Source organism: Anabas testudineus, chromosome 22 (genome assembly GCF_900324465.2).
Source record: "Anabas testudineus chromosome 22, fAnaTes1.2, whole genome shotgun sequence".
In the NCBI taxonomy this organism is placed as follows: Eukaryota; Metazoa; Chordata; class Actinopteri; order Anabantiformes; family Anabantidae; genus Anabas; species Anabas testudineus.
This window is the reverse complement of record NC_046630.1, coordinates 18,522,460-18,593,970: the sequence shown is the minus strand read 5'-3', so window position 1 is coordinate 18,593,970 and position 71,511 is coordinate 18,522,460. Positions and strand designations below refer to the sequence as shown.

Sequence of the window (71,511 nt, the reverse complement as noted above, 5' to 3'; positions counted from 1 at the left end):
ATAACTCTGAATGACCCTCCTCCTCTTTCTCTCTCTCTCTCTCTCTCTCTCTCTCACACACACACACACACACACACACACACACACACACACATTAATATGGCCTCTGGTCTGTTCTCCACTCACAGGCCAATCAATAGACAACTTGTTGAGCTCTATAGCCAGAGCTACTATGGATCCAAGGCCTAATTGCATGACTGTACAGCGAACTCACTGTGTGTAAAATACAGAGATTTAACTGTGTAAGTTTACAGGACGTGTGCACAAATGTGTTAATAATGGACAGTTAATCATCATTCTTTTTCTCATGTATCTCTGTCTCAAGGTTTTTCTTCACAGCAAGTGTTCACAGCCCTTCACTTTCTGGACATTTTGCTGTGATGTCAGTCTAATTTGAAATAGAACACACTTCTAATAAACGGGTGAATGTTAAAGTTAATGTTAAATATCACAGTTGATGACACAGGTTGACTGTCGGAGATCAACTCCTGCGATGTTGCTGTGAAAATGGAAAGCTTGTCCAAAGCAAGGTGACCTTCAGCATCAGACAAGGTTTGACGTATGGTAATGATGTCACGGTGATGTCATCTGTCAGGCAGGTAACTGTGTGGTGACATTTTATTAACCTCAGCTCATCTGCTATATGATTTGCTCTGGCTTGACATGCGATCTGTTACACGTGGTCAGAGAAAGACAGAGACGGGGAAGAGAAACAGGGACACAGACACGTGAAGAAAGACAGAAAGAGGAAGGACATTGTATAGGGAGAAGACAAAAACTGCTAGGATGAAGAGGAAGATCGACATGTGGACAGAAAGACAACTGCAGATGGACTATGGCAATGTTTGGAAACTGCATGCAGAGACACACACACATACATGTCTGGTAGAGAAAGGAAAATATAGGCACAGTGAGACAGACATGGTAAGACAGGCATGCAGAAAGACCAACTGTAGAGAGCTGACAGGAAACGCAGAACTAGACAGACAGGCGGAGAGAGACAGACACAATAAGGCATATCTAGAAAGAGAGCAGGAAGCCTGTGCAGAGAAAGACGGACACGAGGCAGAAGCAAAAGAAAGACAGTGAAGGACAGACAGAGACAGAAAAGGACAGACTGATACTGCAGGTAAAGAGGCCGACCGGTACATGTGTTGACCTCTGAAATGTCTCCTTCACCCTCCCCACAGATCAACAGCAGGACAAGACACAAACTTATGGTTTGCCATCTCCATCAAGGCTCCATAACTCAGTGCTGCGCCTGCCGTTTGCTGTCACTGAACGAATGCCCGCGTCAGATTTGGGCTTGAAATACGAGCGCCGGGGCCGTCCCCGCGGCCCTCTCCAAAACAACGTTAGGCTGGAAAAATGGCACGAAGAGGCGGCGGGTTAATAGAGCAATCCTCCTCTTTTAATTGAAAAAGTTAAACGAGGCGATGGGGCGAGGATGTTATTACACGGAACGAGACGGGAGCAAAGAGATGAATGGTGGCCTCCGAGGTTGGGTTAATGAGGACACAGGGGAGTGTGTAGGATACTGGACCTGAGGGTTAAATGGGTGTGTGTGTGTGTGAGAGTGTGTGTGTGTGTGTGTGTGTGTGTGACAACCAAAGCTGATTTCTTTCAGTGTGTCTTATAAATATGTGTTGGCCAGTTTTCATTTTAAATGAGACATCAAATTAAACAGGTTTATTTCTATCTTTTGATGTTAAAATGTATTTGTGGGCTGCAAAAGTAACTCCTTTGCCAGCAGGAACTTGAATTAAATGTTTCCAGTACGCATTCTCACGGACACACGTACGTCTTTGCTAGAATGACCTGCACGTTTAGAGTCGCTGTCTAGCTTCGTGTCTACCTTTGTAGCCAGCCGGACCTCCAGCACTGCAACGTTGAGCAATGTTGTCAAACTGTTGGATCCTTCTCATTCTCCCAGAATAAAGCATCTAGATTTGGAGGTTCTCCACATAAGAGGTGCTCAGTGCAAAGTTATTGCACTCCATGTTAAGGACAGACCCACTTTGACATATGCTACTTTTTAAAATGTGTATAATTTGCATAAAATCTGAAAGTGAATCTCACCCAACTTGAATAATTCAAGAAATTCATAAATAATTTGAGACCACAGTCAGTGAACAAATGAACTCATTTGTGGGCTTCTTTCCTCTTCCACAATTAGCAGCAAAAACTCTTTCCATGATTCAGAAGCAGCACTAGTATTAATACGTGTTCCCAGCTGATTTGTAAAATCTGTTATTCATCAGAGTGTGAATTCTTGAGCATCCAGTCATGAACAACAACAAAAAAAAAAACTGATTTAATTCCCCCATCACCACAAAATGAGACAAATCAAACGCTCCTTTTTCTGTTTAATATCTGAAACTGATCCAGCTCCCCCCCCCCACCCACCCACCTCGTCACACACACAAACACAGACACACACATTTAGGTCCCGTCACCTCTCACGAGCACCCCCCCCTTTCCATGCCATCATTTATTAATGGTAAGAGGTCTGCATAAAGCATTAGTCGTGTTTGTGATAAACCATTAGTGATGTATTTCATTTCTCAGTAGGAAACAGTGGAGCGTTGGGGGCCGTTAATATCCGTTAATGTTAAGAGGCGGCGGAAGGGGGAAGAGGTTCCTCCCTCTGAGGTGATTAGACCCGTCCATTTAGTTAGAGGACGAGCACACACACATCTATACACACGCGTATACACCTCTATGTACATTTGCACACACCTAATATACACACGTTTTTATATGTTTTTATCCAATTGTAAATACAGTAGTACTATGTACCTAAGTACTTTAGTAAACTAGATTGACCTCCTCGAGGTTGTATGCCTGTGCAAACCACTCAAATTTCCATTCAGGTCTGTCCAGACATTTCTGAGAACGGAAACACATGTGAGGTCACAGTGATCTTATACTTTTACCTCTAGACTCTATTCTGTTCATGCTTGAATCCAAGCGGCTGTTTATACCAATTTAGCAGAATCTTCCTCGAATATCATTGTCACATAAAGGTGACAGATGTATCATGACATACCTGTGGCCATGGCTGTTGAGACAAAAGGTAAGATTTTAGGTAAGAAATGGCAAACTGTGACTATGATCTTTGACCTTTAGCCACCAAAAGTAGATGATCACAGAGTCCAAGTGGACAGTTGAAGACATTTCCTTAACACATTCCTGACATATCAATTCACAATGATTGGATGAAGGTGAGGCCTCTATGACCTCGACCTCTGGCCACCAAAAACAAAACTGCCTGCTTAAAAAAAAGTCACCTCCTGGATTTAACTAAGCAAATATAAGAGCCTCCCACTGGATAATTACTGCATTGATGATTATGTTTCAGCTGGCAACAAGTTATTGAACCCTAACTGATGCAGTGAGTAGCTTCTCATTTCTTAAACAACCATGTCTGAAGACACATCCTGTCCAATGGAAGAAGGTCATGTGGTCTGATGAGTCCAGTTTTACCCTGTTCCATAGTGATGGATGCATCAGAGTACGAAGAGAGGAGGGTGAAGTGTACAGGAAGCATGACACATCATTTTCACACATGGATCGGCCTCCACAGAGTCCTTAACCCCATTGAGAATTATTGGGATGTGCTGGAGAAGACTTTGCGCAGCCCTCCGACTCTCCAATCATTAATACAAGATCTTGGAAAAATGAATGCAACTCTGGACGAGAATAAATGTTGTGACATTGTAGAAGCTTATTGAAACAATGCCACGGCGAATGCGTGCTGCAATCAAAGCTAAAGGTGGTCAAACAATTCGATTTTTTTAGGGACAGGCATTGTAGTTTATCATTGACTCCAATTGGACAGTTGCACCAAATTTGAAGACATTTCCTCTAAGTGTCCGTAGACATCATGTTCACAAGAACTGGCTGGCTGTACAGACAACCTAAAAACATAATGCCTCAGTCCCCGGCTTTTGCTGACACAGAAAAAACACAAAAAAAAGTACAGCTGAGTTCTGTATCAGAAGCAAAACATAACTAGAGTGCACAACATACTCATCCATCTATGGTAAATCTAACATTTTACATAAATGAAATACTATGACAGGACAGATACTATTAACATCTCATGTCAGGTAACAGTCTAAATTCTCCATGAGACACTAGTGACTGATGCATTCAAATAATAGAGGTGGTGAAAAATCAAAAAGTCAAAGTTTTTACTTCAGTAAAAAGTAAAAGATCAGACACAGAGCTCATAAAGTAGGTGAATTCTACTGTTGCAAAGACCTATGGGGATATCAACATGCATGGCTCATAATATCATTAAGAGACAAATCTCTGTACACAAGGGTCAGGATGGGCTTTAAATACTGAAGCCAAAGGGTTTAACACCAGTAGTGAGACGAGAATGTGTTGTCCCCTAATGTTAAATTAGTTATTATAGTTTGAGTATGCAAAGCAAATAGTCCCATCAGCCTCAACTGTACTATGTGTTCAGCACATTTTAGCATAATAATACACTAAAGATGATGGTGATCATTATTGTTAAACATCAAGACATTAGCATTATCATTGTGAGCATGCTGATGCTGGCATTTAGCTCCAAGCACTGCTGTGTCTACTGCCTCTAGACCCTTAATAAATGTATCGTATGCACAACATGTCCATGCAGAATGTAACTGCAAATAACTAGAATCAGATAAAGACTGCAATCTTGACATGCTCTTACTGAATTTATTACATGTAACAAAACCAGCTCACACAACATGCTGGTGGTTAGATGAATGAATGTGTACATGTTACTTAAGCGATAATCTCTCATCTGTTCATTGGATGATTTTAAAGGAGTAAACAGTCAGTAGCTATAAGCTCTATACAAACAACAGCAGTGTTGACGTGTGTCAAAATGATGTTCACAACACTTTTTATTGGTGTTATGTTTATAGTTTGCTTGATTAAGAGGTTCCAATTGAACTGTAGAATAATAATAATAATAATAAAATGAAGCCATCAGTCATGTGTAGTGTCACAGCATCAGTCACAGTGTAATAAGTCAACTGTTAATTACTGAACAAGTGAGAATCCAGCCTGAGTGGGTTTCAGCTGCCGCCTGCTTGTCAAACATCCCTCCCAGCAGAAATCAATAGGTCATCATCTCTACATATTACTACATATCAGCAGGAGTGGGGTGGGGTGGGGGATATTCTGGAGCGAGCACAAGAAATCAAAGGAAGGAAGAGAAGAGGTAAAAACAAGGACAGAGCAGGAGAGGAAGTGTCAGTGCTGGGTATTTAAAGAAATTCAGGTCTTCATGTGAGTCCATCCCTATTTTATACTGCCGGCACCATGACAACACAAAGACACGACGCCCAGTGAATGGTAATGTAACTGTAATGTAACTGCTGGATGTGTAACAACACAAGGCAGCATTTATAGGGGTTATAACTATTTATACATATACAGGGGATTTCACCTACAAAATTCATCTTTGTCACATTTAGCAGGTTTGGATTTGAAAGTTCAGTTCAGACAAATTCAGCCTCCTTCTGATGACACAGTGAAAAAATCAGAGTCATGTGTTAAGTGTTATCGCAACTGTGATGCCTATGATAGCACATTTCAGGCAGTAAATGGATTTTAAAATGAGCATTTGTGACTAATTCTTCTAAATCACCTCTCTGACCCTTTTGAATGTTATCGTCCAACGTGTCATTGTGTCAGTTTGGCTTTTACTTCACTGTGCTGGATATGTCTAAGTTAATATCTGTTCTTTCTCACGTAGTAGAACACAAGAACGCATCCACTGCTGGCCGTCGTACAAAAGAGACTCAGTGATCAGTCAGTAACCAGTCAGAACATCAGGGTTTCAACTGGGGAACTACCAAGCAGCTCCATGATATGGTATGTGTCAACAGAGAAGCACCGCCTTCACTACTGTCCACCTAAAAAGTACCATTCAGTCACCGTCAATGATTAAACAGTTCAGCGTGAGAGTCAGAGCAGTGATGAGCTGTGTCAGCTAATATTTGGACAGGTATTGATTGTCATTTTTACAGATCATTTCCTCTGAAGATGATTAATACTGTCCTTCTCTGTTCACCTGACTGCCAATCCCATCCGATTTTTACCTTTGTAAGAAGCCGAAATGTCAATGTTTTGTTCAGAACTGGTGATTTTTTCCAAGAAGAAGGTGGACTGTCAGCTTACTGCTATGTTAGAGGTTAGTAATCCTGTTTAGTGCAGTAACCCCGCCTGGGTCCTAGTTTCTGGAAGGCAGGGGCCTTTGGTTTCAGTTAGTGTCTCAGTGCTTTTATGATTCTACTAGAAAAAGCTTCCCCCCTTCTCTTTTGTTCAAACTGTTTCTAAATGGGAAACTCTGCACACTTGATTGCTGAAGGAACTCATTTCTTTATTAGAAGCTGTGATTGTTGAATCCATCTTACATGTGTGTAAGATGGATTGGTGCTGTGACTTATCTCCCATGTCACAGCACGTCTATCTTATGGCAGACTTCAGGTTAAACTAAAGAATTATGGCAGTGATGTAGATTCAATGCTTTAATGACATGCAAAGATGGCATGAGACCATGTGAAACATAAGAAATTCTGTTCAGTTTATTTACACAACAAAAGTCATTTCTCCAGACACATTACAATGTAAATACGTTACACAATAAACACCTCAAATAAAAGTGATTGATCTCAGCAACAGATACATCAGAGGACTGAGTGTAATAAAAATAACATTTAATAAACATGTAATTATCATTTTAAAGAGGAGAGCTTCCTCAGCTCTTGTTGTTAGGACAGATGACACATAAGAAGGAAGAACAGTGAATTAGTTTAGCAGGTAAATAAACAGACGACATGTTGAGAAGAAAATCATTCTATATTATTTATAAATAAATAAGAATTTAACTTATCGTTGTTAATGGGATGCTTCACAGTGCATGTTGTCTCTCCTCTCCTCTGCAAGACACACAAAAGGAAAATCACAGTTAACACCTCAGTATCATGAATCACTACAGAAATATTCAATCATAATATAAACATTGACTTATCTTTTTGAAATGAGAGGGTTCACAGAGCTGATGTCTGGGTGGTGACTGGTCCTGTTTCATCTTCTCTCTAACAGACAAACAAAGGCAAGATAATAGTTATAGATAAATAACTTCAGCAACTGTGTGAGACCTCTGATAATAACTTTTAGAATAAATATATATTTATCTTTTTAGAGAAGATGGTTCACAATCCACGCTGCCTCCTCCTCCACCTCTCCTCTTGGTTCTGCTCCTCTGTGCTCTCCTTTTCTCTCTCTGGAAGACAAATGAAGGGAACAAGAGTTAAAAACAGCATATCGACTATTGATCAATATTGGAATTGTGATCCTAACACAAATACCTGTGTGCATATCTTAGCATCTGGATTGTCACCCTCCACAAACAGCTCAGTGTTGATCACGGCTGTGCTGGTAGAGAAGAGCAGCTGGAGTTCAAGTCACCACTGGCTTCTAGTAACGCCTTTTTGTTTCTCTCCTCTTCTTCTAACCAGTCTGCTCGTCCTTCTTGTCAATGGTGGATCAGTTGCTCTTGCTCCTGTAGCTGTCATGTTCCATGCTGTGATTTCTCACTCAGACTCAGAATCAGAAAGTTCTTGTGAACTACTGACTCCTCAGTCAGTCCGGTGGAAATGACACTGTTCATGTGTTTCTAGTTTGCAATGTTCTTTACTACTGTAGAGGAGGATGAAGAAATCCGCCACACTCTGTTATGATGTTTCTCATTCATCTTGTAGGTGAAAAACCTCTTTTGAAGCTCAAATTATTCTCTGTGGCTCCATCGTCACACAGGCCAGCATCAAGAAAGAAAGAAAGGTGCCAGCGCACCAGTGCAGGATGCACTCAAATTGCTGACCTGTGCCCTACAACCACGGTAAATAAGCTATATACATATGTACAATGTTCACCCCTCAGCCAAAGAAATTGGCCCCGGTGCAAGACGCTACCTGGGGCACTGCCAGCCTCGCCAGACGCTCAAGCTGGCACTGAGGAGCAAACACAAAAGTCTTATGTCTACAGACATGCTCAGTCTCATTTCAAAGGCATCACTTCGGTCCTGCAAGTTCCCAACAGACTGAAGGTAGAGACCAGAAGCTGCAGTAGGTCAAACTTCATCAGTGTGAAGATTAGTGCACCATCCCATCTCATTCGCTTCTGGGGTGGAGACACACTGCTGCTGCTGTCTTCCTCTGTGTCCTTCCTCTTACCTGCCTGAGGGTAAGCACACTGTGCAGACTCTTTGGTAAACTGACAGAGTACAGACATGAGCAAGCACCCATCGGCTCCGTAGTCAGTCACCCTCCAGCGGTTCATCTTCTCCGTGCGCTCAGAGCTGAACACCCAGGAGATGACTCTGATGACGGTCCTGCTGCTGAACTTCATGCGCCGGACACAGTTTCGATGGTCGGCCCACAGGGCTCCCAGCTCCGTCTTCTCAGGAAGAACTGGTGTCCGAAAAAATTAAGAAGAAGAGGCTGCAGTTGGCACCAGAATACCGGGTGGGACTTCCAAAAGAGGGTCCAGCCTTGTATTCTCCTTCCGCTCTGACTCCACATCGCCAAAAGGCGTGGTCAACAGTCTGGTGCGGAAGGACCCTCTGTAGGAAATCACAGGGAAGTTCCTGGAGCCTGTGACCAGGTTATGACACAGGCTCATGAAGGTCTCCTTCAAGGAAGGGATGTCTGCGTCGCCCAGAGGACGGTTCCTCAGGTTGGTTGCTATCAGCTGGAGGATTCGTCCCGGCAGAGGCAGATTAGCTAAAGGCAGAGAAGACAAAATAAAACATGAGTCACAACAGTCAGGGGCGACGACACTAATGGAAAGTTCAGTGCAAGGAGTCAGAACAGCTGCACAGACAACATCATTTCACACACAAGATCAAAAAGGAGTCAAAGTGGTTCAAGCTGAGTGGGAAAAATGGAAAATACAGTGTAATACATGCACATAGTGCACACTGAAGTTAGAGTAGCCATGGTGCAGAAATAGTGTTACTAGTAAAACTACTTTTGAAGTACCATAGCTGTTTCACATCAATGAATATATTAATAATGAATTGTAATGAGAAAAAACTGAGCATATTTTCACACCTCAGACACTGTTTTAATGATCACATCTCTTGAATCCAATACAAATAATTAAAATGACTTTGCATGATGCTGGGTAGCTTGCGATTTTTACATTTATGAATCAATAATGTGATGTATATGATAGTACTGCATTGTTTGTTTGTTTTAGTAATCTGTAACTACAGTGGTAGAAATCCCTTATAAATGAGAAAATGTATTTAGTTCCTGACATATTTAAAAGCTGTAGGACTGATGTGCAGCTATTTAAAAGTGATGAATGTCTATTCTCCATGTGAAATAGTGATCAATGAGTCCTCATATTTCTTTTATATATTCCTCTGTGTTACTGTATGGGGACAATCTGAAATATTTTCAATAAAACTCAATAAACTAACTGCAATTCAAATTATTAACAGGGTATTTAGTAATAACTGGGTGTTATATGATGCTTTATTAATTAAATCATGAATAAGAGCAACTAGAGTTCAATCTGTATTGGTCTACTGTGTTTTACCATAGCGGTCATCCAAACGGAGGAGGCCTACAGTCAGCAGGTGCTGCTCACGGCGCACACCAGAGGAGGTCATGTTTTCCTCACTGCCACACACAGCTGCTGTCACACTGGAGATGTCAGCACTTTAGCACAGTTTCTTATTAATTCACGTCGTTCACTTCGTTGAGCTGCTGAAGAGTTGAGCTGCCGTCAGTCACCGCTCCGCTGGAGAAATGGCGCTCGAGCTGTGGGGTCAGCTTTTATAGGGGCACAGAACGCGCCGCTCGTCACACGTCACTGCTGACAGCTCTAATGGCGATTAGATTAGATTTTATATTTACTGTTCAAAAAGAATTTATCCTAAATCAACAGCTGGTTTTTTACAGAGTACAAAAAACACAACAAAAAAACAACAAAAAAACAGCACTAATGCTGTCAGTAAATATGTAACTTTTGATTGCTATGTCGGATGTAAACAACATATCTCGATTCTTATTGTCCAACCAGCAAATTGAGTTCATCCTCTCTGGGCTTTTTTCAGTTTTCTTCTCCTGTTGTCTGTCTGTAGTACATTTATTTATATTGTCAATAATTCAATTGAGAAAATGTATATATTTAAAAACATTTTTTTTAAATAAACTACAGCATGTTTTTATTGAATTAGTATTATACTGTAAATAAACCGTAAAACATCTGACAGGATTTAAGCGATATCAGCTGAAAAGTTGAACGTTTTTGTTATGGGATGTTAATTTGACACACTGTGTACTAACAACTGTCAGATTTTAGAAGTTATACATACGAGATGTTCTCACTAGAACTTGAGTAGAATCATTTACCTGCTGAAGTGAACTCACACAAACGAAAAGATTTTCCAGGATGCCACTGAGTGTGTGACTCTTTGATGAACTTTGTCTTCCTCTGTCATGTAAATAATTTATTTAATGTGTTTATTCATCATAATACTAAATATCATATTCATAATCACCACACTGTCCAGCGTTGACTTCAGTCCTGATATCCTTAGCAACTTCAAAAATCTCAAAATGTTTCCCAGGGGACTGGGGATTGGAAGTATTTGTTAAATCTCCAATTAAACTTTTTCACCTCTGTCCTTCAGTGAAAAGTTTAGTTTTTTGTTGTCTTTATTATTATTTGTCTTTATTATGGAGGAAAAACACCACTGTCTGTATTTTTTAAATTGTACAATGTGTTAATTTAAAACTTTCTCAGAACAGAGACATGTTATAGGGCAGAGAAATATGAATGAATGACACCACAGGGTGTAAATGCTTTAGATGAATTCAGAAGAGAAGTGTGCTGATCATGTTATCAATTTCGTGGAGAGGTTTTTTGTGATACTCAAAATCCAAGATTAAACCTTTAATGGATTGGGGTTAAACTCGCACTGAATGCAGCTTCTAATATGAACAGTTTTCCTCTGAGTAATATCTGATGTAAATGAAGCAAATGTAAAAAATATGGATCACTGAACGACTCCATCTCCTCTGAACCTCTGACACAGTCTATTCTTCTCTGCAGCTCCTTTGTGTCACTCCCTCTTTTCCCCTCAATCAAACTCAATCACATTTCCTTCACTTCACCTTCGTCATCTCATTATGAAACATCGCAGATTGAAATGAACTGAGCGATGTCAGTGTCACTTTGTCTCATATGTTGGTCTGTGCCTGTTTATGCCACTTGTTATAGGTACACTGTAAGAAAAACAAAAGGTCACACAATGTTGATGCTCAGATGTATATGTACATATATATATATAGTATACACTACACTTTATTTAATTGACATTATTTTGTAGCGACTCGTTTTAACTTTGACACATTAATGAGGTATTTTTCTGAAATTTGCCATCTTTTATTGACCATGATTGATTTATAATGTCAATAAAAGGAGGTGAATACTTTTAATAGGCACTTTTGGTCACATGATATTATCAGTGTATGATCACATATGTATCAATCACATCTTGCAAAGGTTTGAAGAGGTGCTCACTTGTAGTAGACGAATGTGGGTACATTGTATATAAGTTTAAAAAACTCTAGCTCAAAAATAGTGAACCACATGTAGATACTCCTACTACAGGATGGTCTGTAGGATAGTGGGACTGAGTTACAATTTGCAGCCATTATAAAATGAGAACGTCGAAAAACAGTATTGTTCTGTAAAGTTTTCTGTTACGTTCTTGTGCAGCACTAGGGTTGCTATACTGCAAAGTCCATGAGCCTCGGCCAAGTTGCTGTAGTTCTGAGGACAGATGTAATTTCTGTAGTGTTTACACCTCAGTGACAGTCACTGCTGCAGGGTTGAACTCAGTGAAATGATTTGTGCAGCTTGTCATATTTTACAGTGTTCATCTCATGGGGTAAAATCATCCTAACAGATGAGATCAATGGCAGCTCATACAGGGGCAGATCAATGCTGCTCAGAGACAGACTGATCAGTAAAACCGGCGAGTTCTGATGTCTGGGAGCCTCAAGTTTAATGAAGGAGACAGACGGAGACAGACAGAGAGAGGAGAAGAGGAGGGGAGACCAAGGAAATGAGGACTGTTATCTACAACTGTGCCACTGATAAAACTGCTGCACACTGGAACTTTTATTCCATTCATAAATGGTTAACCTAATTAATGTGTAATTTAACCTGGCTGATTTTTTAAGGAAGACATGACCAAGATGGCTCCTTAAAGTTTAGGAGGGCGGCAGCTGGAGGGGCAAGTCACACAGTAGAGTGCCAGGTTTGCATAATGTTCTGAATTTAAGGTTTGATGTGTCCACAAATAATTTCCTGTTTAATATATATACTGTATACCTGTAATCATTTACCTGCCCCGCAATTCTCACTAGAAAAAACAACACAAACTCCTGGTAATCAGTAGTATGAAGTTAGTTTTAAGTGGGCAGTTGCGTTTCGGCACACATGCCTGTACAGTCGCTATGTGGGAGTCTTTATGCTGAACTTTCTGCCTCTCCTGTCAACTGTGGAAACCTTCAAACTTTTATAGAGCTCCACCATTACAGAAAATTAACATCAGCTCTATTCTTTAAAAGGTACAGCAGAGGATCTGCCACAGTCCATCATCATCCGAGAGCCTGTCCTACGTAGCTCCACCAACAACCACCACTGCATTGCAGGTGGAAACTACGTGCCACTGGTCTTACTTTTCTCCTACTGTTTGGCCTCTTCCTGATTATTAATGCATACCCCTGTTAGGACCGTTATGATTGATTAAACATAAACTGAATTTGTTTGTGGTGACAGCAGTGAAATGTCAAAGCCACACATTGATCTTTGGCCGCGCCACCTAACTTTCCTTCTTAACTCCTCTGCTGCTTTCTCTTTCTCTCTGTTACACTGATGTTACTCTTGTTTCCTTCTTCTTGTTACTTTCCCAAATGCTTCTGTAATGAATGAGTTTTCTCCTGTGTGTGTGTGTGTGTGAGAGTGATGGATTGATGCTGGACAGCTCTGGTCACGCACGTGGTGAAATTGATTGGCCAGAGCGACTCCTGCAATCAGTGGGCACTGACCACCACACTATCCTTCCACCTTCCTCCTCCTCCTGCCTCTCATCATCTAGCTTCCTTTCCTCCTCTCCTCCCTCCCTTCCTTCCTTCCCTCCAACATCTCCCCCTCCCCCCATCCTCCTCTTTCACCTTTACCCTCTTCGCTCCTTCACACCTTGTTGGTCAGCTGGGTTGCTTGGCAACAGCTGCTCTTTCTCACCTCATTATATGGTGGACGTGTGAGAGGGGCAAGAGAAGACAAGATGAACTATAGAGGGGGAGAGAAAGGAGCAGTGAAGGAGGTACATAAAAAAGAAAGATGGGCTAAGGATGGAGAGATTGAGACAGAGAACAAAAATGGAGCGGATGGAAACTGGATAGAACGCAAAACAGAGGGAGGAAAAGAAAGAGATGTGTAACAAAAGATAGAAGAATAGGAAATTAGGAAAGATCTGTGGGATGGAGGGGTGAATGAGGAAACCAGAAACCATCTCCTCTCACCTAATTCCCCCATTTATCTTTTCTCCTCTCTGAAATAGAAAGAAATGGACCTTTCAGCCCGTGTCCATGCGGGGCTGCAGGACACAGACAAGAGCCCTGTGGAGACAGAGTTCAACCAATAGACTCAAACCAGAGCTATAACACACACAGGAGGAGTGTCTGAAATTACTCTGCTCAAATTTACCTTGTTTGATTGTGACACTTGAATGTGCAGCCAATAAGATTATACACAGCTAGAATGTAACCTGAAAGCGATGCATACAGATTTTACCCCGAGCTCCACTCACTTATATGTCACATATCCAGCATCGTTACAGTACAGTAAATAATGAGCCACTGTACTTGAGCCACAACCAAAGACACCACCAACCATGGACAGCTTTTTAAGTGTGGACACACTCTCCAATAATCCCACTGAGCCACTCTACAAAAAAAAAGGTAAGCAAACAAGTCGATGACCGGGCTGAGCTGCAGATTGTTCAAGTCACGACCTGAACTAACACAGTTTGGCCCATTTGGCCTTAGAGGAAGTCCTCTGTTGCCATCTGAAAAAAAAAAAAAAAAAAACACACACACACACATAACCACACACACACACACACACACACACACACACACACACACACACACAGATCTTAGTCCAATGCAGTCCACTGTCTGTCTGAACTATGAGTGATGTATAATCTGTCTGCTGTCCTGCCTCCATACAGTGGACATAACAAAGCACTGCAGTCTGTTCCATTTGTACACACACACACACACACACACACACACACACACACACACACACACACACACACACACACACACACAGACCTCTTCTACAGAGAGGAACTTGTTCAATCTCCTAACCTTGAGACTGGGATGATGAATTATGAAATAGACCTTGGACACTTAGCTGAGGCTTCATTTATATCCACTGTCAGTTCTTTACCTGCAGAGCTTGGCGTCACCTGACGTCCACATAAACAATCCAAATAAACAGTATTACTGTAAACTATTGAACATAGGCCTGATTAGTAACCTGGGTAACATTTCTTTTTTCTTCTTTCATCTCCTTACACAGCATTTCCCACCAGTGATGTGGCCAACATGTGATCACAGATGTGAGCATCTGTGATCACATCCAACAATGGGAAGATGGACTAATAAAGAAGTGGACTATGTAAAACCATCACGAGGAGGTTTTTCACATGCGACATCCTAAATTCCATTGTGAACTATCAAGGATTAAAAAAAAAGAAGATCAGAGAGGACCAAGCAAGGAAAATATATAGTATGTCTGTGGGGTGGGGGTGTTATCCAGATCTTCTTTGGAATGTTTGTTTCTGTGTGTGTGAGCGAGCGTGTACGCACGCAGAGTGCAGTAATTTCACGCTCTTTTGGCTCAGGCGGAGCCGCAGCCTCTGATCGCCCACCCTCCTCTCTGCTCTAATGACTATTGATTGTTAATTGATTCTTTTATGAGATATAAGCTCCTCCAGTTGGTTTCATGTCACAGAGTTCACGTGAGAATCTGACCAACCTGAGCCGTGACTGGCTTTGAAGGGGCGCTCGGCGGACAGCTGCGGTGCACCAAAGTGCCCCTGCACATCTGTCAGAGGGTAAACAGGGCCCACGAGGTGGCCTACAATGAAGTGCAGTGAATTACAGTGAGGTGAAGTGAGGTAGAGCAGAGTCAAGTGCAGTGCAGTGAAGTGTGCTGCACCGATGTCAACTGTTTAATCAACCTGAAGCTGATACATCAATATCTTCATCCTGGATCTCTCCTCATCTCCTCCCTCGTTCTCCTCTGGTCTCTCAGTATCATTTTACCTCTCGTCTATCTGTTACATCTCCCCCCTGTCACTTATTCCCTTATTTCAACTGTTTACAAACCCTGTCTCTCTTTTGTGCGTCTTCGTGGGTTCAGTTCTGAGGACCTAAGGACCAACCTGCTGCCTAAGTCGGGTCCAGATTCTGCTCTGTCTCTTTTTAGCTACAGCATCAGCCATCAGCACATGTAGTATTGTTTTTGTTACTGTCCCCGTCATATCAAATGTCCTCCATGAAACAGACCAACTGGCTGGTCTGAGACGTGTGAGTGAGAACATGATTAATGGCCACATTCAGTTGAGATCTGCACTTTCTAGGTTCCTGCTTCAGCAGCTTTTTACCGACTTCACTCACTGACTCTAATGGAATTGTGTACTTTCAGTAATTTTCTGCATTAACTGGCAACACTGGAGGACTGGGAAGTATACAGCTGCTGCTTGTGTGTGCATGTGGCAGCGAGAGACGCATTTGATTTGAAGCTTTAGGGGTGCGTAGAGCTGTTTGTCAGACTTTACAACACATTAAGACCTGTCTCTCTTTCTCTCTCTGAGTGTGCGCATGTGGGTTGGGACGAGTCCTTAAAACCGGTAGAAAGGTCACTGTTGAAATAGCAGCAGCCATGACAACCTGTCTCTCTGCCTCCAGCTTGTCTGTGTTTAGGTGAAAACACGTGAACCCGCTGTGTGAAATAACTGACACAGAGGAAGCCGCGTCTGACTGGAGCAACTTAATCCTGGGGTGCAGACGTCCAGTCAACAAACTGACAGGTACAATCCTGCAGCGGGAGGTGGTGACATGTTGATCACATTGTAATCCTATAATGCTGGGGTGAAGTGTTGATCATCATCGATGGCTGCCTTCACCTTTACCTGAGAACTGAACCCACCGATTCAGTGGTTAGACTAGAATATTACTGTGGCCTGTGGGTTGGTCCACTGCTCCAGTCCGGGCCGAACTATCTCAACAGCTACTGCCATAAAAGATGCTGCACAGTCAGAACAGGTGCAGGAGTATTTGGTCACATGTGAACATTAAGGGCCTGTGGGCTGACTCACTTTTCCAGGAACTCCCAGAACAAGTTTTATTAGGAAAACAGGGAAATTAAAAAATCAGCAAATGACATGATGACAGGTGTGTTTACACATATACATGTATATGGTCCTTTAGACTTTGATGAGCCTCCACAGGCTGAGGGGAGGGGTTCGCTGTCTCTTTGCTCTCTCTGCCTCGGATGCTGCTGCTGTTTATCTGATTACCGCGATACAAGAGCTGCATTTCCTTAGAGCGACACTCCGGCTTAATTAATTAGACTAGTGGGGCGAGAGAGGAGGAGGAGAAGGAGGAGAGAGAGAGAGAGAGAGAGAGAGAGAGATGCTGGGAGATGCAGATGAAGAACAGGGAATAGCATCCGCCGGCTGCCTCCATCTTCTCCCGTCAGGATGCCCTCAGGTCGCCGCCTCTGTTTTTACTGCCTTGAGGTTATGAAACCGGCTGTAATCTGATCCTGCGTACGGTCCCAGCAGAAAAACGCCAGTGAACCCCCTCCTCCCTCCTCTGTCGCCGGGTACACGGACTACCAGTGCGTCACGCTCCTGCGTCTTTTTTTTTTCTTCTTCCGCAGCCGCGCCTCTGGACTCCTTTCCTCACATTAGCTTAGTAAATCATGTCCTCGGCTCTGTGCTGCTGCCCCCCCCATGGATCCCGTCGCCTCTGTTGAAAGCGTCGATAAATTCGCGGCCCTTTGCTTTTCCGCGCTTCCGTTTTCCGCCCCTGCGCCGCTGACGCGTCGCCCGTCATTCGCTCCATGAATCCCGCTGTTGAGCTGAGCGCGACGTCCGCGAGTCTCCGCCCTCGTCCCGCCGCTGATGCGCTGCGCCTGGGTGCTCGCTGTCTCCTCCCGGCCGGCCACTGATCCAGCGGCCCGGGGGGTTTGCTTCCCGCAGAGAGGCAGGATGGTGCGTATTGCCAGCGCGCTGGGGCTCGTCATGTTCAGCGTGGCACTGCTCATCCTGTCGCTCATTAGCTACGTGTCCATCAAGAAGGACTTCCTGCTCAGCACCCCCAGATATGGACCTAATGGAGGACCCAGGATGTACATGTTCCATGCTGGGTTTCGGTGAGTCTAGGCCAGGCTGTCGACGCAGAGGCTGCATCAGATCAGCTGTTGTATTTATGCTTATTTGGAGTGTAGCTATATATGCTGACATGGCAGAACAGATACTGTTGTTATAATATTAGCTATGGATGAAGCATGATTGTTCTAATGTGTTTATTCTAAATGAATTTCAAATATCTGAGTGTTGTCAGGACAATCAGTGACTGCTGATATTGCCTCCAGTCATTTTCAACAAAGCATATCCTACAACTGCTCATCTGTCAGTTTGTGTTTACAGCATGCTGCCATGAAATAAGCAAAAACCATAAGCTATGTGTCATCAGATATCTATAAAAGTAGTTCCAGAGGATGCTGCGCTGTGCTGAGACTCTGCTGAAGGCCTTAGTGCTGCGAGAGCCCCGACAGCAAACTGTGCAGCTGTGCTTGAATTTTCCAACTGGGTAATCACAGCACAGAATAGGTTGTCAGTCTCTCAGAGCAGACCTCAGTGAAGTGCTCATTCCCATCAATTATGCATTAAATTGACAAATGTATGTGCACAGGCTCATCCACATACTGTACTGTTCTGATGTGGTTCTGTTCTTTCCACGGTTCGACTGAACGAGAGCTAAATGCTGCAGGATACAGTTATATTTCAGAAGCATCTGACATTAGTGCAGCTCCTACAGGGCTGCTTCTTTATGTCTGCAGTTTGTGTTTGGCCCTTTTCTCGTTTCAGAGTAACAGTAAGTAACAGTTCCCCTGCCCACAAAGTCCTCTCCATAAAGAAATAGTTGACATCACATATGACAAATACTGTATAATCTAATCAAAAGCCTAACTTTTTGAAAAAACCTATGTGTAGCCCAAGTGCTTACGGTCCAACAAACACAGGGGCCCTGAACACAGATACTAAACCATCTCATCAGGTAATGTAAAAAGAGGTCCAGACGACCTCTGACCTTCTTAGATACACGCACTGAGGAGAGAGGACTGAAGGCTGACGCTGACATCATGTTTGCTTTGGACAGACACAAACCTGTGCTAATATCAAACTGATTTAATAAAGCAAGCGTAGCTGTATGTAATATGTAATATGGTGAATTTATGGGGAGTTGAGTTCTGTGTTAGTAGAACTTATATAATAAAATTAACATAAATATGTTGCCTGTGTACATTTGAATCATATGTTGAGTGTTTTATTGGAAACATTTATTTATTTTAAGGAGACTGGGTTGTCTACATACAGCTACAGCTGACTCACAGTAACCGTATTCCCTCTGTGGTCACATCTATTTTGCTAATAGGACTAGCAGAATGAATTCTTACTCCAGCTCCACAGCAGTGGCCACTACTGCTGCTGTTGCCTCTTGTACGCTGAAGTATTTGGGAATTGCCTGAATTCAGGGCAACATATGGTCTCCGTGATTAAAACATGATGACATAAGGTGACTGGATGATTGGTGTCAGTCATCACATGAAGAGAGTAAAACCTCTTCAAATAATCAGCAGCTTCCTCCACCAGAGTTAGATAGTTACATAGTTCAAATAAATGAGAGGGGGCGTTGGTGCTTTCCTTCCTGTAGAATGAACTAGTCATTTTCAAACAGACTGTCAGTGTGGTACTGCTAAAGTTTATAGTAAATATACAGTGTATTATCTATAATGATGGAGGTATGCTACATCCTGTTTCTCTTGTGAGTAGTGGAAGACACCAGCTGTTATCTTTTTTAATCAGAGTCAGTGATGTTCTAATATACTACTACTACATGTGGTACATATCAGTGTGTCGGTGTGAGTGTTTGGCCTGAAGTAAACAGGACATCTGGCACTTAATCCCACAGTTGTGTGTGGACTAGATCAGCTCGTTCACTCAGCTCTTCGCCGAATCCTTCAGCCACTTTATTGCCAAGTCTTTTTATGCTCATTGTTGAGTAATGTTTTGGAAATGAGGTAGGAGTCTTTGAAACCTAGAATCTATAATCACGAGTCCTGATCTTCAAGTCTATTTTATTGTTATTTTAAATAACCAGCGGTCAGGTGACATACTGTAACATGCACCTATCAGCCACAATATTGCAACAACCTGGTGGTTTTACTGTCATCGTGGATGGGGTCAGCATGGGCACTCTGATCAGTCTGATGCACTCTGTGTTCAGACACCTGTCGATCATGGCCAGTATCAGTTTTTCCCTGCACTGACCCCCATCCACTACACAGTTTTCACGTTGAGCCTGATTGGTTGACTACTGTAACTACTTGTGCTATAATAGTTTATGTGACAGTAAATTTGCTGTAATGTGCTGTATATTTCAAGAGGACTCCTTCCAGCATCTCGACAGTCATGTCACGCTCATCACACAGCTTTTCTCGTTTGTCTAGCAATGCAAAAGTTTTCTTTAACATTTTCCTATTATTCTTGTCTTCTTTGCCATTCTTTTCTACTTCCAGTGAAGCTCAACCCTGATTGCAGATGTTTAACAGTGAAGGCCTTTTATAAGAAAATGGAGGGATTAGGCCAATTTAAGTTGCTGGAAGACTTTTAAAACTGAGAGATGTAGAAAATGTCGCTTTTTTGGTGACGGTATAGTAAAATGTGTTGAGTAGTAAACAGCAGATAATCGTTCATCTGAGAATGCAGACAGAGTGTGTACACATGTTGGTTTACTGCATTTTCCTCCTTCTGAGTCGAGTCCAAGCTGAAAAACTGCCAACACCAGGAGAGCACTTGATACATTTTAACAGGTTTTCGTCAGGTCACTGCAGTGCAGACCAATAGAAAAGCATTCAGTAAATCTGCTCAACAATAAAATGTTGTCCAACGTGTTCGGTCAGGTCCAGAGTATGATGCTAAAACAGCATCAGTGTGATGGAGGTTCTGGAGGCCACTGAGCTGTCCTTGGCTTAGATTTACAGCACCAGCACTGCATACGTTTTCCTCCTGCCTGTAATCATTTTCCTCCTCGCTTGGCTGTCACCACAGGCCAAGGTTATGCTCAGAGTGAGTTAGATGAGACGGAGAACAGCATTTTGATGTGAAAACACTCTGCTAGTGGACACACCTATAGAGGTTTCCTGTGTTGCTGTAGATCGAGAATTCATCATCGAGAAATTTTGGAATTGGTGGTTTTGCTCTGTATGCAGTGCATCCAATGAAAATCAAAGGTGTTATTCTATTTGATGGCCTGGCTGTCCTTCAACACGTCAACATACCTGAAAAACTACTGCAAAGATTTCAATGAGGAAATTCAAAATGATGAAACTATGGATCAAAACTTTTACTCACAAATATCAACAAATGCAATATCTTTAAGCTGTTAAAACACACGGTGTTTCATATTTGTATTGAACACAACCACTAAACAGATTGATAAAACATCAGTGAATACCGGTAAAATAACCTTTGGCATCAATAATTCGTGTAGCTGTGGATTAGACCTACACAACATCCAGGAGGAACTCATTGCACACGCAGCGCTTTCATTCAAGATCAAGGAGAAAGGGGGAGTCATTCCACAGGACAAGGATGATTTTTTGTTGTTCATGCTAACTTTTGCTAATTGCCACTAAACACAAGGTACATCTGATGCTCAGACGCATGTCATTAGTTTTAGAGCTGAATAAGTATGAGGAACTGCACTTTACCTTTGCATGCTTGGTCTTCACAGTGTTTGTTCTTGTCTTCCTTCCATTGAGTTAAATGTCAAAGTAAGTCTATAATGAATGTACAAATGAGTAAGTTCCTTTGTTCTTGTTTCACACCTCTATCCCTGCAGTGAGAGGCCGCCTCGCAAACCTGACTTGAGGTGAATACAGAGTGCTCATGTGTTCATCAAAAACACAAGAATGTACTCTTTTTCCTATTTGGATCTTCACGTATGCTTTTATTTCTCTCGATCGATCTATCTTGGTGTATCACACTGAACAACAAACAGTTTGCTTTGAACTGTTGACCATTTAAAGTGTGGGATTCTTTTACATTTGCAGCAGTAATATCTTTACTTACTTGTAAAATCGTCAGCAGCTTCTGCTTCAGCTGTTTTTAGCCCAGATAAAATTTTAAGGCATCAGCATGATTATGTCATTAAGAGGACACACACTATCTCTTGCTGTCCACGAAGATAGAAGACAATGCAACAACAAAATAAAGATGTGGAGGTCTGATGACAGTCAGATCCAGGTCAAACGGTATTTGCATACAATTTTTAAGGTTTGTATTGGTGTGAATGAACTCCACACTTCAAATCAAGGAAGCTTTTGATGTTAGATTTTGTCAAAATCCCAGTGATCAAATCAAAGTGACCTGACACTGTCTGTACTCATAAGGCAGTACAATACACTGGCCTGTTTTGTTCTTGCAGAATGCACTAAACCTACCTGCAAATACTATTTGACCATTTCTGTCTTTCATCACTAAGTCTTGAGCTGGAACATTAAAGATTTTGATGTTTCGCTTGGTCTGCCTTTCCCAGAGTCTGATATGAAGATTAGTTTAGGTATCTTGGATCATGGCGTGAATCCAGAGGGAATCCAGGAGAATGATCTAAATCATTATGAGGGATGTCTGTGGAGATTCTCTGTCATCCATTTCCATGGTTATCCCAAAGGTGCTACTCAGTGACAAGTTAACCTACTTGAGGTTCTTGAAGACATTTTGCTTCACATCCTAAAGTTTTCTGCTAACTAACTCAACGTGAGCTTGGCCTTAGGTTAGAATTGAACAAGCCTCATGGATGCAAAGTGAAACATCTTCAAGAACCTCAAGTAAGTTGAGTTGCTGCCGAGAAGAGACATTTGGGACTCCGTGGATGATTGCCAAAGGTATACTCTTTTACCAAGAGCTGGGCTAGACTAGTCATCTTCTGCTTCCAGTCTTAGTGTTAAACTAGGCCAAAGGCATCCTGGACCTTTCTCTGTACCACATTTGCAGAGAAAAAACAAACGTACCTTTTCTCAGTTGACTCTTGGGTAAAACAGAGTGTGAAGTTAATACATGGTTAATCACCTGGTTGACTCTTAATTTACTCACTTGTGTCGATTGTCATTAAAGGAAAATGGAAGAATGGAGGCTTCTTGCACTGCAAAAACATGTTCATCTTAACAAGTACTTGAATGAATGGAAGGCCTCAAATGCTATTAAATTTGACAATGCTCTAAAATGGAGCAATGCCCTGAAAGGTTTCAATTAAATGTTTTAATTAACTATGGTTAACTTGCTAAGATGGACAGAATTGCTGTAACAGTTTGGCCTTATTGCTCACAGTAAACAGAAGCATTATTATTCATAGACTAGACTAGATATATGAGTGAGAATGAGGCTGCATTTACACGGAACTGATGAAACTGACTGAATGTTTAATTTAAAGCCACAGTTATTAGCCCCTTTTTGTTTGATAGCATTCAACAAAACCCTTAACTTTTCCATGGAAATGATCACAACTAAAAATCTGTGTAGTTGAACCGTTTGATTAAGATATTTTATTTAACCCCCCATGTAATTTTATTTGTTTGTTTTTTTTGTTTGTTTTTTTTTTTGTTTTGAAATATGGGAGTGAGTTTTGAAAGTCACTTGTGCTGTTTGCACCAATAGATACTGCTTTTCTTTGGTTTCACACAGTTAAACATGGTGGTGGGAGCATAATGCTGTGGGGCTGTTTTTTTTTTTTTAGCTTGAGATTGTTGCTGGGTCTTCCAGCAAGGCAATGACCTGAAGAATACGTCTGAGTTGGTCCAAAATATTTTTGTTTCAATTCAGCACATTGGTAAAATATAAAATTAATCAAATTATTGAATTAATTAAGGTAGTGGAGATTTAGTCTCTGTTCTTTTGGAAGCAATTAAACTGGGAACACTTTGGTCATTTTCATGGAATAGTTAAAGGTTTTGTTTGATTTCAATAAAGGCTAATCATTTTAGGTTTCAATGTAACTACAGTAACACAACCTCATATACTTGGTTAATGGCTCTTCAGACATTTGCACGTTTAAACCAGCTTTTATTGTATGCTTTTAAGTTTTGCAAAGAGGTATTATTACTGATAGGCTTATCAGTAATAATTAATTTCCTTCAATGCTGAGATTAATATCTGGTAATTCATTACAACAACAAAGGGTGTAGTGTTAAGAAACACAAGCAGTCAAACAAGTCATAGACAACCCATTATTTGAATGATAAACCAAAGTTAGAATATTACAACATTCACTGAGAAAGTAACAATTCCTACTTATGTAATTCTTAAAATGTTTTTCTTTTGTTAAGAGCATATAAAAGTAAACCTAAATACTGCACAACTTTGGACCATGCCTGATGCACTGGTAATTATTAACAGGACTGACAGTTCATCTTTTACTTCAAAATCGTCTACAGTATAGCACGATAATCTATCTATACTTTGTTTGTTGGCTCATTGACCACATGTCTGATCATTTGACTGCTTCTGTTTCTTGTCCCAAATTATTCCTAGAAATCATTGAAAGTTGCCAAAAAGGATGTTTCCTGCAAAATGTGTCAAATAACCTTAAACCATTTTGTGTAAATGCAAGTGGGTAAAGCTAACTCTTTCCTACCACAGGAAAACTGGGTTAACCTTCATGTTTCCTTCTCCTCCTGTGTGTAGCTCCCAGCTGGCAATGAAATATCTGGATCCAGCTTTCAGTTCTCTGACGAATGTGCTCAGTGCAGACATGCAGAACAACTCTAAATGGACGTACAACAGCACTGCTTTTACACAACTGAGGTGAGTTACTCACGTAGTAGCTCTCTTTATGTCATCTTTTCTGTCTGACAAAACTTAGCAGTCCACCTGTGTCTGATTGAATACAGCAATGTAGACATTATGGTGAGAGAAGAACAATGGTTTGAAAAAAGAGAAAGACTTGGACATTTGCATTCTCACATGCAGCTCACCTGGGTAAAGTCTTGAGAAGTTCAGGGTTCCAGTGCATGTGTGATAGCAGCTTTATGTCTGTATCTCTTCCCAGGCACTTTAACAACAACAATCCTCAAGGTGTTAACGACTCCACAGAGGTTAAATGCTTGTGATGCCCAACCAGTTAGTCGGAACTGAAGAATCCTTTTGGATAGAGGAAAATATGTAAATTTATTCAGATTTAGGGTCAAGTCCCAAGTCTAATTCCAGTCAGTCATCAGTTGAGACAGGTCTAAGACAACTCTAAAGTCAACTGATTCCAAGCTGTGAATCTTAACAAAGCAAATTTCAAGTCAACTCGCCTGTCTAAATGACCATGTAAAGCTGCTTCACACATGCACCGACACTCTGAACATGTCCGAACTTTACCCTTGTGAGCTGCATGTGAGAATTCAAACGACCAAGTTATTCAGACTTTATCCTGCAAGTCCCCTAGTACAAAGTCAGAGTAATACTGCTGAATACAGCAGGTAATAGTGCGGAGTATTTGCAGTAAGCAAGATGGCATTTCCATTCAGCCGAACCGCTCAGTACTGAAGTAAAAAACAGCTTGTGTAAAGTCTGTGCAATGTCTGGAAGTGATCCTCTGGAGATAGTCCAGAGTGCAGATGTGGCTTCTGTCAGGTCAATCCGCCAAATCAAGTCAAGTCAGCGCTCTTTATTTTTATGGCTTTAGCCTGACTCGAGTCATAGTCTCAGGTCTGTATCTTTTTCAGTTCGTAAATGTACTTGTTAATTTGACTAGTGCACTAATGATAACTGCAAACTCAATATAAAGTAGCTTTCATATTTTTATATGCAAGTGGTGGCATACACTTAATTCCTCAATCAGCAACAATAAAACTGTCCAACCTTAAAAAAATAAACATTTTTAGTGTATTTCTGTGGCACAAACATCTTCATCTATTATTGTGTTTGTAAAAAAATACATGGTTATCTGGTGCTAGAACTATGTGTTGACCAGCTGGGACTGACTAAGGCTTATAGTAAGAGCACAATAATAAACTTAATCTTTCCAACTTGCAGGAAGGAGATCTCACAACATATCGACATCCCCCACAACTTCACACTGACGAGAGACTCAGTCCGAATTGGACAGCTGATGCATTACGACTACTCCAGCCACAAGTACGTCTTCTCCATAGGAGAGAACTTTCGCTCGCTCCTCCCTGATGCCTCACCAATCCTTAACAAACACTATAATGTCTGTGCCGTGGTTGGAAACAGCGGAATCCTCACTGGTTCTCGCTGTGGACCACAGATTGAGAAGTTCGATTTTGTCTTTCGCTGCAACTTTGCACCGACTGAGATCTTTAAGAAGGATGTGGGACGGCGGACCAACCTGACCACCTTCAACCCCAGTATCCTGGAGAAATACTACAACAATTTACTTACTGTGCAGGACAGGAACAACTTCTTTCTGAGTCTGAAGAAGCTGGACGGTGCCATCCTGTGGATCCCAGCATTTTTCTTCCATACGTCAGCCACAGTGACAAGAACGTTGGTTGATTTTTTTGTGGAACACCGCGGTCAGCTGAATGTCCAGCTCGCCTGGCCTGGAAACATAATGCAGTACATCAACAAGTAAGATTCACCAAATTGCCACTGCACATTTACAAACTCGATAGGCATTATACAGTACACCAACAATAAATAACAAACATATGGTAGCACTGATCTCCATCATTTAACTTCTTAATTTCTACTCCACTTGCATAGTGATTGGATTGTAATGTCCCTTGTGCACATAGAGGCCATTTTCAGTTGTGTAAGTGCATATCAGCTGCTACAGTGGACACTATTAAATCATTCAATGGACCAGTGACCTGCAGTTCTAACTGCAAATACAATTCCTTTCAAGGTAGGTAAAAGCCAGAAAAGTTGATCATGGCAAGAATATCTTGTGAAACCTTTTATTCTAGAAGGCTACTGCAGAAATGAAATATATATTAATATTAAAAAAAACATCTAAGGAATTATATGATCGTTTTGTTTTTCAAGTAATGATTCCATATATGGAGCACAACCATATAATCACTGAAGTGGACATCTTGCATCACCAACTAGGTATACTTAAAATATGAGTCATACTATTATGATAACTGCTGTTGTTGTTGTTTTGAAAATACTTTCTGTCTGGTGACCTTTTGTTTGCATTATTAAATAATAATTTCGACATAATTACAATGAATATCAGCAATTAATACTAATTTACAATAAGAAGCATTAGTAGTCATAGTTGATATATAGGCCACTAGGAAGGAAGCACAGTATCCAGCGGATAGGAGGGGTTATGTGACCTTTCAACTCGACTGATTGCATCCATTGCATGTTTACTGATCCAGACAAGATCTTTGAATACTGCTTTCATGTTGAAAGATAAGCTGGAGTTATCCAATATTTGTCTTATTGTCAACAATAAAAAGATCACAACAGATGCATTAGTCCGTTTCTCAATAATGTCTTGCATACAGTCCCCTCCAAAAGTTTAATATCATCAATTAACCTAACTCTTTGGACTGTGGGAGGAAACCAGAATACCTGTAGGAAAATCCTGGAACCCCAGGGAGAACATGTAAAATCAAGTTTCACTCCTATTCAGTTTGTTTTTTGTACATTGTGCTAGGATCTGTCTGTCTTTCTCGCTCTTTATTTCTGTATGTGTTTTTACTGTGCTCTGTATGGCAAAGAGATTTAGGCTCTAAAGCCGGATTATAAGAAAACAGTTATTTAGTCAAAGGTATGGTGTAGAGCTGTAACTGCGTGTGTGGAGAGGGATTTAAGTCTGGTGCTTAGTGTTAGCAGCAGAATAGGCTGCTCGTACAGTAGCCTAATCTTCTGCAATCCCATTAAATCTACCTGCTCTGGAAGAATTACCACATTTAAGGAGCTCAGATGGCTTTCAGCACTTTCAGGACTCTTGGAAAGGCTTTTGTTGAGACCAGTTTTCCCCTCTGATGCTGCAATCAAGGCTGCCTGATGAAAGCATCAGCAGTGGTCAGATTAGTTCGTATTTAACCCTTTCAGGTCACTTTTGTCAGTAACAGCTTAGTCTTAGAATTGTTACAAATGAAGTATGTAGCATGACATGCAATAAGCTCTTCAGCTAAACTCCAACCGTGGATGTTGCAGTTATGTAGCATGTGCACAAACCATTTGGCTACCAATGTGCTCCAATCACCAGGCGGATTAAATGTTGTTGCTGATTGGTGTAGTCAGTTTGTGAAACTAAAAAGAAATAACTTTGATCTTGTGCCTTCTATAGATCCATATGATGGATATCTAAGGAAGGCTTGGAAGAAATTCCTTCAAATTCCAATTCAAATCTTTAAATTTCTAAATTTCAAATGTCGCAGCTGTCCACTTAGGGTCATGAGTAAACCTATTAGAAAATGATTTTGGACAGACATCGATGTAAACTACAACATCACTGGTTAGTTGAGACAAATGTGGTAATTCTACTTTTAATAAGTTACATTAAATCTTAATGTTGATTGTTGTTTCTTGTGTTCCTCACAGCTACTGGAAAACCAAGCAGCTGTCACCGAAGCGCCTCAGCACTGGCATCCTAATGTACACGCTGGCGTCCTCCATGTGTGACCAGATCCATCTTTACGGCTTCTGGCCCTTTGGCTGGGACCCCAACACGGGTAAAGAGCTGCCATATCACTACTACGACAAGAAGGGAACCAAGTTCACCACCAAGTGGCAGGAGTCCCATCAGCTGCCTGCTGAGTTCAAACTCCTCTACAAGATGCACATGGAGGGACTGCTGAAACTCACTCTCTCGCACTGCGCTTAGGTCAGCGCTTCTTCAACACCTAACACCTCTCCCAGTGCATCCACAGGCCTGAGTTGCCAAAATGACAACACAGACAATGGCAGGATTCATCTCAGTTGGGGGGTGAGTTGATGTCGTTTTCAGCCCAAGTTCCCCAGAGCAAAAGCCCATAATTTGAACTGTAACAGCTCAAGGAACAAGGGGTGTATTCACGTTCTACTATCAAGAACCCGAAGTTGAACAGGGCTGCAGTTGCAGACTGTTTCCAAATACATGAAGACTATTTATGTGCAAGCACACATTATTGATATATAAGATCATAGAGATAATTATGGTTTTCAAGAGTTGTAAAATCTTCTCTCATATTATTATCAATTGTTATGCAGTGTTTTGGTGTTTGATAAGCCTTCCGAATTATGGATCTTTTATTCAAACTGGATCTTATTTCATCGTTTCGACAGTACCTAAGGCAAAAAACTCACCAAAGCAGACCCTTGCATTTTTTCTTAATATAATGTTGTTTCCGCCTGAACAACTTGAACTAATTGTTAAAGTTGTACACAGTTTGACTAGATAGACTTACCTAAACCGTTCTTATGGGATGAGTCACATTAGGCAATCTCAAAACTCACAAGTTTCATCCTTTATCGTTTTCTACTTCATTGTGTTGTTAACCACTAAGGGCTCTTTGCTCCTGGGGTTAATGACGTGCAACTAGGGTTGAGGAATATAAATATAGAATCATTACAATATAAAATTTAAACAATAAGATTAATTAAATTTTTAATAAACTGTCAATAAGGGACATTCCTTGATGGTACATCAGCCATATTAAAAGAATGTAACATCTTCACAGCCTACACTCAATATAAATGCACAGCTGAGTTAGTAGAGTGATTGTGTAGTGGTACTACATATACTCCCCTCCAAAAGTATTGGAACAGTGAGGCCAGTTCCTTTATTTTTGCTGCAGACTGAAAGCATTTGGGTTTGACATCAAAAGTTCAATATGAGACCAAAGATCAGCATTACTTTTATTTCCAGGTGTTTACATCTGGATCTGATACACAATGCAGTGGTTTCTTTCTTCTTCAGGACATTTTCATATAGTTGTACTGTTTATGGCCAATGTTTGTGCAATGGCTTTGATTGATTTTTCATCTTCTCTCAGCTTCACAATTGCTTTTTTTTTCACCCACAGACAGCTCTCTGGTTTTCAAGTTGGCTACACCTCTTAACTACAAACGTCCTGTTAGGATAGAGGTGTTAACAACTGGACATAAAAGCTGAAACCTCTTATCTCATATTGATCTTTTGACATCAATTACAAATGTTTTCAGTTTACAGCAAAAATATACTAACTGGTCGTACTGTTCCAATACTTTTGGATCGGAGTGTAAAACATGGAGATGAAAACTCAGGGGAAACGTCAAGTGTTGGTGAAGAAAGAGACCAGCAACCTCAACATCCTTATCAGTGGTTTTCACAGGTGCTGTGCACTGCGAACTGTGCCGAAAGCTTGTGCCAAGAATTCTGAAAATGCTACAAGTTTACTTCAGTGTCTATTAGAATAATTACTGTGTGAATACAGACTGACGTGTTTCCTCCTAACTTACCTTAGCTGGGCGTGTTTGCTGCTTACACTTTTCAGCAATTCAAACCTGTACAAATACATGAGCGCCTACATGATAGGCAAAAATATTTCCCATATGTTATTTAGCTGACAGCTTCATGTTTAGAAGGTTAATGACGCAGATTGTTTCATTATAATGTGTGTCAACAAGGGAAGAAAACACTGGCTTTCTACACTGAAGAAGACATGGAGACAACACAGTTCAACATCTGCTGTGACAAAATATATTTATTAAAAATGTTATATCAGTTTGACCTATTCCCTTCATTCATTATATATACTGCTTATCCTGTTAGGGGTCACTGCATTCACAAAAGACACAGCAACACTGAATCATTTAAATATCTATAGTCCACTGTAACTCTGGTCACTTTCCTCACCGGCAAGTTACCCTAACCCTAACCCGTATTATTGAACACCTATTATTCAACATCATAGACATCAACATTTTTGAATGAATATAGGGCTGAAGAGTCATAATTTGACAATGGACGCCACAAATGAATGGACCAAATCCAGCTCAGCAAAATAGCTTAGAATGAGGATTGTGTCGAAGTGATTTCAACAAAGTGCATGTTAGTCCTAATTCATCATAACCCTAGTTTGTAAAGATTAATACTGTTAGTTGCTGTAACCAGCACTATACTGTGTAACAGGAAGTCTAATCATTTTGAATATGCTGCCATTTCTGTTGTGTAGGTGATAATTCCCCTCCCTGTTTGTCTATTATAATCATATCAGGGCTGGTAATAGGTGATTCTGATACAAAGGTTAATAGTGCCATAGTCTTATGAATCACCACTTTAATAAGTTGACTGTATATCCAGCCAGTTATTTGGTTGAAAGGATAAATAACACAACCTGTCCAAAAAAAGTGTTTCAGAAGGGACAAAATATTGGCATGAATCAAGCAAAGACAACATCTAAACCCATCTAAAGTGGGTAAATATCTAAGTATTATTATAAAATAGCTTTACATTGTTAATCCATAAACTAGTCTATATGATTACATAATCAACTGAATGGGCCAAGGGGGACAGGAAGTAACCAATATTACTGCCGCCCTTACTGTTTCGTCATTCTACATAAAGAGCACTACTTCATGCATTGGTACTGAATGTTAGCTTGGGGCATAAACTATGCTTAGCACACAGTATTTGTATGCTAAGCATGGCTTATCATATGAACATCATTTAAAAGGATACTGGGATGAAATTTCAAACCATGATGCTACAAATATAGGAGTCCATCATTTTTGGATGAGTGTATATCTAAGGACCTTTAAGGTACTCCAGATACACCAGATGTTTGCCTCATGCTGAAGCCCAATACTTTGATTTGAACTGTTTTTGTGTAAAGTTTGATGGTCAAAATAGTTGGGCAAGAAATAACAAGATGTAGATAATTACACTTGATGCTCACACATTTTATTTGTATTAAATGGTACAGCAATTTAAATTTTTATCAAACAAGGAAACAGGAATAGAAGGAATTAAGTTTGGAAGAAATCAATCGTGCAATATCATGTCATTCAATATATGAAAACTGGAAATTTGTCCACCATGATTGTTTGTTGTAAAAGAAAACTCTCCACTCAAAAGCGTTCAGCTTACTCCAAATCATACTAAATGTTTAGTGAACTCTTCCAGGTTCTGCTGGTAATTTCATGTCAACCAATGACAGTGAACACAACTGCTGTGTGCCCTCCAGCTCACAGTGACACAATCTATCACGCATCGACTCCGAAGGTAAAACAGATCTGTTGAAATTCCAGCATTACACGTTACAGTGACACACACATGCTTATGAGTGGAGATTCTGTGCATTAGAGCATGCACTGTGTGTGGCGTGCACATTGTTAACAGAGATCGACATAGTAAGGGATAGGAGAAATACTTCCTTTTTAAGAAACATGCTCAGGTGTCAGTGCATTTGGTAAATACTGTATGTCTGATGTGGGTTTGAACAGTAGTAAACTAAATACAGTAAACAGTTTGGTAAAGTAGTTTTATAGCAGGGCTTTAAATGCATCAACCTTTTAAACTTATCGGTTGGTTGGGGAGCGTTTGATTAAAACCTGTTACACAGCATCATTTCTTTAATACTGCACACTTGCTGCTATAGAATTGATCCAAAATCACTGAAGCACAAACACTTGCCTGTATTTTGTATGAACTTCCAGATCCAAATCCTGGAGGTCTTGGTTCAAAAACACAAAGTTTATCAGCTTAAAATATTGATATGATATCAGTGAATGAATAACTAGAAGAATACCTTTCAACCTGAGAGGAGCCTTTAGAGTGAAGATGGATCATTCCGCTGTATTTTGTGGAACCACATTTGCAATTATATGTTAGTATGACAGAGTGGGGTATCTTTCCAAATACACAATCTTTGTCTTTGACTTCACCAATTCCCATTTCCTTCTGCACCTACAGTGAGCCCCCTACAAAGTCCTAATGAAGAGTTTGACCCTTTAAGTTTTGGCTAAGGTAAAGCTCTGGTTTAGTTCAGACTTCATGTCAAAATCCAGTATTAACTTTTACATTTTCATAAATTTGATGGGAAGAATTTTTGATCCTTTTGGCATTCCGTAATCTTGGATTTCTTTTCTATTTTCTTTGTGAAGGATTACATGTGTACCGACTTGCTGCTTCTCAACATGATGTGTTTAGTGCTATGTTTTGCGGATCCATATAATATTTGACGTCTGTAATTAGTGATTGAGTAATAAGTAGACTCATTCAATAAGAATAGATATTTCTTTTCCACATATTGTAATCAGGAATTTGTGACGCATGTGGCCTGGTGATTGGGGAGACACTCTCAAATGTGAACTATGAATTTCGATGTGTTTTCGTGTGCTTTTTGCAAGGGAGTGTGTCATCTTTCTATTGTTTATTTAATATATTTTTTTAGCTTCAACGTGTCAAAGAGACACCTGAAACAAGAGACTATTTTTGTAATTCTGCAGCTGAATTTCAGCTACTTTGCCTCTCATTTGTTTATGAGTCTTATGCAGTTTTTCCAAAATGAGAAATCTGCAACTTGCAATGTGATGTTTTCAGGACTGAAAAAAGATTGTTGGCATCAAATTTTGGTGAGGTATTTAAGAAGGTTAAGAAAAGTGTTCGTTTCTGACATCACAAACTAAACTAAATGAAGTTCCTAGGACGCACTTCTATTTCATTTTGTGTTCTTTTCACACCTTTTATTGTTGTGCTAGAAAATCTCATCAAAATTAAAAAAAAATATCTGTAATATTAGTATGTCAGTAAGCATCAGTTGCCATTTTTTAAGAATGTATTTCTTGCATTTTGAATGCTGGCTCCATCCATATCAATATCTTGACTGATCACTCTATAAACAGTAATATGTAATAAAACCACATTTAGATTTCATAAACAGTATGCTGTAGATTGAAAACATATATTTTATTCATCTAGTACTTGAAAGGAAACAGATATCTACTGTATTTAATTAATAATTCAATCATTAAAATAAATGAATAAAGTATCATAATGTTGTTTTTATTTTGGGTGGATGCGAACTGATCGTTTGTGAATTAGGTTGTTTATAGCGATCTAAAGTAATTTTTAACTTTTCTTATAATGTTAAGGTTCATACTTCGTCTTATAGTGGCCCACATTTCCAGGCCCTGAATTCATGATGATGATTTGAACAAGAAGACACTCAACATGTCTCCCAAAGGAAGGTTAAACAAAAAACCTTCTGAAATGTTTTCTCTTTTGACATTTTTGTTTTGTTTCTATGGTGTTAAATCTGATTAAGACAAAGAAAATATGCATAAGAAAAGTCAAAAGTGTGTGTTTGTGTGTCACGACTGTGTGTCATTACCACATTATCATCAATATTCAATGATTTGTCCACGTTGCACAAGGGTCAGATGACATTCTGTGACCTTTAACCTCTATAGGGGGAGGAGGGGGGCAGGCTGAAACAGAATGTGATGTGATAGTTTGCTCAGCTACAGCAATTCAACCATGCAATAATTCAGACACATGGATTTAATGTATGTATTGGTGCTATCCCATTTCATGTTAACCACCTTCTATTGTTTGCAGTGGTATTTTTAAATAACTCCTGCTCACTTACAAAAAAAAAGGCCTTTATTTTGCTAAAATTTCTTCTCTTGCCAAAAATGTCCTCATTTTCCAGAAAGTCCAAACTGTACTAAAATATCTTTACTCTTAAAAAAAAAGTCCTAACTTTCCTCAAGCTCCACAATCAATGTCCTGATTTCTGAAAATGTTCTCAGTTTCTATCAGTTTCCTCAATCTCAAGGTCTAAAACTCCCCCACAAAAATCGAAGCACTGCACATGGGGCTGCATATGTACAATATGCACCACATTTTCTGAAATGTAAACAGAGATGATGTCAGGCAGCAGCAACCTACAGGTCGATACTGTGCGCTGGGTTTTCAGTGAGGGAAGCGTGGTGAGTTGTCCAACCTCAGGGGTCAAAGGTCAGGGAGTGTCTTCTCAACCATACACTTAATATCATATATTAGGTAATATTAGGTGTAGGATGACACACTAGGATTAAAAGCAGTCGTTTTGTGACCGCTATATTTTCGTGGGTTTTGCAATCAAAGTGATCATTTTGTTTTCTTTTTTATTATAGGAATAAATTAGTTTTGATTTTCTTCACAAAATTAATAAAACACAAATGTCACTGATAATATTACATATTACATATAATACATATGCTGCAACACAAGTAGAATATGCCAATTTAAATGAAGAAAAAAGTCTACTGATAATAAAAATAAAAGCGAGTGTGTGTGTGTGTGTGTGTGTGTGTGTGTGTCAGTGCCACATTATTATCAATAATCAGTCTTCTACTGTCCTTCTGATGAATGATGTCATTATTTCTAAAATAATCAGTTATGCTTATAATTATATTGACTATATAAACCAATATAACCAGTACAACATAAATGCTAAATAACAATTGAGTAAATAAAAATAAAGATGATAAATAAATACAGTTGTAAATATGTATTGAAATTCCACATTACAGTTTTTTTTTTTAGCATTTTCATTTACATTTAGTTATTTACAAGATGAGTGAGGTACAAAGCAAAATATCTAAGCCAAGGAGAAATACTTTAAAGTAAAGTGCTCTAGGAAGAACAGTTTCAGTTTTACATTTTTGATTTTTTGTTTTTTCTAGTGTAAGATTTGGAAGAGTGCTGTTTTTGAAAGTTGAGAGTGAGGCAGCTGAGCGTGCAGAGGTGGGCAAGTCGTTCCACCATCGTGGAACCACAGAGCTGAAAAGTTTTGCCTGGGATCTTTTGAGGTGAGGGGCTCACAAGGTGTTGTTCGCTTGTAAATGGTAAATGTTCTGCACTTATATAGCGCTTTTCTACCTAGCTGGTACTCAAAGCGCTTTACACTGCTTCTCATTCACCCATTCACACACACAAGCACACACACATTCACACACCGATGGCAGAGCTGCTATGCAGCTGACCTGACTCACCGGGGGCAACTTGGGGTTCAGTATCTTGCCCAAGGACACTTTGGCATGTGACGTGCAGCCGGGAATCGAACCACCAATCCTGCGATTGGCAGCCAACTGCTCTACCTATTGAGCCACAGCCACCCCGCGCTTGTAGAGCGCAGTGAGCTGGAGGGATTGTACACCAGGATGAGGGAGTTCAGGTAAGCTGGTCCTGCTGGAGTTTGGATCATCTGGAGGGGTTTGATGGTGCATGCTGGCAACCCTGTCAGTAATGCATTGCAGTAATCAAGCTGAGATATGACCAGTGCCCCCACAATGAGTTGTGTTGTATAGTCCGAAAGGGAGGACAAGATCCATTATTTGTTATGTTAAATTACAATAAAATCACTGCGTAAAAACTATCTTTCCATTCTTTGTATGTTTCAAAAGAAATTTAAAGGAAAAACAAAAATATTAAAAAGTGTGATAAGAATGTAGGTCAGCTTGTATGTAAATGAGAGAGGTCAGATGGCGTGCGCTGGGGGTCGCCAACCTCTGACCTTTGACCCTTTCGATTCTGCTTCTTTATTTCAGCAGCTGCCAACAAAAGAAACTCTGCAGGAGTCAACAGCTGGATTTAAAGCAAACCTCTGGAAACTCACAGTGAGGAAACATGGATATTTTACAGGGACAAATGACGGCTTAGAGCTCGGAGCTGATTATCTGAACATGAGGTTTTAAAACCTGCAATAACACTGTACAGAGCTCCTTCCTAATCCAGTTATATGGTGTTGATCTTTATTTTATTATTATTTTTATTAAATTTCTAACTAAAACAAGACTTTAATGATCAAACACTGAAGTTAATCTTTGGGACGTTCAAACTTTATTGATCTGTGCGAGACAAACTGTCAGTTAATCAATGAGAAGCAAATAGAATACTTTTATACAACAAATACGTGTTGGCACAGCATCAGAAAGTCAAAATAAAAATACTACAAATGGTGTAATAAGAGGAAATGGACAATTTGACATCACTGTTGGATCATAAGAGAAAAACTTTATTGATTCCTGAATGAGGTCAATTCAGCAGCAGAGAGCGGAAAATAGCACAAAGAGTGCAAAATAGTAGAAATATTACAAAAATAGTACAAGCAAGTACAAAAAAAACAAATAGGGAAGTAGATCATGTATTATTAATAAATGTACATTAAATTATCAAAATAGATTAAATAAATAGACAGATATTTACATTTAATAACACACATTTTGTCCAAAGCAGTAAAGTGATTAACACACAGTCACAATCTAACCCTAAACCTATTTAGCCACATAAATCAGCTCAGCTAATCCGCTGTTGTCTCCAGATGAACCATCTGAAATATTAATGGAACTTTTCTTTCTCCTTCGCCCTCTTCTTCCTCTTCTGCTTTGATCAGCAGCATGAAAAACTGAGAAACCCTCAGTCCTCGGTGTGCAGCCGCTGCGCTGATTGTCGGCACCGTTTTTGGACCGAGAGGAAAATCAATAAATCAAATGTTATGATTAAAAGAGCAGCGCGGCAGAGAACATTAAATAATCATGCAGGGAGGAAGAGGAAGAGGAAGAGGACCCCCTCCTTTAGTCCTGTAGTTAATAAGTGACCACTCTGTGCTGTCTGCCCTGCTGCTCCACACAGCTCCTCTCAGAAGCTGTGGTTTGGGAATTATTTTGTAAATGTGCTAAGACAATTTGCTATTTTTAAAAACACTTACAATATGTGGTGTTCTGATGGTGTTTACTGTACAATGTTGCTGTAAAGAAACACAGAACAGGTAATATATTTTTAAAAGAGATACAAACAAATACAATATGAGGTTAAAATTCTCACAGAAATAAGGGATTAAAATAAATTTATGATTGGATGCTGGTGTGAAGTCCTGGGGTCTGTTCAAATCTGAAAAACACATAAAAAAAAAAAAAGAAAGAAAACACACACACACAACCTGCCCTAAGATATGAGCTTTACATATAAAAAAACAATATGTTACAAATTATTATTAGTTATTCTTATTATTAATAATAATAACAATTAGAATAAAACATACATCCGACATTTTTTTCTGATGCTGTTTAAAATGTTTCATCAGATTCAGCTGACAAACACAAAACAATAATTCTCCATCTGTAAATCCCTTCAATTTAAAGTCAGTTATCAGTCAACAATGAAGGAAGCAACAGGATTTGGAAACGTGTGTTAGTAATGTTAAATGTAAAGAATCTAAATTTAAATAAGTCTTTGAAAAATGTGTTTTAATGCATTTTTACTGTTAGAGAAGTGTTTTTATATAGGGGAACAAAATTAGTATGAGTATAAATAATGTAGCTACTCACTGTACTAGAATGGTCATTTTGTATCCAAACTTTAGGTTGTGTATTTTTACAGTAGTACTGTATTATACTGTATACACAGTTAACTGATGTGCACAGTGAGAATGAAGCTGCCCTCAGATCACTGAAAGGAAACGGAGCTCACATGGAAATGTATCACTAATATTGATCTGAATTAACATGAGCTGCCTCTGCCCGTGGCCATGTTCTCTCTGATGTTTGTTAAAACACGAGTGTGTGTGTGTGTGTGTGTGTGAAACTCTCAGCTGCTGAAGGGAGTTTAATGAGAGAAAACGATGAGGCTGAGTTATGAAACATATCCTAATTATAAAAATATAACAAACCATCCTGATCAATCCTGTATCACAAAATTACAAAAGTAAAACCCTACCGCTCAATGCTCAGTGGAAATGGATGTGTGTGTTTTTTTTCCTCTTTGTATTTTTTCTGCTATTAAATTGAAGATGTACACACATACATGTTGAATTGCAGTAATTAACAATTTGTTATTTTTCTACATTGAAATCATGTCATCTGTATTTTTGGGGGGGGGGGGGGGGGGGGTATTTGGGTGATTAACAACCAAACTTCACAATTAAAATGTTCAAATAGTAGGTGTTTTATGGTCTATTTCCACTATTTTACTCATTCGATATAAATTTGTTTTAAACGTATAAAATGTAGAAATGAATATTTAATTTCAAAAGTTGAAAAATACAAATGATTCCTTTGGTGTCCGGTCCAAATATGTGGAAATGGTTAAGTGGGAAGAGGAAAAATCTTCTGACAAATTTAGACGACAAAAGCAAAACAAAAAACATTTAAAGGGTCAAATACAAATTGCACTTGGTGTTCCATAATATGCATTATTACACTCTAAATTAAGCTTTTGTATGAAATAAGCAATAGAAGCATATAGATAAAATAATGTGTGTATAAAATATAAAAAATATAAAACTACAAACTATGCTGTAATATATGTATTTAATATGTATTCTACTTTGAACACATTTTAATGTAGTACAGGCTGTAGAGTAGTGTTTTGACAATTTCCATGAAAGTCTTAATTATAATAATACTGTTTGTTAGTAATGTTTTGATATTATTTACTGTATATGTATTATTGTTCTACATATCTAATGTCTTCTTCTGCTCTATATGCTGCATGCCTTCACCATTGTATGAGCACAATTATAATATAATTTTTTTATTGTAGTAATTTGGTTAGCATGGCTATAGCACCACTTCACCAATGTACAGTAATAGAACAAATTGATGCAGGCGTGAGATGAAAGGCTGTTAATGAATCAGTGTTTTTTTAGAGCTGGAAACAGCAACTGTGGCGTGCTGCCACATTTGAATACAGCGGGTCGGCTCTGCACGCGGCCATTGTGTTACCATTACAAGCTGATTTCACGGCCAACAGAACTGCAACAAAAGAGGCAGCAGGTCCGAAAAATTTTGAAAAGACTTGGAGAGAATAAAGGAGGAAGAGAAAGAGGAGGAGGAGGAAGAGGAGAAAAGGGGGCAGGGTTTAAAGGAAGAAGAATAGAGGGAAGATGATGGAAGCGTGCTTCACTCTATTCTTTTCCTCAGTGGCTAAGAATAGGCTTGAATATGGTTATTATATTACCACATTAACCCACATTAACATAAGGTATGTATTTATAAATGTTTTCTCTCCTGCAAATGTTCTATATGAACTGTACATATAAATCACATATAAATACATTAAATTGTCAAATTCTAAAATATCTACATCTTTACTGTGGTTATGTATCTCTAACAATTTCCATACTCTTCCTTTGGATTTCTGCATACGTCTGCATCTCTGTATCACCTCTATTCGCTCCAGAGTCTGTATTAACTATACGTGTCTATGACTCTTTATTATAGACATACATCTATAAAAATCAGTTTTTCTGTTCAGTATCTCTACAGATTTCTATCTATTTCTGTCTGTGCATAAAGCTCGATTTCTCCTATATCTCCACTAATATATGATTTCAGTATGTCTATAAATAAAAATCATTATAATACCTTCACTATCTTCCAGCAAACATCAGAATCTCTCGGTGTCTTTTTATTTCTCTTTATTAATCCCAAGATGTTTATACAAATCTCTGTACCTTTTCTTTATATGTATACATTTATTATTAACTCATTCTATACATTTATATTATGTTATTAATTGTCTTAATTATTTATGTTTAGTTTTTTTTTTTTACACATTAATCTCATATATGTAAATACATATATTTATTTCTTTATATATACCTCTACATATACTATACATATATATAAATATACATGTGTAATATATATCTGGATGGAATATTAATTTGATGTATCCCCCCTAAAACTCTACAATATCCACTTTTATTTCCACATTTCTCGATATAAGTTAAGCTCTAGTTAGTTTGGATATCATTCACTACAATACAGAAATAATACCAAATGATCTCTGTACATCTACATCCCTCTTCTCAGCTCATCGAGTCGTTTATATCGAACACTGAACATGTCTGCCATGAACCACCAAAACACACTGACACAGGACTCACCGGCAGCAAACCACTGCAGGCGGAGGAGGAGGAAGAAGAGTTTACAGCCGGACAGATGGACCCCCCATCCTAAAACTGCTCGGTCATTTAGAGAGAGACACAGAGAGAGAGAGAGAGAGAGGGAGGATGACACTGGTTATATTGAGAGAAAAAGAGAGAGAGAGGGAGAGTCAGTGGGACATATGCGAGGCAAAGCGGAGCAGTGTTTGTCACTAACGCTATAGATTAGCATGTGGTCTCCAGCACAAAGCTGCAGATCAATACTGCTGCTCTGTACACAGCAGATGGCCCGGGAGAGCAGGAGAGAGAGAGAGAGAGAGAGAGAGAGGGGACAGTGCTGAGAGGAGGAAGCACTGCTGCTACGAGCCAGCACGACACAGCAGAGGAACCTGCTCCATGTCTGTCACCTCTGCTTCTCTCTCTTCTCTGGATCAAACTGTTTCACAAGTTGCAGCGTGTCTTTCTATTTCTGCGTTGATGTTTCTCTTCATTTATTTCTAGTAATCATTCTAAAGAGCCCTTGTTTTTATTGTTTTAATTTGCAATAGCACATGTTTCTTGATGATACCTGTCCATCACATCAACAAATCAATATTAGGAGAGGCACAAACAGAAGAGCTTCAATTTGTCAAAATTTAAAACATTTATATACAAATGATAAATCTTAACTATATGAATCCATTTTAAAACCAACCAGTGGTGTTTAGAAATGTAACAGCTGTAATTGAATTATCCTAATTTAAGTGATGTATGCGTCTTTTTAAGATAAAACACACACAGTTAGCACAATCTGAACAGGAAATCATCATCAAGGGGAGGTTAAAAATACTGCGGCCCAAAATATACACAAAAGGTACAAATACTATAGGAAACATGCTGCAAGAAAAACAACAAAGGACAAATCCAACAAATATAAGTTGAGCCACCAGATGATAAATGTCATTGTTTTACCATTAGTGACAGCACAGCAGAAGTCTGCACAGACAGAGTAGAACAGGGCAACACACCGTCAGTGACAGTGGATCTGCTACTGTGCTACCATGTCTGCAAACAACTAAGTGTGCACACACGTTGTGCTTTAAATCTAAACTCAAGTCACATAGTCAAAACTCTTCACACAAAGTCCACGTGGAGCAAACTGTGAATCACTTTTCATTGTATTGACACTAAATGCATTCAGTAACCACAGTTAACCACAGTCAAATGCTCAAAACAGGTAAAAACACAATTAAAACAGAATGGAATTAAATTCAGTGTTTTCAGTCATATCTCAACAAAGGTCATCTCAAGGCACTGTAAGTAAACATTAGATATGCTTAGGTAATAACTCATGTGTGTGTGTGTGTGTGTGTGTGTGTGTGTGTGTGTGTGTGTGTGTGTGTGTGTGTGTGTGTGTGTGTGTGTGTGTGTGTGTGTGCACGTGTGTGTGTGTGTGTGTGTGTATTGATTTTTTTTTCAGCGTGTCAGTCGTGTCTCTCAGACTCTCGGCGTTTGTGGAGCTGGACAGTTGCCCTTTTACAACACTGAAAGCTGTTACAGTTACAGTGACTTTATTGGGAAAGTTTTCGGAAAACCTTGTTTGCGACCTTGTGAGACTTATGGGAGTTGTAGTTCTTAGACACTGGTGAAAATGATCATGGGTTTGTCAGGAATATGTTTCTGAATTGTGACATAAATGGTCCTCTTCAGTTAAGCAGCCAGCAGTAGCGTCAGCACTTTTTTTTTACGCCACCATATTGACTCTAAACTCTATCACTTCCTTCTCTATCTCCTTGTCCTCCCTGTTCCTCCCCTCCCAGCTGCTCCTTTACAGTCTCCCTCCCCCAACCCCTAAACATGCCCCGCTCACATCTCCCTATTGCAATGCATTTTCTACCATCCAGATCTTCCCCTCTCACCTCTGTTCTGCATCTTTTTCCTCTTTCTCTTACTTTTTCTCATTTTCAGCCCCTGTACCCAACTCTCTCCATCACTTCTTGTTTCTCCTATCTCTGTGTTGGGGAGCATTGCAAAATAGTAGCTGAAAGTTTTAAGAAGAAACACACACAGACAGACAGGTTGTGCCGCGGCAGACCCCCTGCCTGTCTCTCTGACAGCTGATCAAAAGGAGAAATTGGGTCAGGCTTCTGTTCTTCTGTCCTTAATTACACAACAGTCTTTAAACAAAGCAACATCTGCCCAATTACCCATCCTCCTCTTCCCCACCTCTTCCTATCCCATCTCCACCGTCTCTTCTCCTTTATCCCCTCAGCCTCTGTGTCATGATGTGCATAATTTAACAGTAACTTCCAAGAAATTCTACAATTTGGGGAGAAAAATATAAACTGACAGTGATTTTAGTTCATTAAAGCAACAGCATGTAACTATTTTCAAATATATGTTTTTTCTATATATATGGCTCAAAACACATCTTAATGTGCAGAAGCGCTCTGTAACCCCGGCTCACTAAATAGCACTGTAAACAGTGCTGAGATATTCCCGTTTTAACGTTTCAGAGTGGGCTTGCCCTTCCAACCAATCAGAGAACAGCTTTTTTCTCTGCTTGCCATATGAACATGTATTTGTGTTTGCAGTTCAGTTGCACAGAAACTTTTTGTGTGTGTCAGGGTTGTCAGAGAATGATGTGCTGATATTTGATTCTGATATTTACAATAATAGCATATCAAATGACAGAGTCCCAGCATGAGAAAGGCACTTAGTGATGAACTGCAGAGAATAATCTGTTGAATCTGCTAATCAGCTCGGGTATTTACAGCTTTGTAGCGAGTTTTAGCTCATTGTTTTTTCCCATGAAATAGCCTGATTAATCATTTCTGCTTTAACATTGTTTTTAAGTGCTACCTGCTCAGTAACAAGCCACAGACTAAACAGTGGAGCACTTAGCAGCTAAAGAGACAGATATTTCCCTCAGGAGCTGGTAGAGACCAAAGCAAGAGCTAAAAGGGAAAGACTATTGGATTTACATATGCTATACCACATAATCAGTCATAAAACTTCATAAAAATGATTATGTTGCTCCATAACTACTGGATATAAAGGAGGCAACAGTTAACTAACAAATACTAATAAATATAACTAGCTACCTAAATTAGCCAGCTATCTAGCTCTATTCATGAAACATTGTGACAGAAAATGACAACAAACATGGAGACAGAAATATAATACAGGCTGCTGTAAGACTTACAGACTAGAAATGTGAAATTGTTGAAATTTTAAATTTTAAACAGACATTTTAGTTACTTTACGGGGACTTAGACAAAAGATTAACTTTAGTTGCTATATAATATGCAACGTAAGATAGTGCTATGTTCTGCACGTACCTTCAGGTATTATTTTCAAATTACGGTCAACAACAATGCTCTAAAACGTGATAATAAACCATATGTTATTGAAATTCTCTAATTAGTTAGAAGGGTGTGTCTGGCTCTACAACATTTACAAAATCCTTAACAGGAGTCATAGACAGCACCTCTCCATAATAAGTTGTGTTTGGGAACAAAATATTTCTAACTACATAAATAAACAACATATTGTAGCTTTAATCTAGCTGCTATTATCACAGCCTCTGTGGACTATTTGTGAATGCGACAGATACTTTTATTACCTGCTACTGTTTGGTTTAGGCAAAACTAAACAAAAAAAGCTGGCTCCATAGAGTGAAACAAAATAGTAATTTAGTGTCATTATCAAGCCAAAAACAAAACAAACAAGCAAAAAACACACAAGCACCAACCACACACAAATACTAAAAATAATAAAAAATAACCAAAGCCATAATTTAATTAACAGAATATAGAACTAAAATATACACTTTGTTGGATGGAAAAGGAGGAGGGTATTTCGCTTTAAAATTACTGTGTGTGTGTGTGTGTGTGTGTGTGTGTGTGTGTGTTTGTGTACATTACACAGGAGGTAGAATTCTCATTAATTGAATAGTGTCTGATTGTTTTCGTTGTTGTCCTGTTATTTTACGATGATGGATCAGAGAGAGAGGCAGACACAGTTACAGTTATTTAGCAGTCATTTGCCCTTGGAAGTGTAATGAATTGTAGAGTGAACGGGCTACAGGCCATAATGCTCTTTCAGTGCAGCTCCCACGCTCACCACTCCACCCAGAGACTGTCAATAACGCCCCAACACACACCAACACATTGCTCACACCACAGCAACCTGCACTCAACCCTGGTAGTTACGGCGTTGCAAACATCTGTCCGAGCATCACACACAACACTTCAAACTGAAGTCGTGCTGAGTTTTACTGGATCACCTCAAACGATGTTATGGCATCTTTTTTTTTTGTCATGTCATATTGTGGAGTTCAACACAGTGTCATCACATGCGGCATAAGGTCACACTGCAATATGTGTTATGGCCACATTATGACACGTCACAACATGACAAACCTTTAAGTCCTGTCACACTGTGTCACATCCTGACACGTTGTGTCATACAGTGTCACCGTGCAATGCCACAGTATGTCACCACATGCCATGTCACATCACGGTAGTGTCATTGTTATGTCCCACAATAGTAAATTGTATACAGTCTGCACTTACATATACTTTTCCATATTGGTACCCAAAGCACTTTACAGTGTTGCTTCCCATTCATCCATTCACACACACTGATAGCAGAGCTGCCATGCAAGGTGCTGGCCTGAACAACCAAGAGTTATATTCAAAGCTGAATTATTAAATGTGTCATATAAATGACTGTATGTGCATAATGTTGCATGGTTATTATAAAGTGAGATTTGATCGCTAAGTTTTATTTTCTGGCCTTATAATTCTTGTTCATATCCAGGGGAAAAGTCTGTCACGTGGGAAAGACATGTGAGACATTTGATTAAAGGCTGGTGTTTTGTTAGAAAAAGAGTGGTATCAATAGTCAGTTCTGGCTTTATCATGTGTTGTTTCCTGCCACCTAACTTTATCTCAACAATCAGAGGCAGTAGGTGATGAGATGAGAGTTGAGATGAGATCAAATTTTAATGATCCCTGTGGGCAAACTGCTGCTTTGCTGCTGCAGCAAAGGAAAAAAAGCAGCATCCTCAGTTTGTTACAAAAGGATCCACTGATTAAGTGAGTGAATGAGCGTCTTATGTTTAGGCCGTTTTACATGCAGTGGGCCACAGTGATGTGAATACCTGCAGGATGTAAAGGTACATCAGTTACTGTCCACACAGACACTGCTGCATGATTACAGCACATTGAAATAAATCCCTGTAGTAATTTGACAGCGTAATTTGAAGAATAATAGTCATTTATGTCAGTTTTCAAAAACCTTCAGCATTAGACCTTGTTGTACTAATATCCTGTTGGTGACAGTGATATTTTTGAAGTTTGCTTATGTTTTCTTTTGTTTTACTATATATATTTTAGTATTTTATAAAAGGGGTTACATTAAATAATTCAGGGTAATTTACCAAAAGACTAATAAATGTGAATAAAAGGCTTAGATATGTTACATTTCTGTATAAGATATTAAATTAATAGTTGAGAAACACAGAGCCCATTCACAGAGTTTTCCAAGTTGTTATTAAAAAGTAGATTTAAAATTTTACACATTCTATGAGCACTATGTTGTTATTAAAAATAACTGGTCCGATTCCATCTGCTGATAAAGATGTGATACAATCATATGCCCCAGAACACCTAATCCTTTAATGGTGAGTCTGCATGTCAAGAATAAACCATGAACCTCAGATTAATGAAATACTAGATTGTTTTCAAATTTAAGGCAGAATATGCCAACTAGGCATAGAATAAAAGGGGAGAAAACTCTTTCTAATTTCGTGTCATATATACACCATATAGTTTTAAAGTAATATCACGGAATATTACAGGAGTAAATATATATTTGTCGTTTTATGTGAATGTCTAAACTACCACATATAATACACATTATAGGACAAAATAAAGGCCTTAGATCAGTGCAGAATATGGACATGTTACTGACCATTTAAGTCCCACAGACAAGTCCCCAAAGTCACATTAAAAGAACAGAAACTGACAGGGACACCATGTAATGTGTTTTCCTCAGATCCCACCCAGCGCAGCCTCCAGTCCTCGGTGCGTCCATCAAAGGAGCTGATTGGATAACCCCTTCACGCACCACGCCCTATGCAACCCTGCTCTTTGCTCTGATTGGCCCGCTGCACCATCAATCGGCTGGGCAACGCCCCTCCGTCCGAGCGCGCTTCCTCCCCCTCCGCCTCCCGCAGCAGGTTGGGTTGAGCGGTCTGCTAGGGGACCGTGGACAGCTCCCGTCTGAGGAGCAGAGTAACGCAGGAGGAGGAGAAGGCTTGATATGGGGGAGCCACCGCACAGGCCCGTACGGTCGACATAAAAACACTTCTTATGTGCTTTTACCGGGGACAGTACACAAAGACACCGAGCTGGAGAGGCCTTTGGAGGACGAGGAAACAACCGAGGGAGTGAAGAGAAAGGGGGAATACGGCCACTGACCCATCCCGGAGCATCAGGGAGAAGCGGCGAGAGAAAGGAGGAGAAGGAGGAGAAGGAGGAGACGGAGACCCAATTCCGCTCGACCTGATGGACTGAGGACAGATGAATGAAGACTGCCTACACTAACGCCTATAGATGCCTGGCCAAGGACCTGGACGCTTACGCCATGAACACGGACATGACAATGGACGGCATTGGCAGCCTGCATGGCGGGGTGGCGGTGAGCTCCGTGGCCCCTGATGCGGAGCTGATGAGCGGCCACAGCCCGCACCACGGCCGCGGGAGCTCATCGGTATCCGCAGGGGGACACGGAGCTGCCGCGGCGGCAGCGGCGGCGGCCGCGTCCACTCTGCGGATACACCAGGACTTGGCCGCCGCCGCCGCGTCATCCCGCTCGGCCATGGTGTCCGGCATGGCCACGATACTGGACGGCAGCGGGGAGTATCGTCCGGAGCTGTCCCTGCCGCTGCATCACGCCATGAGCGTGCCCTGCGACACGTCCTCTCCCGGGATGGGGATGAGCGGCACCTACACCACCTTAACCCCGCTGCAGCCGCTGCCCCCTATCTCCACCGTGTCGGACAAGTTTCACCATCATCACCATCACCACCACCACCACCAGCGGCTCTCCGGGAACGTCAGCGGGAGCTTCACCCTGATGCGGGACGAGAGGGGGCTGCCGGGCATGAACAACATCTACAGCCCCTACCACAAGGACCACATGTCCGGGATGGGTCAGAGTCTGTCCCCGGTGCTGGGTAACAGCCTGGGCTCCATACACAACACCCAGCAGGGTCTCCACAATTACGGCACGACGGCGCACGGAGGTCACGACAAGATGCTGAACTTCGACGCCCACCACACCGCCTCCATGCTGGCCAGAGGGGACCATCACCAGCACCGAGGCCTGGGTGGCCCGGCTGCCGGGATGATGCCGCACCTAAACGGGATGCACCACCCGGGTCACCCGGGTGCCTCCGCGGCGGGTCATCACCCCCACCCCCACCTCCAGTCTCCATCCCACGGGCCCGTGTTGGCTTCCACCCGGGAAAGACCGCCCTCCTCCTCGGGGACGCAGGGGGGGAACAGCTCGGGGCAGCTGGAGGAAATCAACACCAAAGAGGTTGCGCAGAGGATCACGGCGGAGCTGAAGAGGTACAGCATCCCCCAGGCCATCTTCGCCCAGAGGGTGCTGTGCCGCTCCCAAGGGACTCTGTCGGACCTGCTGAGGAACCCCAAACCCTGGAGTAAACTAAAGTCAGGCCGGGAGACCTTCAGGAGGATGTGGAAGTGGCTGCAGGAGCCCGAGTTTCAGAGGATGTCGGCCCTCAGACTGGCAGGTAGGAGCAGACTTATCCCAACCTGCGGGGCCACGCTGGGGGTGTTTTGCTTTGCTTTGTGCGTCAGGGCGAGAAAAGGAATTAAAATAGTGCTTATAAAAAATACAAAACGACTTCCTCACAGTCCTTATTTGATTTTTCATCTTCGGCTGGCTGTGTTTTGGCTCCAGCACTGCACTCCAGTTCAGATAAATGAAATTTATTTCGAATCACTGGTGCTATGATTACCATTATTGATCAATAACAAAAAGAGATCGATAGGAAATGACAAGGTCATGGGATTTCCCTCCAACAATCCCTCTTTCTCTGGGCACTGTGCAGCACCACAGATTTTATTTTCATGTTCCTGTTAGAAAACCTGCCCTTTTAATAAATGCATATGAATTGTTCCTCTTTATATTTCTGCCAGATGAAGACAACACAGACTGTTCTTAAAAATCAAACAATTAAGATGTTCAGAAAATTAGGAAAACAAACAGAAAATATCAGGAAATCAATCAAAAGCTTTTGAAGAAAATTAAAGTGATTTACTATGAATTGAGTGAAGTTGTTTGGACTTAATCAGTGGGTGAAACAGTTTATTCCAGGCTGGTATTATGAGGATGGTGTTATTGAGCTGATGTTATTACTGCCAGTGGCCTGTTAAAGGCCTGTTGTATTCCTAGGGCATTAGCAAAGACAGAGAGAGACAGAGGTGTGAGAAAGCATTCAGAGCGTTGGAGGAGGATTTGTGTCTGATTGTGAGGAGCTTGAAGTGATCACAGGGCAGAGTGACATAAACATGATGAGGTTTGCAGCAACAGTGGGTTTGGTGCCCCCTCTAGTGAGGAACCTGATTCGTGTCCCAACAACAAGCCTCTATTGTCTGCAGAGATGGAGCAACATTTCAAAAAGCGTCAGATTAGGGGCTTTCCATAGGGATCACGTTGAGATCATGTCAGGTTTAAGTTGTCTATGCTAAGTTTAGTAAGATCTTATCAGAGGTGACGTGTTTTTTTAATTTCTAATTTGAATAGGCATTTTTTGATGTGCAATGTTATGGTTTCAAGTGAAAAAGGGGGTATTAGCATTCGTAAAAAAAAATCATATGAAGCAAAAATAGTTTGATGACACAGACAAAAGCCAAATTTAAAAGAATAATAAAACAGCAGTAGCATTGACAGGACTGTTACAGGACATCACGTAAATCTGACTGGGATTTTAAAATGTTTATGTTTTTAAAAGAAGGACAAATTCAGCTCATCAACTAATAACCAGATATTCCTTCTGTTATTGGTTGAGAAACAGATTTTTTTTTGTTCTGTGTTTGGATCTATATGTTGTGAGGTTGAGTTTCATGTTTCGACCATCTAAGTGTAATACAGTTACTGGAGCCTCTCTATTAGATTTTTTTTATTAAAGATACTACTAGAAGAGTAACACAGTGAAATAATTTTCCAGTTATAAGACAAACAAACAGTAGTTTCACTTGTTCCAGCACATTTTATTCATCCCACATTAAGTAAAGTAGTCTGAAGTTTACAGTTGGCTTTGGCTCAGCAGAGCTACAACAGACTTTCAATGTGCAAAACCACACCTATTAAACCTGCGAGTAAAATTATGATGACAATTCCCTTTCAAGTCTTTCATTGTATATGTTGCTTTTCCGTTAAAACTCTATTTGATTTTGAAGTTTTCTAATGTGAATTCAGGTAATTGGTATTTGGTTAAAATAATTAACTAAAATCCACTGTATTTGAAAATATATACATACACGCCTTATTTAAGCTAAACTTCATGGTGGAGGTTTTTTTTATTGGACGGTGTATTACTGCACTTGTAGTGCAAATCCTGACTTTACATTATGAGTAAAATACTAAAATTGTGTGTTTTTCTGCTTGTGATATTTTACATACTTTCAATTAATAACAATCAGTTCCATCTTCTGATTATACTCAATATAAAACATCCAACAGTAAACCTCTAGCACAAACTGTTTTGATCTATTTTTGAAATTTAGTCTATTTCTAGGCCTTAGAGGAAAAAAGGACTAACACTTAAAAGGAGTAAATAAAAATTCAAAGTGATGCCTTTAGCAGAGTTTGGCACAATATCTTAACATAGTCCAAATTTGTCTTTTTATCGTGTCTATCATGTGTTTTATGACACACATTTGTTTGACATTTGACACAAAATATTAATGTCAAAATAAAATCTAAATATATAAAAGCAAGATGATACGAAAAATAATGCGGTAAAAATGTTTTTTTTTTATAATGGGCATTATTATGTTTAAAAATACTGTGTGTCATATTAGGCGATTACGGATATATTACTAAATAAATAGATATTATGTTTTTTAAATAAACATAATAATAATGATCCTATAATAATTTTAGATAATAATATGATAATATCAATAATTTAGCTGTTAGTATAAAAATGCCATTAGTTATAAATGTATAAATAAACAAATTGAACTTTGTGTATGATTTGGTGAAGAGGTATTGTATTATTATTATTCTACAATGTACATTCAGATAATAGTGATGAAATGACCCACTTTAGGAACTCAACTTGACTTCAGTATATTTACACATGTATTCCTACATTATTCCACAATGTCTCAGTATGTTTATGGTGCTTTAATAGCAGGTTTATGGAAATTGCTTCATATTGCAAAGACATTTTTAAAAATATCTGCTACGCTTTTCTCTGTCACCTCCTCTAGTTTGTGCTTCTGTTTTTAGTGACTGCGTGATATTACAGTGTTTGGTGCTGTTCTTTGTTCTGAGATTTATTATGGGTGTTTTTGAAACGGAGCAGAAGAGGCATGATTAATGGTATAAATGTTACATGCTTTTAAGTGACTGAACAGTCTTTGTTGAATACAAATACAAAGAATGATCAATCCAAGTAGGTGCTGTTGTCTTTTCTCTAGCTCAGTTAATGGCGATCTCTAACATCTTAGCATGGACAGCTGGTTCTCAGAATGACTGATTGGTCTGTATTTAACTACCCTGGATTCAGTTGGTAGGTTTGCTCCAGCTCGGACCTTTGTATTTTAAATATGTGCACATTCCGACGTGGATGAGATTATCTCTGCAGGACTTGAATGTTACTTCATCATTGGATCTTTGATTTTAAAGGGGCCCGATGTTTGATGATATAGGTTAATAGGAAATGACACGAGTGACGATGGATGGAGGGTGGAGCTGGAGGAGAGCAGGGGAGCGTTCATGTGAGCTGTACTCCCCTGTGTGTTGTGAAATGTCAGCGTGCAGTTGCACACTGTACAGCCTCATACTAGTACTGCTGTCTGATGGAGCGGCACTCATCTGCTTTCCCTCTGATAACAGAAACACAAAAACAGGTCCAGTTTCCACAGATCAAACCTCAAATTATCACTTGAGCTGGATATTGATTGACATTTTGTCATACTAGGGGCAATATGATAGCACCCTTTTGCTATTTTTTTTTAAATGACATTTTTTGCCTGTATTTTAAAGCCATTGCAGAGATAGACAGGTGTAGAACGGGCAGCAAAGAGCTAGGAGACAAACTATTACATGACATTACTTTTACTGTATGTGATATCCACCTTAACCATCAGGTTACTGAGGTAATGTTTTATTTTCGTTTACTGTAAGATATTGAAAAACTTCTTACAAACTGAAGAGTCAAGAGGCCACAACCTGGAAGCTAAGTGTATGCTAATTAAACAACAAGCTAGCCTGAGTTATGGCTTTATCTCACAACGTGTTTGTAAAGAAGACTGTTGACAGAAAGCAAAAAAGCAAAAACACGTCATAATCTTAAAAATTACTGTTGACGTGGCCACTAGTCAATCAGTTGTTGAGAATGTTTGTACCATACATTCAAAAAAAGCAGGGTGCATATGGAGAATGAGTTAAATTTAAATTCTGGACACAATAAGCTTTGTATTAATAACTTTATATGTCATAAAGTCTTCAGTGTTCAAAATAAATATGATTTATATTTTATTAAACACATTCTAAAATGTTTTACTCCAAATAGTCATAAATAAATAGTAAGAATCATTTGGGGAGAGGTCTTGCAGGGCTAACCTGCTGCTACAAAATTCTTTAGGGTAAAAAAAAAAAAGACATTTTCCTAATAAATACGTTTTCAATATTATTAATTAATTGCAATCATATAGATTTCAGTTTTTCTTGTGCTGATTGCTGTGCACTAAAATCCTAAGCCATGGCTCATGTCATGCCATTACTCTTCTGTACACGGTGACTTTAAAATGACCATAAAAACAGAGGTGAGCTTCAATTCCTGCAGCAACAATGCTACAAGCAACCAATAGAGATGAGGTCAAAGGTCAGGTCTGCAACACTGAGACAATAGATGGAGCAAATATTCCCCTGACCCTGTGATGAGCAGAGAGAGCGAGAGCGAGAGAAGCAACATGCAGGGGGAAGAAAGAAATGAGAGAGGTGGGAGACAAGGTTAGTTCAGGTTTTGCTCTTGCTGACTCTGCTGTTATGTTATCTATTTTGATGTCCAGTATGCTCAATGTCCCAAAAGTTTTTAAATGAAATGAGGATAAGACACAGTCCCGAAAATTCTGCAGAGCATCTTTTTGGCACTGTTACCTCTAATATGATACATTTGATTTCATAATTTGCTGACAGATTTGATTGCTTCTCTTTACTTTTGATCTTTCGATGTTAACGTTTTGACTTTGTCACTTTAGCATAGTTCTGGACCTTTGAAGTCTGACCCATATCAAAGTGATGTAGATAGATTTGCTGTTGTGCTTATTGATTGTTGGAGACTATCAGTGCTTTGCAGTCCTTCTCCTACATAGATAGTTACCTACATGCATGAAATGTCAACAGAATACCGGCCAGGACAGTTGTGACAAGCATAAGGTCAACCAAGCTGTGCAGGTTCCATGTAGGTCCAGTAAATAGAAATCTTAATGGTACAGCGTCATACTCTAATAAAATAAAAACAAATCTTATATGTCTAAATACCTCGTTGAAGCATTACCTTTGTCTCTGTTCAATCAGTTTCTTTCTCCTCCTTTGGACCCGTCTCTCTCTCTCTCTATCTATCTCTCCCTTTTGGGGGGAGGTATTATGTGATCGTCGGGGGAATTGAACACAAGAGCAGAGGCAGCAGCGGCCCGATGAATTATTGATGGGAATCTCGGCGTGACCCGCCTCGGTCTGCTCACTTCACTTCTTCTTCACCTCACAGTTGGGTTAACCAGGCAAAATGGAGGGAGGGGGGGAGAAAGAAAGAGCAGAATGAGAGAAGGGAGGACTCCATTGTTTGGTCGGAGGACATTGCCTGCCAGTGAATTGTGGATGAAAAGAAAACAATGCTCAAATCAGTGTTAGAATAGAACAGCTCACCTGAAAGCTCAATAGTAGCCATTTGCAGCAGAAGAAAACCTAACATAAATTATCAAGCCCACCGACAGAGTCATGTCACACTCACCACAAATGCTGTTTTTATTGACAATCACTTCTGCTTTGCAGTTTTTTTCAGTTGCTGTTATGTTACTATCAATGAAATGCAAAACATCCTACAGTTATTTCACATTAAATGCTTCCTGGAAGAGGCTGGGAATGAAGAAACATGGAAATATAGGGTATCACAAGGCAAATCCTATAGTGTCCACTTAGAGTCAAATCGTGCTGAAAATCTGAATGACTGCACCTAAATATTTTCCACTTTACACATCCTGTTGCAAGCAGACATACGGTGCATTATTAATGAGCCGTACTCTTGCCTTATGGCACAGATTACCAGCAGTTAACAGCAGTTGCATGCGCATGTGCGTAGATGTGTGATGTATTTGGTCAGGCCGTGTGAACTCAGTTTATGTCTGTTTTCAGGGTTTATGTTCTAGCCTCGTGCATATTCACATAGGCTGCTATCGACCTGTAATAATGGATTTCAGGCTGTGCAGAGGAGACTTTTGATGTTTGTTTGTGTGTCAGCGTGAGATTTGACAGAAACTGTTATCTCTGTCTTGGAGGCTGGAAGCTGAGACATGTCGGTCTGTTTCCAGGTGCTGAGAAGTGCTACTGTATATCTGTGGCTCTGCAGGGAATTATGGAAAATCTGATAAATTGCCTCAGGTCATAGGGGTGTAATGATTCTCTAAATCCACAGTTTGGTTCAGACTTCAATTTTCAATTTGTTTTTGTTTGTTTGTTTGTTTGTTTTTTCTGGGGGACTGGGGCTTTTGAAACACAGATGACCTACATTTTGTACTGTTCGCGAATACATCACAACATGGATTCCCTGAACGCATCGCACTGAATCAGCTATTGATAGGCTGGACACAATGTTTCTTTCTTAGCATAAACACAAGTGGTAGGTACTCTTCTAACAAGAAATATCAGAGTTACAATTCTGAAAGGTACTGGACTCTGTTTCAGGACCATTACAGATGAAGACTACAAGTTTGAAAATGTAAAACATCTGTGGGTTAGCTTACCAAACCTCTGTCAGCTGCTGCTAACATCTGCTTGATGCTAAATGCTGGAGGCTGCAATAGCCACTACTAGCATAACACACAGAGAATCTTTAATGAACTGTCTGTTGTTGAGTTGAACGACACATCTGCACATTTTTGCCTGTTTCATTCACGTACAGATTCCGACATCACATTTATTCATCAACCTCGTCATCAAATCTGTACACTCCAAACATTCAAACATTAGCTGTGTGTTGAGAGTCTCTACAACCTTCACTGGTGCCCCCAATAAGAATATCAAAGGACTAGCCTAGTGATTTTTTGTTAAGACTGTCCACACCAATTATAGCGCCTGGGGTTGTTGGAGCAGTAGAAGTGTTTCCTGGGTCGACCGAGCGGCTTGGGTTTAGAGGAGAAAACGGTCCTGTCGCCGCTGTATTGCAGCGGTCAAATCAAACGTGACACCTGGACTCTGAGCTCATTGAGGCAGAGCACTTTGAGAATACACACCGCACAATCAGTCAGCTACACAGTCCTACACACACATACAATGGCTGGGAGCAGCAGGGAGGACAGAAATGCAATTCTGTGCATGCTTATAGGATCATATCAGTTCTTTCACGATAACTCGTAAACAGGGAAATTTGTTCAAGGTTCCACCATGTATTCAGCCTCAGCTTTAATCAATATTGGAGACCCGTGGAAATGTCAGAGACCTGACCTCAAATAGAAGTGGGTGAAGAAAGTCTAGATCTGAGACCTAATTTGGGTCGTCTTGGTTTTAGGAGTCAGAGAACTGATCATTTCTTACAATGTGTCTCAAACATTATGTGGGATTGATTTGCTGGTATTAATATGATGCCTTCATAGACAGAGCCCAGCGGAAGTCACTCCTCAAAATCCCAAAACGCCGGTCTTGTGCGATTTCTGTCTTTCTGTGTCTTCTTTGTTGTTTCTGTGTCCTTTTCCTTCTAGATTCTATTTCTTACTCTTCCTATCGTTCCTCTTTTGTCTTCTTCCTCTTGCCGTCTGTCGCTCCCCCCAGGTTAATTAGTATTGGTGTCACAGCGCAGCTGAAATGGCTCTGTCTGGAGGCCTAATGAACAATGTCAGGGGGCATACACACATCAGGCCACAGGCAGGGTTTATGGTGACAGAGAAACACTGTTAAAAAACAAGGAAAATAAACACAAGGTCAGATTTCTTATGACCAAAAGCATTTTTTTGCGTGTAAGAATGACAACAAATACATTCAAAATGTGTAATATTAGTAGTAGTATGACTGCATTGTTGATCACATAACAAAACTATAAAATAAATCTATATTAAATTGGCATGAATAAAGTTTAATAATGTTCAGTCATTTATTTAATTATAATATTATTATATGGACATCAAAATAAAAGAAAATATATTATTATTAATATTAAATTAAGAGTATTGTAATTAATCATACATTTTAATTATATACACACTCTTAATATAAAATATTAGATTTATAAGTACAAATTCCTATTGTTTTTTTAAATAGATAAACAATATAAACAATATGTTACTTTTATTATTCAAATATTTGCAACTATGAACACCAAAATCATATCAATTAGTACATCTGATAATGAATAATATACTTGAGTGTTAAATAAATGATATTCCCTAATTAGAAGTCTTTTTTCTGTCCAGGCTCTGATTTTTCTGTTTGCTGCTCCAGCTGACAGTTGGCTCTATGTAAATGTGCTGATGTGTATCTATAACCAATCAATACTCTGATGGTCAGATACTGAGGCCAAACACAAACAAGGAAGTGGACTCACATTCTGTTTGTTGTCCTTCCTGATCCCATCCCTCTCTCATGTTGTTGTTTTCTCATAGTTTGGCTTCTCTGTCTGTCTGCAAGTCAGCTTGCTTTTCTGAATCATGTGTGAATGTGTGCCTGCGCGCGTGTATGTGTGAAGCAGCAGTTTGGGCTCGGCCGTGCATGCGGATGGACGATGTGGATCGATGGCTGTAATCCCAAGCAGATTAAAAGAGCATTAATACTGGCAATGATAACGTAAACGGTGCGGACCCAGATCTCCATTGATCTGCAGGAACCTGATCCAGACCAGTTCCTGGAAGAGATAGAAGAGGGAGGTGTAGACAGTGAGATGGAGAGAGAGCTGACAGCACATAACAGAGAGAGAGAGAGAGAGAAGCTGGTTCTCATTCACTCATCATAGAGAATAGTAATAATAGTAACACAGACACAGTTTAATGCATAATATTATTTGCAAATTATTAACCCGGCGAGTGAAATATTTGAGCATACACCATGGTGTGGAGCTGATCTTCCTTAAAGGATCCACCATCCTAGGACACACTACTTCCTGGTAATGACAATGAACATGTGGTGACTCTCAACATAACCGTTTTTTTAGTAGTGACCTCAAAATTAGTTTTGAGTGTACAGGTTAAATAATGTCTTAATTTTCCCTCCGGAGAATGAATCTATGAACTGCTGTATTTTTACATGTAGCAGGGTTTTAGTGTATCGTGAACAGGGTGCAATTACAGTCACACTCGACAAGAATTATCAAGAAAATGTCTGTGTGTCGTTACAACATAGGTCTTCTGGACATTTTGTGACGTAGTGACTACTCACTGACCTAATTGGTCACGCAGCAGGTGAGCTAACTTCCAACATACTTCCTAGATGGGAGCATCCTGGTGCTAGAGAGTTACATGAGCTCGCAGTAGCTTCCCTGGCTGTGAGTCCGGAGGAGAAGCAGGTTGACCACTATTTGCAGTGTTGGTGATTTGACTCCTGCCTTACCCAACTGAACTGAACAGGAAATTGATGTTGAAATTTTAAGGACAATTTGTCAGACTTACACATACTCTAAATATGTACAGGAATGTTACCTGAGAAGTGATCAAATTTGCATCACAGATACAGAGAGTATGAACTGGCCTAAAGGGGCTCCTCGTGTGTGTGTGTGTGTGTGTGTGTGTGTGTGTGTGTGTGTGTGGGTATTCCTCACTTGGATAAAAGTGTTTGCCAAACAGTGGCTGCTAGTTTGGTAACTAACAAGGTCCTATGCTAATTTTCTTTTGTGGTGCAATACAACTAATGTGATATACTCCACTGTTTGGGGCTCAATAGAAACAGTTACATTTGGTGCAAAGATTAACTGTGTGTGCAGTGATTTTCACTGAAACGACCTGATTTCATTGGAAATGCAGCTGTTTTAAATACTAATGAGCTGGAGGATCCTCTTGTGTTGAAATTTTCTTTCTCCAAATTCCTACTCTTCTGTGTTTGACGTGTGTATGGATTTCTTTATCTCAACCACTGGAATTATTTTGCTTGTGCTGTTTGTGCTGTTATAGTAAAAAAAAAAAAAAAACCAAATTTTCCAAGAAAACACCAATTTTGAAAGGTCAGATTTGTATTGTTCACTGCGTGCAACCCCTGCAGATTTGGCGGTAAAAGCATTAAAGCAGCCAGTTTGATGTGTATCACACAGATGGGTTTGAAGGGAATCCACTTCTATTTGATTGGGCCACATAACCTGATTCATTAAGGTGAATCTGTCTGTTATTGGATTATGTTTCATATTGGATGGATGAGATCCAATTGCAGATATTACAGCCTTTAATGGAGACAGGTTTAGCAGGAGCGAGTAGGCAGGAGCATGTCAGAGAAAAAAGAGAAGTAAAAAACAGAAAATAGAGGTAAAAATAAATAAAAGACAACACATAACACACAAAGTATTGTCTAGACACACCTCCCTTTAAGTTGTGTTTGCATCTCTTCAGAGCTTTCCTTTCTGAGCTACTTTTCATCTGTTAGAGCAGGAAACCTGATCAACTCATGTTACTTGCCCCTGATCATCGCAGTGAGCGGTTTGTCTCCGTTTATAGCTGCCCAACCTCCTTTTGATCAATCACTGATTACAATACAGCCTATTGATCAGAGAATATTATCTTTCTGCCTGTGTTTGTTCTCTGTTGAAGCTGTGTGCAGTGAGACAGAGCGTTGACTGCTCCAGGCCACCAAAAAACATTGCTGATAAGAAAAGTTACTGAGAGGCCAGTTAACTCATCATCTATTATTCTGTGTGTGTGTGTGTGATGTGCAAGCTTCCCTCTGAGTCAACATTCAGCAGGTTAAAGGTTAGTGAATGTTTTCTCTGCAGCTTTTCCAAACTTTTGCTCCAGAAACGTTCACTTTGATATCAAACGTTTATTTCATTTCTCCTTGGAACTTGTGTTACACACTATCATGTTCTAGGATCAATTGAAGTTGCGTTGCTTTTCTACCTGTATGTTCACAGCCATTCAACATACAAACTCTGTTGGATTTTTAATTACACCCTAATATTTGGTGTAACTTAAATCCAGAGAAGTTTTGGCCTTTGCTGCAGGCAGAACTCACACAACTTTCACAAGCCTGATTCATCCGTTTGGCCAAACTAAAGTCCCTTTAACAGAGGAAACCCTCAGCAGAACTCAGCGGGCTCAGGGTGGGTCGGCCATTTGCCTCGACCTGTTAGGATGAGTGGAAAGAGGACACAGAAAAGTACAGCAGGCAACAACAGAATAACAACAACACTGGGCAGGTTGGTAGGACATGTGATTGCACACTGGAAAGGCCGAGACCGAGGATATCAGCAGGAAACTAGAGAGAGGGAACAAGAACTAAATTATATCACACATAGAGTGTGTGGATAGCAGTGTTTCGGGGATATAGGCACCATGTTGATATAAGTATCATACAGTATCTGTTGCTCAGTTGGTAGTCTACAAACCCCAGGGTTGGTGGTCTGATTCCCCCCCGATTCCTGGTCACGTGTCGAAGTGTCCTTGGACAGGACACTGAACCCCAAACCCTTGGCACCTCAAGTGGGCAGCCTGTCAACAAAGAATTTCCCCAAGGGAATTAATAAAGTATCTATTATAATTATATCCCTGTGTCCAAAAAGTGTTTCACAAACACAAATACTCTTTTGAAAGAAAATAATTCTAACATTACAATAATATTAATACATGTTTGTTTAGTGCCTTCAGAAACTGAAGAGATGAAAACTAAAGATTCGATTGAGACGATGTAAAACAAGACATAGACAGAGAGGTGGATGACATCAAACTCCACTGAGGCCATTTCCTCATTAGCTCAATGACATCACTGAGCCACCCAAAGCTGTGATTGGTCAGCTGGTTTCTCCTGGTGAACAAGTGGAGATACATTACAGCGTATCACACTATGTGTGTGTGTAAGTGGGCACAGAGACCTTTGTCCGGTGATGTCATCACAGACCTTGTGGACATACAGATTATGCACTGATAAACCATCTCTTTGCACACACACACACACACACACACACACACACACACACCCATAGATGCACTGACACACACTCTCTCAGTACAACCAGTTAAAGAAACAGATGTATTGATTGTAGTTGTAGCACTAGGTCCACACACAGAAACCTTTGATTTTACACTGTAAAACACTGAGTCAGATCACACACAGACCAAAGTCGCTTATGATGTTAGCATATACATAGTTGTATTAATTTAAAAAGGCTCAGTAATCACAAACATCAGGGCAAAACAGTATTTATCAAACATTACTCAGACAAGATGAAATATTGCATTTATTGGAAATTATTCTCATTAGCAGATCAATAGGTTGCATGTGAAGTCACAAAAGCAGAATAGTTCATGTAAATTGACTAAAAGCAACTACTAGGCGTGTGTTCATGATAGCGAACACGCATTTTACCCAGTGCAACATGTACAGTGGCAGGAATGTGAACCTTTTGGAATTGTATTGTTTCTGCATTAATTTTTAATTAATTAATACCCTTTGCCTTTGCCCTACATGATTATTTTCAGGGTGTAGACTAGAGCTACTTTCACTAACAACAAACACTCTAACTTTTTGAGTTTGCACCTCACAAAAAGAATACACTTTTGTGAGCCTCACCAAGAGGGGCTTTCAGAGGATCTACGATCAAGAATAGTTGATTTACATAAAGCTGGAAAGGGTTATTAAATGATGTCAAAGACTTTACAATTCTACAGTTAGACAAACGATCTACAAATGGAGACACTTTGGGACTGTGGCTACACTACTAAGAAGTGGACGGCCAGTCAAAATGACCCCAAGAGCACAATGAATACTCATTAATGAGGTAAAGAAACACCCTGAGAGACAGTCAAAGATTTAACAATCAATGAGACATCATTGGCACTGGCTAACATCTGTGTTCATGAGTCTACAGTAGGTAAAACACTGAACAAGCAGCGTGTCTATGACACCATGAAGAAACTTTCTGCTTTCTAAAAAGAACATTGCTGCACGCCTTAGTTTCACCAAAACACACAGCACTACCTCTGGCATAAATAGGGCATTTCAATTCATCATGACAACATCATCCCAACCATAAAGTATGGTGGAGGAAACATCATGATTTGGTCCTGCTTTGCTGCATCATGGCCTGGCCAGCAGTGACTGAGGGGAAGATGAATCTAAGTGTTTAAAAATCTTTTAATGCATATGTGAAAAGGTCTGTACAGCACATTGACCCAAAACACCACAGCAGGTCCACAACAGAATGGCTTTAGAAAAACAAAATCCACCTTTTAGAGTGTCCAAGTCAGAACCCAGACTGCAACCCAATAGAGCTGCTATAGAACGACTTGAAGGGAACCACACGAGACGTCCAAAGTAAATGACAGAGCTAAAGCAGTTCTGCAGGAAGAATGAGCTAAAATTCCTCCTGAACAATGTGCAGGTCTGATCCACAAGTACGAGAAGCATCTGGCTGAGTTTGTTGCTGCCAAGTCACTAGCACTATGAGGTTTTTATGGTTGTTCCCGGATGGCTTTATTATTATTTTAGGCACATTATATTTGTTAATACTTAGATGAAGATCAGATCATGTTTTATGACAAATGAATGCACACCACAACATTCCAAAAGGTTGATATACTTTATCTTGCCACTGTATTTAAATACATAGATTTTTGAAAGTTTACACACAAATGACATAAAAAATATATATATAAAAAAGAAACTGAAGGATGAATATCCTCACTCATTTATGTTCTCAGTTCCTACTGTACTGTTTGTGTGTGTGTGTGTGTGTGTGTGTGTGTGTGTGTGTGTGTGTGTGTGTGTGTGTGTGTGTGTGTGTGTGTGTGTGTGATAGAGAGAGACACAGAGACAAATCAGAGTGTCTTTAGTCTGTTGTTCCATTTCCGGTAATCTTCTCACAAAGCAAGGAGGAAAGCATCGTGGTGCATTAAGCATAACCACACACAGACACAGACACACACACACACACACAAGCTCATAGTGGCACGCTGATTGCTAAGTGCAATGCTGTGTCTGTCTATATACTCTGTGTGCGTGGTTTTAAGTGCTGAGATATGATGCATCAAGTGTGTTTGCCAGGCTGCCATGCTTAGCATCAGTATGTCATGAAGCCTGCAGACCTTGTCTATACTGCAATAATCCTAGTATATATAATATATGGTGTTTTGGGACTTTATTACAAATTGTTCACACCAGACTCCTGTATAAGCATGAGTTGTTTTAACGTGTTTCAACTTTAGGAGTTAAATCTGCTGCTGAGAGTTTATGCAGTCGTTTATAAATAAACAAACAATAGTACTGATGATGACACTTCAAAAACTACAGTGCAATCCATGCAAAGTAAACCTACCTACTTTATGACTGTGTAAATGAATCAGAAGGTCATGCACCTATTAAAGCCTGATTAATTTATGGCTTTTCTAATTGAGATCAGTTTTGGGTTTGGACTTTTCAAACTGGAAATAAATGATCTTCGTTGTTGTATCATGTTTTTAGGAGAACTCTATAGACGAAGCTGATATATTAAAGGGGATTCTTGTCTCATAATGAAATTCACATTTCACTTTGTGGATATGTGAAATTCTGGAGAGATCCTCTGCCCCACCTGACCTACTGTCAAGACCTCTAGACTACTGTACTGCTCAGAGCCAGAGACAGCAGATTAAATGACATTTAACAGCTGTGATTATTTGGGGCGGAAAAGTCACCTATGACATCACAACGACATCACACACATTAACAGATGTCACAGCTGATTAACGGTTGAATCCAAACATCGCTCAGCCCTGGCGGCTCATGTCAGAGTGTCGAAGCATCTAAATGTGGCGCCACACACAAGCTCTGAAGCTTTGAAGGGCGACTTTACTACTTACCCTGCACTTATATGCCCTCAGTGTAATGGATACCAAGGCTTAAGTGGTAATGGTGTAATAAAAAAAGATAGAGAGAAAGAAGAGGGGAGACATGGAGAAAGAGACAGAAAGGTAGGAGGGGAGGGAAGATGAAAGAGCAGCAGAGGAAGGAGACAGGAAGGAAGAAAATATGGCAGAGAAGAATGAGCGAGGAAGCTAAAGACAAACAGAGGCGAGCGTCAGAGATAATGGAGACAAAAGAGAGAGGTGAAAGAGAAAATGAGGAAGAGGCCAAAGATGGATGGTGACTGAGGTAAAAAGAGAGGAAAAATGACAGAGCAGAGAGACAAAGGAAGAAGGAGAAGAAAGGAAGATGATAAATGAAAAAGTAACAAAAGACGAGAAGAAGGTAGACGGCAAATACAAAATGACCAACAAAGAAAGTGTGAGACGTCAGCAGTCCATAAAGAGATAGCTGAGCTCTCCACTGGAAGTCCGATCTTTGTGCTTTAAACCTTTTTGTCTTGCAGAATAAAGCTTGTCTCTCTGACTCTGTAGGTTCCTCTGTGTAGAGTCCTGACAGACGTCTGCGGCTTGATATTCAGCCAGATTGATCCCCAAACTCTCTCGCTCTCTCTTCTTTTTATGTTAAATCTCTCCCTATATCGCTCTGCCTTTACGTCTCGATCCATACCTCTTCATCTCAGTCTCCTCCTTTTACCTTCGTCTGCGTCGGCCCATCCATCACACACACACACACACACACACACACACACACACACACAGACAAAGAGAAAATGTAAAAGAGCAAAATGTTTAATATCCCACATCTGTACATATCCAGAATGGGCAGTCTCTGCATTCAGTGTGGAGCAGGTAAACAGGACAGACTAATGATACTTTATACATGGACTCTTAATGTCTAAAGAAAATTACATTAATATAATGACAGAGTTACTTACTTTGCTTTTCACTTCATGGCTACTAGCAGGCGTTTCTGGTCTGAGTATGGCTTTTGAAAAGTTTAAAACTGTCCATAGCTGTCCTCCAACAACCCTGCTTCGTGTTGTATATCTGATATCTATATAATAACATACAACAAACAAACAGTATATGTATGTATTTAACATATCAGAGATAGATCGTTCATTCTATAATTCTCACAACGTGACCGACTGGGCTCAGTTGAGTGGGAAACCACATTCAGTAGATGCTTACTGGAGAGCAGAAATCACAGCTAATAAGAAAACACTAAAAGGTGGACATACCTCATAAGGGAGAACCTGTTAGGGTGGAAAAACTTCACGGAACCTCTTCGATTAGTGACTAGACATGAAGTGACATCATGTATTGTTTTTATTAAGCGTTTCTCCTTCAGAGGGAGTAGGGAGGCCTCATGCTGCATGTAGAATTAGGTGACAGCTTTTCTGAAGTCTCACCTAATTTTGTTATCTCCACCTATGTTACACGTCACATTTTTGGACCACAGTAAATGTCTAACAGCAGGAGGACACATGCATGTCTCTATGGAGACTGAAGCCGTCATGGTAAAGCTCGCAGGCTGTGATCTATCCTTGTGGCGTGGTGAAGACAGTAATGACTGTGCAGGGCTCCACTTTCTCCTGTCTCTCTCCTTCTCTCTGTCTGTAAAATAAAACCAGAGCCTTCCAGCTAATCACTTCCTCTCTTTAAACTTTTACGTTAAATAAACAATCTTCATCACATGGAAAATGTTTCCCATATATGTGAATGAAAATTTTTTAAAAACCTGGCCTCATGAGATCTCATATTTTATTTTTAATTACAGTATTTTGGGATATTGGTTTTGCTGCATTAAATCTACAGCGGCAAGAAAAAGTATGTGAACCTTTTGGAATTTTGTTGTTTTCTACATTTATTTGTCATAAAATGTGACCTGGTCTTCATCTAAGTCAAGAGTATTAACAAATATAATGTGCCTAAAATAATAACACAAAAAAGTTCATTTTTCATGTCTTTATTGAGAACAACCATAAAAACCTCATAGTGATGGTGGAAAAAGTATGTGAACCCATAAATTAATTAATATCAGACTACTGGTTGACTGCTCCTTGGCAGCAATAAACTCAACCAGGCACCTCCTGTAGCTGTGGATCAGATTGCAGATTGTTCAGGAGGAATGTTAGTCCATTCCTGCAGAACTGCTTTAGCTCTGTCATATTCTTTGGACGTCCCTTCTGTGGCTCTCTTCAAGTCATTCTATAGCATCTCTATTAGGTTGAGGTCTAGGCTCCGACTTTTTCTAAAGCCGGTCTGTTGTGTGTTTCAGAGTTTCAGCTGACATATTTTCTCACATTACTCTGAAATTTTTTTGATACAATTCGGAATTCATCTTCCCCTCGATCACTGCAAGCTGACCAGGGAAATGCAGGAAAGCAGGCCCAAATCATGATGTTTCCTCCACCATACTTTACGACTGGGATGATGTTTTCATGATGATATGCAGTAACCTATTTAAGCCAGATGTAGTGCTGTGTGTTCTTTCCAAATAGTTTAATGTTAGTTTCATCGGTCCACATAACATTTTGTCAACACCTCTGTGGTGTGTCAACGTGCTCTTTGGCAAACTTCAGGTGTGCAGCAATGTCCTTTTTAGTAAGTAGCTGCTTCCTTCATGGTGTCCTTCCATAGACACCCTGCTAGTTCAATGTTTTATCTACTGAACACAGATGTTAGCCAGTTCCAATAATGCCTTCAAATCTTTGACTGTCACTCTGGGTTATTTCTTCTCCTCATTGACAAGTGCTTGTTGTGCTCTTGGGGCCATTTGGACTGGCTGCCCACGTCTTGGTAGAGTAGCCACAATCCCAAAGTCTCTCCATTTGTAGATTGTTTGTCTCACTGTAGACTGGTGAATTTCCATACGTCTTTGAAATTCCAAAAGGTTCACATTTTCATGCCTCTGTAGATTAACTTTAACTATAGTGGCCATGTGCTCCTCCCTGTTTGCTTTCCATTCTTCTTTTCTCTTCTATTAAATGTCTTTCTCTGCATTTCAATTCTCTCTCCCTAACAGCTTTACTCTGTTTGGTCTCTGACTTTCTTGGTATTCACTTCAAAAGATTATAACAAAGGGCTTCATTAAGTCATTATGTTGATTTTAGTATTGATGCTCAGCAGCCCTTGACTCATTAAACCTCTGTGCAGTATAGTTTGCAGAGAGTTGCAGTGGCAGCTCTTGAGACTCGGCACCTCAATCAACCATCAATGAATGAAGTGAAGAGAGGATGGGCTTTAAAAGGTGGAATTATGCCTCTCAGCTAGCGTAGTCGAAAACTTGACCTTTTGGTCAGCAGTGGTTGTGAACAGCTGATTGTGTTTTGAAATACTCATTGTGTACTTCTCAATAGATGTGGTTAATTTCTGCATCTGATCTATGTTCAGACACATAAACCAGTCCATCATCCTCAAATGATGTTAACAGGTCAGCGTTTGGCTACACAAGCTGTTACTAAGGGCAAACTTAGCCTTGTTGTCATTGTACATATCACTCAGTTAAGACAGGCTGATCTGCCAATTAGTTCTTACTTAGAAATGAACTGTACATTTAAATACACCCAAAGTACTGAAGAGCAAAAGCGATAATAAAATAGCCTGTATAGTCCACGTACAGTGTCTTGTTTGATTCAAATGCTTCATCTAAGTGATGGATCTGCGAGAATTTTATCATAGACTTCCCAATTATTCCCTTCCTTTTAACATTTAAGTTGTAAGTATGACTGGGAAACTGAAAGCTATGTGCATGTATATGAAAGTCTTAGAGTAACTACACCCGTATAACTGTGATGGAGATCAGGATGATAATGACAGCAATAAGCATACTTACAGTGTTGATAATGGTAACGGTGAAAATGAGAGGACTGTATTTTCCTGACATGGCTGATTGTGAAGGTAGATTGGATGGTTGATGATGCCTGCATTGAAGACTGATCATGATCAGGACTGGGTTGAGAACTGGCGACTGCTGGCCAGGTTGATGGATCAGTGAGATAAATGAGCAGAATAAATAATGACAATGATGGGACAGATTCTTTAAGTGTGTTAAAATAGTTGGCATACTAATAAACAACATTGTGAAGTTAACTGAGACTTCCCCTTTGATGAGTAAGACTAGGGTGGAGGGGGATTTTGAAGCTGTCAATGGCCGTGACACACCAAGCTGACAAGTACAGTCGTATAGACCGTCTGTTGTGTCACTGTACGTTGCATTTATCAGCGCAAAAAAGTAAACCTATCAAATACCTTTCTATACCAGTAGGTGGCAGAGTCCGAGTGCCAACAGTGCAAAACCCCTTACAAAAACAATAGTGATGCTGACTTATGGCTTGATGAGTCATAGCCCTAAGGCCAAGCATGGCCACCCTGCAGAGAAAACTCATTTTGTCCACATGTATTTGTGACGCTATTGAGCTCATAACTATAGGTGAGGAGATGGAACATAGACAAAAAAGATTATACATCTAACCACAGATTCAACGGCTACTTGATTTTTAACACTAAAGGAAGATGCTGAACACATCTGAAGTTTTCACTAATGGTTATCCAGGTACTGATGTTGTAATGATGGCTGAATAATGATGATGGTTTTTCACTATGATCGTATCTTGTGTCATAACAGATGAAAACTGTGACAGTGCACCATGAATCACAGAGCTGTGATTATGGGAAACCCGTGAGGGAAAAAAAGCAGGAGGGAAGGCGAGTGATTCGCTGGATTTTTCTGCTGATCTCGTTTGCAGTTAGAGACACATTTAGCAACACACTGATGTCTTGGAGAGACTGAGAGAGCTGATAAAAGACGGAGGAACCCTGCCTTATTGATCCTATTGATTCACCCCTTACCTTTAAAGAATACCCACCCCTCCCCCTTTCTTACTTTCACCTCCCTTACTCTCACCCTCCCTCAAACCGGTAAGCCCCTTTAAATAAGATAATTGCGTATCTGCCGTTCACTGTAACCTCAACCGGAGGGAAAACGTCTGATTGAATCACTCAAACGTGCTCTTTCTCCATTGATGGCAGAATGTGTGTGTTTGTGTACGTGGGTGATTTTGATTGCTCTCTTTTTACACGCAGATGTGTCTGCACTTTATAAATCTGAGGTGAACTGCTGCTGAGCTGCTTTTCATCAAGCTACAGTAAGCAGAAAACAGGAGATGATGGGTGGGTGTGGTGTGTGTGTGTGTGTGGGTGGGGGTGGGGGGGGGGTCAACCTATTTGTTGACCTGTTAAACACGTTTTTTCAAAATGTTGTCACTGAGATTCAGCACTACCCACCTAAATTATAATCTATATATCATTATTTTAGATATTTGCTTCACTGACACTATGAACGTCCATCAAAAGGCTTTATGTACAAAATGTGAGCAAATTGGTGTAAATCAGTCCCAGCTGAATGTCGCATTGTCAGTCTGTGCAGCACTTATATTATAAAATCGGCAGCAGTCATGTCCAAATAAAAGTGGTTTAAATAAAATTTTGAACTAGTTACTGTTTGACCTTTTTAAAACACTGTTCTTTTAGAAATATAAACCCTTTTTTAAAACTAACTAAAAACATATTACATTCATTTCTTTGGTTTGGATTTCCCTTTTCACTTATTGTTATTCTAATGTTTAATGTGTTATTTTATTATTATCCTTATAATCTAATTATTGTTTGACAAATGTCAAAACACAAAGTAAAAGTCCGGCACTATGGAGCCTCAGTAAAGACTTTTAAGTAAAAAAAAAAAGTTGTGGTAGTTGCAAAAATACAGTCGTATTCTAAGAGATGCAAAAGGCAGCTTGTTCCTACATACCTGTAGTCAAGCAGGTATAGCAGTAGCAGTAGTATTAGTACATGTAGTTGTGACAGTAGCAGTAGTATTTGACCAGTTGCAGCAGCAGTAGTTAAAGTAATTCTCACTGGAAATGCAGCTGAACTATTTGTCTATTTTTTCAGAAAGCATTTGAATTTGTAAGTAAAGGGTTAACACAATTACAGTCATCATGGACATATTTAGGTTGTCTGTTAGTAAGACTGATTATTTAAAGATAATTGATTTAATAATATTTATTTATGAATGTATGAAAGTCCAAATGTGTGTTAGCTCAAAGTCAGATGTTTTATCGCAAAGATAAATCTTCCAGTAAATAGTCAAGTCCAAAGTCCAGGATTAGTCTAGTTTAGACTTTAAATAAACAGAAAACACATTCCTGAGCTCATGTTTGTATCTGTCTAATGTAACAGCATTAATAATAACTGGAAGCTGAACAGCACATTCAAATGCAGCAATGAAATTAATACAAAGTAAATAATAAAAGATACAGATATGATACAGCAAAATGGAATTGGTTGGATAAAAACAGGTGAAACGGAGAATGTGCATTTAAATGAAGTGGGATTTAATGTGAGGCTCCGTCTGCCACTGTCTTACTGACAGTTTGGGCTCAGACAAATTTAATTTCTCTGTTCTCTGGTGGTTGAGATGATTCAAAGTGTCTCTCTTTCTCTCGTACAGACCGTGGCACTCCAAACACACAAAGTAGTGTTTGTGGTCCATGTTCAGAGATCAATAGTGCCACCTGTCAGTAGCGTATTGTATTACAACAGTTTGACTCCTGACTCTGTGATATTCACTTCACTTCACTAACACTGCATGTCAGTTACAGAAGATGGCTTTGTTTGTGATTAATAAAAAGGAAATAAGTGGATTTATATTTGAGTCATTTTATTTGTGCTCTTATCTGACTCAATCAGCACGTCTTCACAGTGCCAGCTGTGGTAAAAGAGACATTTATTTAACATTTCAGTAGGGACACCAAGATTTCTTAACATACCACATATGAAATGTGTCTGAAATGAATTTAGAATTTAGAATATTTCCATCTCAGTGTAAACGTCTTGTACTGTAGCTGTTGTCACCATGAACGCTTCAAAAGCTACAGGACCAAGATAGAAGACAGCGAAACTGAATTCCATAATTTGCTTCTGTCGTCGGGTTGTTAAAGGCTGTGATAAGATGCTTAGAGGGAGGAGGAAGCCCTCTGGTTGTGTGTGTGTGTGGGTGTGTGTGTGTGTGTGTGTGTGTGTGTGTGTGTGTGTGTGTGTTTACAGCGGAGATAGCTTCCCCTTACATAATAGTTTTGTTACTGAATTGAGTCTTTAACCTGATTTGTATTGATCAGCCAGGCTCTGACTCGTGCATACTTAATTCAGAGAGGTAATCAAATCAAACACACCAAGACCTCCTCCTCCTCCTCCTCCTCCTCCTGCTCACTGACTGACAGGGACAGAGCAGCAGACACATTACAGGAAGTGTTTTGATTGTTTTTTGATATGTGTTTTTTTTTTTGATGATAACAAAGTCACTTTAAAGAGATTTGTGCATTTTAAAGGGTCAGTCTGTATATTTATGACCACATAATCACAGCTTTGTTCAGAACAACTTTATCATGAACTGTATATTTTTGCATTGTAAACTGTATTATTTATCATCAGTGACACTATAGCAGTAAAAATCAGATAAAGACAGATCTGTCTATGTAACCACCTAATATACAGTTTATTAAGTAACTAGGTCTGACACCAGTATGTTAATCTTTTTTTTTTTTTAATTTTGTATTATTAATATTATTTATTCAAAGTATTTAAGATTTTTAATTAAGTTTAATGTTTATTACCTGTGTTTTCTACCATGAGGGAATGTCAAACACAGTAAATAAAACATATTATAGAATATATCCATATAGACAGACAGACATGCTGCCAAACACAATTAGAGACATGTTTTAATTGATGAGTCTGGATACTGGTATTGGTTTTTGGAAATATAAGGAACAATGATAAGAAAAAGTTATTATTTGGAGACCTCCTCCACCTCGACCTGAGCAGCTTAGGAAGAAGAAGAACACTGATGGACCCAGAACAATCAGAGCTGACAAAAAAACAATTAGGCTGCTCTGACACTGCTCTTCACTGTTGTTCAAATGCAAACACTAACTTTTTTCTCTGTCTTCTCTCTCTTTCCCACTTCCTCATCCTTTGCTGTCATGTCTATCCATTCCCCTCATCTCCCCTCTCATTCCTCCCTCTTTCCGCACAGCGTGCAAACGAAAGGAGCAAGACACTGCGAAAGAGCGCAACAACACACCAAAGAAGTCGCGGCTGGTCTTCACTGACTTGCAGCGGCGTACCCTGCTCGCCATCTTCAAGGAGAATAAGCGGCCTTCCAAGGAGATGCAGCTCACTATCTCGCAACAGCTGGGCCTCGAACTCTCCACTGTCAGCAACTTCTTCATGAACGCCCGCCGCCGGAGCCTGGACAAATGGACAGACGATGGAGCCAGCCCTGGCGCCCAATCTTCAGCGTCCAGCACTTGTACCAAAGCGTGATAATATATAGCGAAGAGGGCATGGGAGGGGGGGATGGCAGGGAAGGGTCTTGGGTGGGGCGTGGGTGGTAAAGATACGGGGAGGGATGGAGGGGTTGAGGGTGCGGGTCGAGGTTTCGTCCGGTCGAAACAAGGAGGAAAACCAAACTTTTTACTTTTTTTTTTTTGTTTTTGTTAAGGGTGACAAAGAGAGAGAGGGGCTGCTCACTGCAAGGACTCGATTTTAGCCACACCGACTTTTTCAAATTCAACATAAATCCATAAAAAAGCTTAAGGGTAAACTCACCTAGAAAACCTTACTTGGGGAAGAAATCTTTGAATCATAGACTTTAACTGCTGATGTCTCCTGTAGAACA

The 71,511-nt window shown here is 39.9% G+C and overlaps 2 protein-coding genes across 2 annotated transcripts; both read left to right on the top strand.

Moving 5' to 3' along the window:
• Nucleotides 1-16,684: 16,684 nt before the first annotated feature.
• On the top strand, nt 16,685-33,325 carry st8sia3 (ST8 alpha-N-acetyl-neuraminide alpha-2,8-sialyltransferase 3). The gene is made up of 4 exons (XM_026338864.1): nt 16,685-17,550; nt 24,146-24,265; nt 25,484-26,041; nt 27,977-33,325. The coding sequence occupies exons 1-4, from the start codon at nt 17,300-17,302 to the stop codon at nt 28,257-28,259; spliced, it is 1,212 nt and encodes a 403-aa protein (XP_026194649.1). The 5' UTR covers nt 16,685-17,299; the 3' UTR covers nt 28,260-33,325.
• Nucleotides 33,326-46,573: 13,248 nt separating this feature from the next.
• Nucleotides 46,574-71,156, top strand: onecut2 (one cut homeobox 2). Its single transcript, XM_026340063.1, has 2 exons — nt 46,574-48,079; nt 70,867-71,156. The coding sequence occupies exons 1-2, from the start codon at nt 46,846-46,848 to the stop codon at nt 71,154-71,156; spliced, it is 1,524 nt and encodes a 507-aa protein (XP_026195848.1). The 5' UTR covers nt 46,574-46,845.
• The last annotated feature ends 355 nt before the right edge of the window (nt 71,157-71,511 follow it).

Coding starts and splice junctions, on each gene's coding strand:
- st8sia3 (XM_026338864.1), top strand. CDS start 17,300: ATGCGCTGCGCCTGGGTGCTCGCTGTCTCCTCCCGGCCGGCCACTGAT. Junction 17,551..24,145: donor ATGTTCCATGCTGGGTTTCG/GTGAGTCTAGGC, acceptor TCCTGTGTGTAG/CTCCCAGCTGGCAATGAAAT. Junction 24,266..25,483: donor ACTGCTTTTACACAACTGAG/GTGAGTTACTCA, acceptor TCCAACTTGCAG/GAAGGAGATCTCACAACATA.
- onecut2 (XM_026340063.1), top strand. CDS start 46,846: ATGAAGACTGCCTACACTAACGCCTATAGATGCCTGGCCAAGGACCTG. Junction 48,080..70,866: donor GTCGGCCCTCAGACTGGCAG/GTAGGAGCAGAC, acceptor CTTTCCGCACAG/CGTGCAAACGAAAGGAGCAA.